The sequence below is a fragment of the Ixodes scapularis genome, unplaced genomic scaffold (assembly GCF_016920785.2).
Source record: "Ixodes scapularis isolate PalLabHiFi unplaced genomic scaffold, ASM1692078v2 PGA_scaffold6__148_contigs__length_123643588, whole genome shotgun sequence".
NCBI lineage: Eukaryota > Metazoa > Arthropoda > Arachnida > Ixodida > Ixodidae > Ixodes > Ixodes scapularis.
The window spans coordinates 89045162-89107664 of record NW_024609881.1 but is presented as its reverse complement, the minus strand read 5'-3'; the positions used below and the strand labels follow the sequence as shown (position 1 = coordinate 89107664).

The following is a 62503-nucleotide window of genomic DNA, read 5'->3' as shown; positions in this document are numbered from 1 at the left end:
AACCCGTCGAATTTGTGCGTTTTTTCAGAAAACTGTAAAATGCTTCGCGCGCCTTCTATCGTTCTGCAATTTGTTGGTTTAGTGGGTTTCGATGATGCTGAGCAATTTTATAATTTAAAACATGCCCTTAAACACAATATTAAAAAAGTTAATTAGGCAAAAATAATTAACAAGTTAATTATCCCGAACTTTAATAATTTTCTTAAATGGACAACTGACCTAGGACAACAACGCCGCAAGCCTTTTTTCGTTGCGACGAGTAGTCTTCGCAGAAGCGATTTGGCCTGCGTTCTCTAAAACACCATATATATATATATATATATATATATATATATATATATATATATATATATATATATATATATATATATATATATATATATATATATATACGCATTTTTAATAAATAGTAGATTTTCGTTTTCTTTTCAAGCTCACAATAACAAAATGAGAAAAACAAAACAAAATACATTCCACACTCGCAAATCTTCAACCACAAAACAAAAAAAAAAGAAGAAAAGAAAAAGAACGACCGTTCACATTGGGACATACGTTCCCCATGCCAGAGTTTTTTTTGTTTTTTTGTTTAAACAAGTGACTTTAGACGGATCATTGCTTTTTTATTTTCTTTATTTTTCGTTAATTTTATTCAAATGTCAACAAGACTGCAACGCGTATTGTTTTACTAGTTCCCAAAAATCGCATGTACTTTATTAATGAACAACAGTAACTCTTGCTTTTTTGGCTGGCTTTTGGTGACATTGTATCCGGCCGCGATATGATATTTTGACATATCTGGTTTATAGTGCCTAAATAGGGGAACCTATATGTCCCTTGTATCTCAAAGCGGTAAGACACGTGGAATCAACTTATCTTTCCCAGAGCAACCGGGCAGCCGATTTAGAGTTTGTAAAGATCATTGGTTCTCATTACCATGGCATCCGGGGGGATAATACCCTTGAACTTTCGAATTTCAAATTTTTTGTTTATTGTTAAAGGTGCGAGAATCGGTGGTACTACACACTTTTTGTTTGCACAAGCGTTTGGGCAAAATCAACATATTACAATCTTAAAACAAAAAGGGAAACTACGGCTTTCTAGCCAAAGTTTTAAGTGTGCTGTGATGTGCGACTCACTTCAATAAGAAAGCGGGTCAGTAGTAGGTGAACTCTAACCAGTGTACTATACTCGCTAAGAAGCAAAAAACAACAACAACAACGTCGCTACTTTTTTTGTGTGTAAATCGGTTGACTAAAATAACGTAGCTAAATAAAGTACTGCATGAATATTATTTCAACAAATTTGTGCCGAAGACATGGGACTATACTTTGTCTCATCTTTTGATGGAATAAAGGCCAAAGCCACGGGCCGCCAAGTCGAATCACATTCCACACTATACTATGACACGCTTAACATTGATTAGGGGGGGGAGGGAGGGGGCGACTAATGCTCGCATCCAAAAGAACCGCATCATTTCTATAGCTTCGACGCTCCAAAGAGCCTGTATGTCGTGGCTTTCTTTGCGATGTAAAATTGTAGAGTCACTCAGTGCTCTTCGATTCGAACCACTGTCCACCCGTCCCCTCATCAGTGATCCGAGACGCGGGTACCGATTCGTGCATCGTAGCAAAATACCGCACAATCTGTAAGTGCTTCGTGATTGGATCTGGCGGTCCGTAGCTTTTGCCTTAGTCCATCATAGCGTGAGACGAAGTATAGACCCTTCCACTAACTAAGCTTCATAAGGTCCGGTGTCTGCTCGTACACAACGTGGTTAAGCAATACACATTTAAAACAACACTATTTACGTAAATATAACTAAGTCACACTGTATGCATGTTAAAAAAAAAAAAACGAAAAATTATGCTGTTCACAGTGAAGTTGTTAGGCTAGGAAGAAGGAACTGAAGTGCATTTCAGAAACAAAAATGGGGAACGATTTCGAATTTGTTTTGTCGGATACAGATAATAGAATTGCGTCTAACAAAGTTCGAAAGATATAAAAATGAACATAAATCATCATCAAAAAAGCACCACAAAGACAACTGTTATGCCATTCTGACAAAACTAATACGGTTTAGGCTAGAGTGTTGGTTCAGATTCAAATTTTCTCCACCTTCAACCATGCACCCTCCTGGGGATAGCAGAAAATGAAGGTAGAACCAATCTTGAGAGAATCCTCCTGAAATAAAATTGAATGCAAAATTACTTGAGTTTAGAAGAACTCCCCTTTGCTAATTTTTTTTTTCATATTACATAGTATAGGGACTGTAGCTGTGCAATTTTTTAGAAGATGGACTATTAGAATAGATGCGAACTTGGCCAACAAATATTCTTGCAATTAGTTCTTTTATTGCTGCGGTTTTGATTTGAATGCGCGCGGAAGTGGCGGACGTCAGTGTAGTCAGTAATCTATGATTATTTCTAAACGCATAGATTATTACTCTTGCCACATTGGTAAAATCGTCACCATTCAATAGAGTCATTCAGTCTGAAATTTAACAGCCGGGCTAATATTCTTTATTATAGCGAAAATTTACTCTCTCTTGTTTAAGCTAGTCCGGATGCAGCCAACGCTACGAACTAATCGGGCCAATGAAACAGCCTCAAAAGCGGAAGTCACTGACCCATTTTCTTTTATCATTGGTACAGCGATGATAGAACACGTAAAGAAACATGATGAACCCCATGAGCATGTGGTTTTCACGCTCTCTGATTGGTTCCAAAAGCTCATAGCGTCGGCTGCGTCTGGACTTAAGGAGAAACAAAGTATATTTCGTCGAAGTTCATGAGACAGAAAAGAATGACTCGCGCGCTTGTTGCATGTGCTACAGTTTATACTGGCGAAATGTCAGGCACCTGTAGTTTAGCACACTAGGGCCTTGTCTTAAATAATTATAAGTTATCCTTCGGTATCGCGGAAAAGAGAAGCGTTGCGTAGCTATAAAATTGAGGATCCCGTGTTACACGACTCTATTTGGGAATCCTCATTTCGCTGCTGCAGCTATCTGACAATAACACTAATTGAAGCAATTTGTTGTGTCTAAGGGCCTTAAACTATTTACCTGAGTATATAGAAATGCAAACGACCGTGAAAACACAACCCAAGTAGCACGCAAGAAAAACGCCCAACTTGACACAAGTTTGGCAATCTTATAGGGTCCTAACTTGTACATAGTACGGTTTTTAACCAAGGCGTTGGGTACCACCTGCAAGAGTACATTTTTTTGGCGTGTCCCAGACTTTTCTTTGGCTTGATACATATTTACCAAGTTGCCAGACTTGAGATAAAGGTGCCACATATGTGCCGAAGAACCAGCTGTGAAGCCTAAATCTGCACTTTTAAGTCACTTTGATCCACAAGTTTTCACATAAAAAACATACAACCAGTAGTGAAGCCAAACTCTGGCAATTGTTCGGCAATTAATACCAGCAGTGAAGCATAATATTGGCACCTGTTTGGCTGGTGAATTAGGGCCAAGGCACCTAGACTCTGACAAAAAAGGCCGAATCTGGATCTCTCTTAGATTCTTCGCGCCTTCCTAGGCCCTAAAGACATAAACCAAACTTTTACCCCCAAAAACTGTGCTACCTGGGTATACCTATGATTCCAGATTGACGCTCCGAATTTCGTTTAGACTTAATAAAGTTCTAAACAAGAAAAAAGTGTAGATAATAGGAACCTTGACATGTCTTTCGTCCAGCAGAAACCTGTATTTAGCCAGCATTTTTGCCAGCGTTAGTTTCATCTCGAGTTGGGCGAAACGTAGTCCCACGCAGTTTCGTGGTCCGTTGCCAAAGGGCTGAAAAGCCATAGGATCGAAGCTTCCCTTGTTTTCGGCACTAAATCTGAGTGGGGGAAAATATTGAGATGGCAAGAAATTAGGAGATTGTTGCGGAAGACAGGTCAATTTCATTTTTTTATATACAAAGAGCGGCCCACTTATTTTAGGCCCACACTATATATATATATATATATATATATATATATATATATATATATATATATATATATATATATGCAAGGTGTTTCACGAGAAGCGGACAAATTCGATATTCCGAAAACTACGCAGTTCAACAAAAAAGGGCTGAGGTCGTTTTTGTCTTGGGCTAGGGGGCTATTTCGGAAAGTTAAAAAAGTCCGGGATACTTTGATTGTTAATATATTTTGCGTAATTAACGTTTTAATAGTGTTTTAAGGCATCTTTTCTCTTAAAAAATTGCTCAGAATCAATAAAAAACACTACATCAACAAATTGCAGAACGATAGAAGGCACACGAAGCATTTTACGGCTTTCTGAAAACCGAGTGAATTCGACGGGTTTTTAAGTGTCGGTTTGCAATCGTAGCGCATCTCGGCCCCGTCGACACCGCACCCCGTGGAGAAATAGTGGAACCTACCTCTGCTGCGCTGTCCTGGCGCAACGCAGATGAGGCTGGCAGATCTGCACGGGGTGCAGTGTCCGACGGCATCGCACCTCGTGCAGAAATAGTGCAACCAGCCTCTGCTGCGTTGCGCGAGGACAGCGCAGCGGATGTTGGTTGTACTATCTCTCCACGGGTTACAGTGCCGTCGGTGTCGAGAAGCGCTCCGACGGGAAACCGAAACTTAAAAACCTGTCGAAGTTGTGCGTTTTGTTCAGAAAGCCGTAAAATACCAAAAGTGTCTTGTAGCGTTCTGTAATTTGTTGATTTAATGTTTTTCAATGATGCTCAACAAGGTTCCAAATAAAAGCGTGCCCTTAAACTCAATACGTAAAAAACAAATTACGCGAGACTAATCCAAAACTCAATTATTTCGAATTGTAATAATTTTCCCAAATAGGCCGCTGGCTTAAGACCAAAACGACATAAGCCTTCTTTGGTGCGATGAGTAATTTTCGAAATATCGCATTTGTCCACCATTTGTTAAACACCCTGTATATTGCCGCGTGCATGGTCAAGAAAATACACTTCTCCGTTCGTCTAGAAGTTTCGCGAACACTTACCCCGAGCGTAAGATACAAGAAAGCCAGAATGGCCTAGCCTAGTCAGTTTAGGCGTAGCTTTTCTCAGAACATTCTAGGTCGGATGGTCGAGATGACGAGCGTACTAGACAAAGAACCGAGAGCCGTATGGCCGATTCATTCACTGATTCTCTCTCGCGATAGCCAGCTGTTACGCCGACGCACCGTCGCTTTCTGCCGCCGCCGTGGACGCTCACTGCTGCTTTCTCGACGAGTGTACTTCTTTTGTGTTTCTGGTACAAGTTAGCCACATTATACGTTTAGTTTCTCCACTTATTCGCAGGCATATCATTTGTCATTCGTATAATTTTGGTAGAAGTGCGAGCTAATGCAGCCCATGAAGCGTACCCCTCCGAGGCCTCGAATGCGCAAGCCCAGTCCTCGGCTCAAGAAGACTGTCCTCGGAACCGACCGAGGCCCGAGGAAGCCGCCGTGTTCAAGGTTTTCCCGCTTAATTTGGTCTACTGTTGGAGAAAGCCCAGCAGCCGACGAAGAGCAACAAATCGTCGTGGATCCCCAGGGATCCGCGACGATTTGTTGCTCTTCGTCGGCTGTACAGGTCGTCGCCCCTTTCGTCTACACACCCGTTGCTCTCGGACAGCTGCTTCATTCCAGCAGTATTTACGAGTGGTTCATTATAATGGATAGATGTGGGACCATAGGCGAACCGCCGGAATTGCTAATAGCAGACGTAAAACCTTAACTTACAAAAAACGATAAAAAAAAATCGTGCGCACTAATGTTCAGGCACAATGATCTCTTTATTTTGTATTTTAAGTTGAATAAAGAAGCGTATACACTGCCGTTTAAAACGTTTAAGAGAACTATTAACTGCATCCTGGACCGAGGATCCCAGGCAGACTGCATTTTCCTAGATTTCTCCAAAGCGCTCGATACAGTATCTCATAAACTGCTTCTTCTGAAACTGTCGAAACTTAACATAGATGCTAACGTTCTTGCATAGATTAAATCTTTTCTATCATTGCGGTCACAATGTGTTACAGTAAATAACAGTAATTCTTCCTTTTCGTCTGTGGCCTCTGGGGTTCCCCAAGGATCTGGCTTAGGACCTTTACTTTTTCTAATATATATTAACGACCTCCCTCTTAATGTTTCCTCGTCTATTTGTTTATTTGCTGACGACTGTGTGATTTACCGTGAGATACTTAATGATCACAATAACGTCATACTTCAGTCTGACATTAACGCCATCTACCAGTGGTGTGACGTATGGTCTAGGACGCTTAATACTAACAAATGTAAGTCCATGCGTATATCTCGGCAGTAACGTGAAACTCGGAACTAATTTCTCAATCAGGCTCAGCTTGAAACGGTATCTTCTTACAAATATTTAGGTGTACATATAACTTCTAATCTCCCATGGAAAACACATGTACACTATATCACATCTAATGCTAACCGCATGTTAGGCTACCTCAGGCGTAACTTTTCATTGGCACCTGTTTCCCTCCAGCTAATTCTTTATAAAACTCTAGCTCGACTGAAGTTAGAATATGCAGCCTCTGTCCGGGATCCGCGACAGGCCATTTTCATCACCGCGTTGGAAGGTATTCAAAATAGATCCGCTCGTTTTATTATTTCTAATTATCATTATACATCTAGCGTAACTTCTGTGAAAACTACTTTGTCACTTCCGCCGCTCTTCGTACGACGTAAGCTTTCACGCCTCTTTTTATTGCACAAAATTTATTTTCATAACTCTGTGCTTCGCGACAAATTAATCACTCGTCCCTTTTATATTTCTGCTCGTCACGATCATCAACACAAAGTTGAGGTACCAGTCGCTATCGCATCTACATTCCAATCTTCTTTCCTTCCTCGGACATCCCTCGACTGGAACCACCTTCCCGGACCTATTGCATCCATAACCGAGAGTGTGCTTTTTAGGTCTGCTCTAACCAATCATTTTTTTATTGAGTGTGAATATTCATACAGTACAGTGTTTTGATGCCAATTTTACTCTCCCCCTCTGTAATGCCTTCGGGCCCTGAGGGTAAAGCAAATAAATACATAAATAAATAAATAATGAATAGCATTTTTCCTATCTGATAATCAGTCGTCGCAATCCGATCTTATCCAATTCTGCCGTCGCGGCCGTCGTCGATTACCTTGCGCGGCCTGTTCGGACACCCTGCCGTCGCGTCCCCACCCTGGCGTGTCCCGTGACGGTACCGGGATGGGAGAGGCGCCGGCTGTGTGAATGAGGCCTTAGGCTCCCGCTCCCGGCTTGAGGGGTGTCGCCATTGCCGTCAGCATCACCGCGCGTTGCTTTATGAGACGTTTCCCGTATTGACGTCACGAAGGACACTAGTGAAGGTCACGACGAAGGTCACGATCTTCATTCGTGAAGGTGACAAGGATCACTAGGGACACGAGGGTCACGAGGTACGAAGGAGGAAGGGGAGAATGAGAGGAGTAGGAGGATGGAGCAGCGTAGAGGTAGAACGAGGGGAGGAAGATAAGGAGAGGAAGAGGAAAGTGTACGGAGGAGCAGGAGGGGCATACCCTCCTCTCCGTACCCTCTTCTCAAGAACTGCTCTCTAATTAGCCATTACAGGTAATTGTAAACGTCTAATTTTTTCGTTTCTGTCACAAGCTTGGGGCATTAAATCTTTAGTTCATTCCGATTTCTTCTGCCTCATCGTCTGTCATTCGTGACAATATGTTATCTCCGAAATTTTAACTTCCAAAGTTTTTTGTTCATTAGGTCACCCCAATGTAGATCTTCTCATGCTAGGCACACTTACTCCAAATTCATAATTATTTTTTACATATATAACACACAAGTTTTCTCTCATTTGAAGTTTAGTTTTTAAATAATTGCTATGGGGCCAAGTCGACAGATGCGTGTCATCGAAAAATAAATATCAAATACAAAACTTGGTATATTTGGCAGGAAACCAATCTAAACCTTTGTTATATAGGCTAAGCAAATCTTGAAAAAATGTGTAAAGCCTTTATGAAGATCACTACATCATGACTTTTCCATGCTATGTCACTAGTGTTATGCGTGAGTTCTTTTGGGAGTTGCATGACCAGGATGGAGATGAATTTTAAGACACAACGTGGAATTTATTATTGCGATGGTGGCTGGAGGGTTGTGCGACCCTTAGAATCGAACACAAGGCCAGAACCTTTGTGTCACAGCATATTTGGCGCTAGGTTCCGGTAAATATAAAACACGCCCCTTTTTTATAACAAGTTCAGGCGGTATGAAGGAACCACTTTTCTTCCTTAAGGTGTGTGATCTGGGGTTGTGAGTTCACTGCTTGTAGCACATAGTGCATTCGCTGCACGGGGTGGGGGGTGGGGGTCTTCATCAACGTCAGACAATGGGCACAGACCCTCCGCCCGCCTTTGCAGTTGGGGTGGGGCCTCTCGATCCCTCGGTGGCAGGTGTGCTTCTTTCAGGTGGTAGCGGTTTCATAGCTACGTTCCTCCACCATTTCTTTGTACGGTGAATAAGGAAGGCACTGGGGCCAATGCTGTGATAACACAGTGTCCATTTGATGTTCATCTAAAACCAGTAATGTTGCCTAGGTTGCAGTGGCTTCTGGGTAGATGTTTGCTCGTCTCCATGCTTGTGCTGATCCTTCTGACAAGCTTGGAGTCATTGGCGGTGGGCTTTCGTTGGGTACTTTTGTATAAGTAACTTCGAACACCCTGGAAACAGTATGCGAACTTTTCGGTCGTCAGCATTTCTGCTAGAAATGGCAGTGTGGACATCGACGTTGAGCGGTACGTGCGCAGGGGCATGTGCAGGTCCTCTCCAAGCTGTCCTGTTTTGTAGAGTGTCTCCATCATTGACTTTATTGCTCGCGCTGCTTGGCCGTTAGACAGAGGAAAGTGGGGTAATGATGTCCGCTGTATGATGGACCATGAAGGACTGACCTGACGTCTGCGAATTTCTTGCTGGCAAAGGAAGGACCGTTGTCTAAGATGACATTGTTCGGGATGCCAAAATTTTCGCATATCTGCTTAACACTGCAGATTACAGGTTGTTCTGCAGTTGAAGAGAGCCTTTCTACTTCGACATACTTGGAGTAGAATCGACCAGAAGCAAATGTGATGCTCAATTACGATATTCTCTGTTTCTGCCTTGGCAATGATGGCAGCGAGACGTCAATTAGCGGTCGATGGTGGTTTGTTAACAGGTGGAGCTGGCATAGGATGCAGTGTTTTGCCATGTCTTCCAAATCTTGCGTCTTTCCTTGCCAGTAAAGTGTCCCTCGAGCCGAGCTTTTCAAGCTGGCATTCTACGATGATGAACATAAAGTTTCTTGAGTGCTGCAGGGCGAATATCTTGCGGAGTCATCATACGGAGCCCTCTACGAAGTAGTCCCTCTCCGAAGTTAAGTTATTTTATGCAATTCAAAAACCTTTGTGCTGGTGGATGTCCTTTCGGTCTCTCTAGCCAGCCGTCCTGGGCATAGTTGACCACACGCTGACGGGTTATGTCGGCGGCTGTCTGAACTTTATCTAGACTTAGGGTTTTCAACGAGGCTTTAAAGAGCAGGCAGATTGATTGACGTGTATCCACAGATAACGATCAGCGTTCAGAGGAGCTCTAGATCAGGGGTGCACAACACGCGGCGTGCGGGCCGCATCCGGCTCGTGGGCACTTCCTGGGCGGCCCGTGGACATGACACTGCGAGATCTGCTCAAGACGGCAACCAGTGCGATGATGCCAGATACTGAAAACCTGTCTGCCAGTTATTAAAAAACCTACATAACTCCCGATAAATATCTTTTGGCCCCGGTCATTCTTCAGTTGTGGAGCCCTGCTCCAGGTAGTTAGCCAGCTGCGAGAGTGCCTTTTCGTGGCACAAATACCGGTTGTGTATCATGCAGCTGTAATTGTAGTAAGAGACGGTCGAGTCTGGGAGACACCGCATCAAATGGCGTTTGCACCAGACCGGGATAGGATATATTATTAGTCCCCTCTTCGAAAGTTCGTCCATACAGACCGATTAGAGTTAGTGTTCTGCCCCATACACAATGACCAACAGTTATTTATCAATTTGCGCGTACTTTTTGAGCACTTGAAAGTGTTGCAGATGCGAGAGTAACTGGCTTGCCCCTGTGTAGCTACGCTGCCCCCAGTCCATACGGACTGGCTTCAAACCACCTAGTTGTTTTCTGGGTTGCATCGTAGAACGCAGGAATAGGAGTTTTCCAGAGTGATTTCTTAACTTTCTGAAAGTACTTCTGTATGTTTTCGTCCCAGAGCCAAAACTACCTTCCCGTAACAGCTGATGCAGTTGATAGGTTTGCTTACTTCGTGAACCATACTTACCCATGTCTAAACATCGCTGAAGATCTTGGTCGGTTTAGCCTACTGCTCGGTTGATTTGAGCCTGGCAACATCTGGCTCGACTCCATCAGCTGTCAGCACATTGCCAATGTATTTCACCTCTGACACAGCTAAGTGCAGTTACATGTTTGTTAAATCTTAAGTTTCAGTACCTGTCTCAGTTGCTTGCAATCGTCAGACACATACTTGGACGCATTATAGTTGTCGGCAATGTATAGGTTGATGTACATTCTGAGGGAAACAAACACTTGGTCCTTACCTTTTAAGACATCTAACGTGCACAGCTAAGTCCTAAAGCCTTGACCAGAAACCTGTAGTGTCCCAACGGTTTGGTATCGACACATAGCCGAGAACTTGCGTCATCAAACTGCATGTGATAAGAGGCACGAGAAGCATTCAGTACCGTGAAAACCCATAATCCATGTCACGTTGACGGGATGGTTTCAAACGTCGGAATTTGGTAATGCGGGCGCTTGACTGCTTCATTAAATGTTTGTGGGTCTAAGCAAATTCAGAGAGAATCCTTCTTCTTGGTTAAAACGACAATGGGCTTGACTAACTGAGTCGGTTCTGTGACCATAGGAATCACATTTTAATTCTCCACGTGCAGCAGTTCCTGTGGGACCCTTTCTTCCATAGCTGATTGGATCTTTCGTGGCTCTGACATTACTAGTTGTGCATGAAGACATCCTTGTACTCATCTCAAGACATCCTTGTACTCATCAATGATGTGCTCTGGTGTCATCCCTTGGCGCAGGGTCATCAACTGAGTTGCATTCGACTTTGTTGAGTCGTATTTGCTTCAGCTCTCGGCAAACTTCCAAACTCAAGATACAGCAGTTGGCAAGCTAACTATATAGAACTTCACTGTTGCCAATGTACCAGGTACGCTGCTCTAAAGAAAGCACTCCCCATATTGCCGCGAGTGGCCTAACGGTTATCACGCTTTCCTTCCACGCAGAAAGCCAAGGTTCGATTCCTGACCGCGGGTATACATTTTTGTTGTCTCGAATGTGGTGTTCTGGTAAATTTGAGAACCGTGTTGGCTATTTCGAGGTTAGATCGTTCTATGCGTCGAACCTTCTATGCCAACCATTCCAGAAGCCCACGCGTGAACATAAGGGGCTTCGCGTGGCGAGCCAAAGTCAGTCTCGCCCCAGCGCTCGATCCTGCGGTTTCGCCGACATCGACGCACGCGACGCTCTGCTGTTTTCTTCTGTTCCCTTTTTGTTTTGGGCACAAGTTCGCCCCGTTCAACGTTTAGTTTCTTCGGTTACCATTGCCTCATCAATTGTAATTCGTGACAATATAGCGGTTACAGCTCACAAGTGTAAGTAGTCGCGCAATCACGGAGTGTTAAGTTGTGAGTAATCCCGCGTATCCTGCAACTGCTCCGTTGGTTTTGGTTTCATATCTGATCCAATGTCCACTTTAAACAGTATGTAGTGCCCACTGACGTTCATTGATGTGCGCCATGAAGACAAATGCTGAAAAGGACAAACAGTAGGCATATCCAAGGAGGGAGGTGCATACCCCCGCAGCTCTCACAAAACTTGCGCATGACGCGACTGGTACATGTAGACGCAGCTGCTCCGACTGCTGACCCAACGCAGCATAGTGGTTAGACTTGCCGCAGTTGTTACACTGTTGTCCAGGTGCTGGGCATTGTCGTGGCTTGTGAGTCTTGTCACATCTAGAGCACATTTTTCGCAAGTTGTGACGAGATTCCACTAGCTGGCGGTGGGTGGGCGGTTCTTCACAGGGTTCCCGCGTGGCGTCATATCTGCCGAGAAGTTCGTGTACCGCGGCGATGTATTGCGAGCACCTCCCGACGCGGTGGCTGCATTTCTTGGGTGTGCGTACTGGACCGTGGGGCTGCCCTGCACTGGTTTCTGACTTCGTCGAGTACAAGTTTCTTCTCGCGCAACAAATGATCTGTCCGAAAGTGGCAATTTATTTCGAGAGCGAGGTGGTCAATGATTATTCGGTCGCGATTGGCATCGAAAGCGCATCGAATTTTTTTGCTTTCTTCCGTCTCGTGTGGAGGCGTCAAAAGCTTGGTTTGTCGCCTTTTGTTAAGTCATGGAAGACGTAAGACGCATACGATGTGTGTCGTTTCCTCCACGAGTGTTCCTCAATATGTTGATAAATGTAGGCGAACATCTGCGCTGCCGGAAATGTGAATGGTTGTACTTCTGCAGGAGTTCTGCGCCTCCAATGCGTAGCAGCAGCAAAATCCGAGAATCGACTTCTTTGTTATTGTACTTAGTTGCACATTCGTAGATCATAATTTTTTTCTAGTCTACGATGTCGGTGGCTGCCATGAAGGCTTAAAAAGGTAAAAAAAAAAAAAACCCAAAAAAAACCGATGCCATCGTTTCAGTATTAGATATTGCTTATCCCATTTCTGACACCTTGTTGCGCTTCTTTTGAGTGTTGAATGAACGAAAGTGAGATGGAGTTTAAGACTAACATGTTCTTTATTGTTACTATGACGGCTGGCGGGGTCTTCGTCTAGTAGAACTAGCAGAACACCAGATTCCTGGCGTCAAAGCATAGCTTGTACTAGGTTCTGTAAGTATTCAACAACTAGATAGCACAATGACCCAGTATTTTTCATATGAGCCATACCTAAAGATTTTAATATTTGCAGCGTAGAATAAAAAATGGGACGTTGTTTATAAACGTTAGTCACATGGCTATGCCCATTTATGTTCATCCTTCAGTTGTCATACCATAAAGAAATATTTTGTAGATCCTTTTGAAAGGTGTTAATAGGATTGAAATGTTTAATGAATCAGCATCAGAGTAATAATTTTCTGTATGCCTTTAACAAAACATTTAATTAAAATGGGAAAGGCAAAGGACTCAAAAGAGAACCCCGGAGAACATACGTAAGTGAAGTAATAATTACATGATGTTTAAATATATGGGGTTTATAATTGCCTAGGCAGATATATCTCAATATATCGACCATAATCACTGGCAGGATAACAACGGTTGAGTCTGTGTGACGTTGGTCGGTGCACCGGCATGTCAACATCGCTTTAGGACTTGGAACACCACTCACGCATCTTGCTCGACATAACTGCAATAAGGGGACTCTGAAATTTCCGTGCTTACCTCTCAGGATCAAACTTTTCTGGCTCAGTCCACAAGTTCGGATCGTGGTGAAGTTGATACGGTGGAATCAGAACACTTATTCCGGCAGGAATTTTAAGCCCGTTGTACTCGTAGTCGTGCTGACAAGTCCTAGTGATGAACCTAGCGCACGAAAAGAAACCGTAAATTACTAATTGCAGGTTGCCTTTTTGATAATGAAACTAGTTAACATTCTGCATTTGTGTTTTCTTTTAAAACGTCAAAACGACGCACGGATTATGCATCCTTCATAGTCTGGCGGGGCGTACAACTAAACACCTCTATATATATATTAGTGCGGGTACTCTCTGTGCAATTTTATCTTAGTTTTATTAAATAAGCGCTTGCAATATGCATTATAATATGCCTTACACAATCCAACACTTGAAAAATCAAATCATACTTTCATCAAGATCACGGGACAGCAAACGAAAAGTTGAAAGTATGATTTCGATTTCTTATTAGGAAATATTTGTATTTTCCTCCAAATGCTTAAATGTCAGGAGCTAACAAAACATTTTATTTTCGACTATTTTTACTTTCAAAAATATAATTTATTTCGAAAAACTTCGAGCAACGTATTCGTTTGATTTATATCGCAATATAATTCCACACCTGAAGATAAATACGTCTTCACTTCCCTGGCTGGAATGTTTTGAAGGCTACGGGATTTATGCAAACAAAGTTTACTTTACCCAGTGACCGGAGGGTAGAACCTCAACGACTCCGATATCACTTGATCCAAGTAACGCATGCTGAACACGTTGTCATAGCTGAACTTTCCCTGAAACATTAAAATATCAAAGAAGTGAGACACTTCCGCGATGTAATTTACAGAGCACACACTAGGGCAAACTCACACTTACAGCTCAAGCCATTCGCCACAGTAAAAGACTTTTGCAAAAGCTCTTTCAAACAGCAGTAGGTAAGAATACCTTTGTTATTGTTCCAACAAGGTTAGTTCGCTTAGCCATAAGGGTAAAAACAAATGTATATACGGAGATGATTACTTATTTATATATTTATTCGAAATTGAGCGAAAAGAAGATTGGGTTGCAATGCTTTGCTCATACACAAATATTATTTCTGGCACGGTGTTGTTCTTAAGTCCCACTCACAAAGGAGTGAATTGTTTCCTTGGCTGTCTACGTACTTTCGTGCACGAAATCACGAAGTGAGAAAGAGATCTTCCGGCTTTCTTAGTTAAGGTTTTGTGAAATAAAGAACAAAAACAACGATTTTTCGACATAAACGTTCAAAAGGGTCCTCTCTTTCAAGAAAAAGGATGACGAGGACGTCGTCTAGAAATGTAGCAACGCTTGGAGATTTACACGATAAAAATTTAAAAGTGACTGGAAGTTACAAAATACTGCGTCAATTAACGAAATGTTAGGGCTCAAACTAGCTGATGATGATTGAAAGTATTTTAAGAGAAAGCCCCGAGACAAGAGAAAAAAAAAAGAATGACTTCGGGGTGTCGTTCTTCGATTTTGTTTTTATCAGTCTCGGACTTTGACGAAAACGAAAGGGCTTGTTTTGACGAAAACCCTGTGGTGTCTTTCAGTATGTTACTACGGGGAAAGAAGGAGAAGGAAGGAGAGAGGTTGAAGCGTGCTGACATCAGTGCTTGGGAACAATGGGGGATCGCACGTGTAACCCTCATCCTCTCCTTATCCCCTTTTCTCTCTCTGTACTAACAAACGAAAAACACCACCGTGTTTTCGTGAAAACAAGCATTCTGATGCTAGCGCATTAAAACGGTGGCCCATCCAAAACGATGGCGACCTCATGTGGGCGACGCAGCGCAGCACTGGGCGCTGCAAAGATTGCCGCATGCCGTACACAGGGGCCCAATGAAAACGTACGCAACGAGATTCCCGAAGGCGGCACAGCGGTAGCGGCGATCGACAGGGCAGCGATCCCCACTATCCCATAATGCCTCACACACGCCCCTTGAGGGCGCGCGCAACTTTCAGAAAGGTCCATTGGTTGGAACGCTCCATGCGAAGCGCGGATGGCTCCGTAAATGGATCTTGTAACGTAATCAAACATTACAAAAGGCACCGCATGAATGCGTCTTTTTCTGTACTCCGTGAAATGATGCGTCGTGTGCATCTTTGTCCTAGCTGCGTTCGCGAGTGGTGTCTTGACCTTGCTCTTTTCGCGCGAAAGAGTCGCTAGGCAAAGCAACGCGCTTGCACCAGTAGCTTTGAGAGCGTGGTACACTAAGCAAGAATTGGACGTTTGGCAACTTCTGTGAAATCGATGGCAGCCATACTTTGTTTCACGATTACTTGGGGAACTGGGGAGGCTGCGGACCCGGGGACGCGATAAGAGCATCGGATCAAGGCACGGGACAACACTCAATGGTTGAGGCCAGGAAGCCTCCTTGAGACCACAGCCACAGCGCCCTGCTCGACAAAAAGTAGATCTAGGCATTTTCTTTTTACTTTTTTTAGCGGAATTAGAATTCGCAGGATTCAATCTCTGTCGAGATAATATGAAATATACGAAATAATTCTTTAGCAATTTATAGTTTTCAATTGTCTTTAAACCAAAAAAGGAAACACGTTTACAATCCCCTGTAACGCCGAATTAGAGCGCAGCTCTTGAGGAGGAGGTTGGGAAGGTATGGGGAGGAGGGTATGGCCCTCCCGCTCATCCGTTCACTCCACTTCTCCTCTCCATCTACACTGCCATTTAGTAAGAAAAAATTGCCCGCTAAATTTAGCTACAGACATTCTCCTCTATATTTAGCGAAAACATTTCCCCGCAATATTTAGCGGAGAATTTTTCCGCTCAATTTAGCGGGGAAATGTTTCGGCTAAATATTGCGGGGAATGATTTCATCTAAGTGAAAAATTGTTTCCGCTAAATTCAGCGGGAAATGTTCCTGCTAAATTTGTTCCGCTAAGTCTAGCGGGGAATTTTTCCCGCTAAACTTAGCAGGGAATTTTTCCCGCTAAACTAAGCGGGAATTTTTTTTCCGCTATGTTTAACGGGAAAAGATTTTCGCGAATGTAACAGGGAAATTTTCCGGTACATTTAGCGGGAAATTTTTTACGCTAAAGTTAGCGGGAAATTTCCCGCAAAATCTAGCGGGGAAATTGTTAAAAAATTTTTCCCGCTGCGGGGAAATTTTTCCGTTAAGTTTATTCCGCTAAATGCAGCGGGGAATTGGTCTCGCTAAACTTAGCAGGGAATATTTTTTGCTAAGTTTAGCGGGTAAATGTTTCGATAAATTTAGCAGGGAATTTTCGCCGCCAAATTAAGCGGGAAAATTTTCCCGCTAAATCTAGCAGGGAAGATTTTCCGCTAAATATTTACCCCTAATGCAACGCGCGGGTACGTCACGAGTGACGTCACACGTGACCTTCGTGACGTCACACGTGACGTTACGTGTGACATCATTATGGAAAATTTCCAATAATGCAGCGCGCGGTTGCGCCGACGCCGACGCCGCTCAAGCCGGAAACGGGCGCCTAAGAGAATAGACGCAACATCCGTATTCGCTTTCGATTTTTAACACCGCGGCCGTTGGTGCCATTATTATTTATGAAACTCGCAGCAGTGCAATCGACCGCTTCCGCACAATGCGTCGCCCTGGCATTAGCACCCGGCCGCCACAAATTCGCGGGTAAATTTAGGAGAGTATGGTTGTCCCATAAACTCATCCCGAAAAGCTCGTTACTCTAGCGGACCGGGATGCTGCGGCGGTAAACTCTCGGTTAGTTTTGCTGCAGACGACACTTGGCCAGCAGAAAGACAGCCGGTTCCTCCGGGCCTCGCATTTGGCACAGTAACACAAACGCTCCTGTGACGTGGTGTCACGTGACTCGCTCCGATGCTCTTATTGGGTCGCGGGGACCGCAGCCTCCAGATTTCGCCTAGTAATCATGACGCAGAGTATGCGGCTGGAACAAGAAACTGTAGCGGCCAATTCGCTCGTCAGCATTCTCGAGCAAATCAGATATTTTTAGCGCATGGACGTCGAAAGACAAAGACATACAAGTAGCTTAAAAAATTGTTGCAGCTTTGTTCCTTCGACAAAACGGGATTAAATGTGGTAGCATTACACGAACATCGTGAGAGAAAACAATTAGGAAAGAAAATGGTACGATGTCCATAAAAAAGTGGATGACAATGTCCTAGTGGACGACGTCAAAATCGACTTCAAGGACGACCTCGAGGACGCGCCTAGGACGGCGTGGAGGACGACGTCCTAGAACACGCACAGAACGACATCTAAGACGGTTAATGAAACGACCAAGGAGGACGTCTAGGACAACCTCGAGGACAACGTCATAGAGAACGACGTTAAATTCGACGTCTAGGAAGACGTCTAGAACGACCTCTAGGACGACTTCAAGGACGACCTCAAGGATGGCGTCGAGGACGACGTTAAGGACGTTAGGTCACGTCAGCTTCAGCCACCGGGGCTTACGAATTTACGGAACCGGCGCTTAAGCCAACGGCGGTTACGAGTTCATGCGACCAGAGCTTACGCGACCGGGGCTTACACGAGCGACGCTTAACAGCTTACGAGACCTGCGCTTCAGCCAAGGGTGATTGAGGCACGAGCGCTTCAGCCCACATATGTTTCAGCTACCATCGCTTCAGCCACCAACGCTTTATCAACAAGCACTCCAGCCATGGGCGCATCATGACCTTGAACGTAGTTGGACCTATGAAACGACAGTTTTAAAACACGCGATAAAAATCGCCAATAGGACGAGTTACTGGACTGTGCTCATACATATGTTAGACAAAGCGCAGTAGTCGAAAAAAGAAAAACATGGACATGCAGCAGAAAAAATCACGGAGTAGCGAAAGGGCAGGGTGGGGCTGAGGTGGGAACCATTAGAAGGCTTGAATGTCCCACTTCTCTTTCCCCAAGAACGCTAGCTCTGGCAGGGCCTTATTTGAAAGATGCCACGAACAACAATGATTGGGCCTCCGAGTCATAAAATGCGAACAAGGTTCGTCTGTGCAACATCACTTCGTCTTAACTTAGAATTGATGATTGTTAGTCGCACGTACTAAAAGCGCGAGCTATTTGCTATGAATCAAGCCTTGGCGGGGTCACGAGCACTTGTGCAGCAAGTGCTCCAGTCAAGGCTTGAGGCACCCTAGTCAAGGCAGTCACGGCTACCCGCTCGCGCTTGCAGGGCCATCGTATTTAGTCCAAGCTAATTTGAAACGAAGTATAAGAAGCTACACGAAAAACATTCCGCATTGCGTCTGTATTTGTCACAATAGTGTGCGGAAGAGGTAAATATATTTCGGAATCAACCCTACTAATAAATGCAAGAAAAAAATTAAATGTAATTACGTCTCTTTCTAGTACGGCAGTTATTTCGGTCCTTAGTCTGTCTTGGACGTCTTGGAACTTCGCCAGCAGGTAGGACGTGAACGTCAAAGCCGTCCGTGATGTCTCAGTACTGAAAAAAATATACATAAAACACTCTACTGACATTCGCAATATTGACGGCATAAGTTTATTTCAATGTTGCTGCTACTATTGCCACCGCGTCAGCTTAAGAGAGGCAGGGCTCGGAGAGTCATTTGCACCTCATCATCGCTCCGCAACCAATGACATAACAGCATTAGCGTATTAAAACGAAGTGTGATGTCAACGTTCAGCTTCTCTAAAGTTGTCAGTGTCTATAACACGGGCATGAGCTAATCTCACGGAAGTCATTTAACGCAACACGTTTAAAACGTACCATCTAGAGTCACACAAGGCTCAATCTTCCAAGTTATGTAGTCGACCTGGGAATACTATGTTCCAAGGAGACTAGAGGGGAGCTAAGCCACTTCCTGCGCGAGTCTATGTATGATCATAATTCAATCAATGGGCTCTAATCATCCCAAACACCAAACAATATATTTATGCGTGGACGACTTCTCTACAAAAGTCGGTGTCAAATATCGATCACTGGGAACTATTCCGGACACCAGATGGCGCACTTTTTCCCCCTTTTCCCTGGCTACGTCCGGCACCAGGCAGGCATATGACGCCGCTAGAGGTTGCGCAAATCGTGAATCTCATAGTCCGCCAACAATTGGCGGGAATGCAGTGTTAGGGGGTATAACAAGCAAACCAGGCCTTCCGAACTACCGCTGTCTCCTGGTCGAACGAGACAAAAAGGAAGTGTTGTCGTTGTTTTTTTTTTAATTTGAATGGTGCAAGACGTCAGCGGAAGTGGAATGAGTTACATATAATGCTCAGTGAACAACAATTCTCTTTATTTTGGGTTGCTGGGACTCACTTGCGTGACGCTGAAGAGCCCCCAGTGGACCCTTCATGGTGCTGGGCTGGGTGTAACAGGGTTCAAGGCAACCGACGGGGAGGGGGTGTGGGCTTACTATGGCTGCTTCAGAAAGGGCAAGCATGGGTCAGAAAATTTGAAACGTGCCGAGAACACGTATGGGCGCAAGGACAAGTCGGGAACACACCGACATCGGTATGTGCCATTTATCTTTCGGTGGGAAATAACAGGCAAGATGAAAACATGGCCAATCTAGACTGCGTTCGACACGACGTCCAAAGTTTGTACCGAAGCCATTCCGTGCTACTGATGGGGGACTTTAATGGTCACCTGGTTGAGCTGGACAGGCGCGAAGACAAGAATGGACAAATGTTGAGAATATTGGCAGAAGATTTGGAATCGGAAATATTAAACCTGAGAGAAGAGTGTGAAGGAAAGCATACATGGATGGTGCGGGACAAAAAAAAAAAAAAACCTGCATTGATTACGCCCTCGCCTCCAAGAGGCTGTCAAACCGCCTTCAAAAAATAGTTGTGGACGACAATGGTGAACGGAGCGTTGGCAGCGATCATAGTACCATACTGCTACATTTTGGAGCAATCCAACGGCATCGCAGTCGCCCAAAGTGCGCATTGACGTTTCGGCTGCGCGAGGAGGATATCGAGGCTGTATGTCAAGACTTCGAAGAAAGTGAGCAACGCACGAAGGCCGCAACGTATGAAGAATGCGCCACGGAACTTAGGCAGGCAGTTGCCAAGCGTTCGGTGGCAAGGACCGCGCAAGGAAAAAGGCGGCTTGTCCCGTGGTGGGACGCTGAAATCGGGAGAGCGATTCGGTACCGACAAGACACGAACCGAGAACATCGCCAAGCACTAGAGTCGTTTGGAAAAGGTCCAGAGACCTTGCAACTCTGGGAGGAGTACCAAATACGCAAGGCACTAACACAAGCTATTGTTGAAGAGAAGAGGCAAGCACATGACTGCAAGGAGATGGCAGATATACGAAAGGGCGGAAAAAAAGCCGGAGAGAAGTTCTGGCGCTCCATTGGTAGTCTAGATGGGAAAGACAGCTCTCCCCAACTGGTGGTTCCGGACAATGGAAGTGAGGTAAAGAACATAAAAGAAATTATGGGTGAATATCTCTACACTCTCTTTGGGACGGAACAAATGAACTGCAATCAAGAAGGCATGAGGGATGAAATCCCGCACTTAGAAGATGCCCCGCAGAGTACCACAGTCAACCCAAATGCAACAGTCGCGGAGTGTGTTCAAGTAGAACGTGCACTGGCGCGGCTAAACGGCAGCACAGCACAGGGGCTGGATGGAATCTCGGCCAAGGTGCTCAAAGGTCTAGGACCCGACGCACGAGAGCACCTGGCACACCTGTTTAGTCAAATTCTGCGGCGATGACCCGATTCCCAGCGACTGGAGACGTGGTCGAGTTTTCTTCATTCCAAAGACAGGCGGCAACAAGCAGTTGTTACATGACTACCACCACTCACGGTCACGCCGGTTGCCTACAGGGTGCTCGCGACAATAATTAATGGGCGTATAACACAGTGGGCCGAGGAGAGCGGCATACTGACGGAGTTGCAGAACGGTTTTAGACGTAGACGACGCTTGGAAGATAATTTCTTTACGTTGACGCAATGCATCGAGATTGCACAAAGGGAGAAGCGAGCAATGATTACTTGCTTCCTTGATATAGCGAAAGCATATGATTGCATTCCTCATACCACGCTTCTAAAAAATAATAAAGCAGCTTAATATGCCTGAAACCTGGTTGACGAAATCCAGCGGCTCTGCGATAAAAATGTTGTAACGGCATCTTTCAGCTGGGTGAAATCTGACGAGTGTACAGTTGAAAAAGGATTACGACAGGGCTCTTCATTGTCGCCGACACTGTACATGTTGTATGCTTCTAACATGGAAAGAGCGCCGGAGAAAACGGCCATCGGTTTTTCTTTGACTCATCTCCAACACGGGGAGGTGATTACATGGCGGCTGCCTGGGCTTGCATACGCTGATGACCTTGTCTTGATGGCCGACAGTGTGGGGGACATGAGGAAACTGCTGGCCACATGTGAGACCGAGGCGGATTAACTCCAATTACGCTTCAATGCTGACAAGTCAGCGACAGTTATTTTTTCCCGCGAGGAGGAGCGCATTGTACCATTCATCCTACAGGGTGCGGCGATCCCTGTTTGCACCAAGTAGAGGTACATTGGCGTGACACTATCAGCTACGGAAAACTACCTCGCTGAGCGTCACCAAAACCTCAGGACGTCCTCAGTGCGTAAGCGAAATATACTGCGAAGACGGTGCCTCTGGAGCTGCGACCAACACGTCGTTACCAGGGAACTTTGGAAGGCCGTCGCGGTACCCGGGCTGACTTTTGGAAACTCTGTCATCTGCATACCCAGCGAGCTTCGTGAATATCTCGAACGAAGCCAAAAAAAGTCGGACGTCAAGCGCTGGGATGCCATGGACGAGTGGCCAACAAGCTTGTTGAAAGTGACGTCGGTTGGTCATCTTTCGAGGCACGAGAGTACTACGCGCGACTCCGGCATATGGACGAAGACCGCTGGGCACGGCGACTTTTCATCTACATTCACCCCAAGAACATCCATTCGACGTGGAGGAATCGTGTCACCCGCCTCTTCACAAAGTTTGGAGCCTTTTGCCTGAGTGATGAGCCTCAAGCTGAAAAAGATTGGGTGCGTAAAGTGCGAACGCAGATAAGGGCTGTCGAAAGGGAGCGCTGGATATTGGGAATGCAACAGCATGCTAGCATGCATTTGTATGCATCTTTCAAGACCGAGATCGCTCCAATAACGTTCTGCAGAAACGCGCTGGGAAGTCGCCTACTCATCGAGGCCCGCAGTGGTGCCCTGCGCACCAGACAGTACCGTCGAAAGTTTGACAGTAACGTGACGGACATGACATGTAGCGCCTGTGGAGACGACGAAGAGACCACCGAGAATTTGCTGCTCACGTGCCAGAAGCTCCTGCCAGCGCCCATCGGGAATTCACGCATCGAGCAGGCACTCGGCTTCCCGAGTGAACATGACCACGTGGCCTGTTCTTGGCTAGAGGCTGGAGGCGTGGTGGAAAGTGCGACGGTGATTTGCGCACCGAGGAGTCAGCGCGTACCGATTGGACCACCGTGATCGTGTAGCTGTTACCCTCCGCCCACCAGGGGTCATCGACGACAGATGGTAAGCCCTGACGACCTCCCCCCACCTCTCCCCCTCTTTTTTTCTTTTCTTTTCTTTTTTCCCTTTTTTAACTTTTTTGGCGTGCCGAACTTCGACTCTCGTTTCAAAGAGATTGCGCCGCAGAATACAATACAATAAAGTCCCCATGAAGTAGCCCTAGCCCTTTTCCTCGTCCGACAACGCCCTCTGGTGTTTACGATACTCCTGAGGTAATCCATATTTGATGCCGATCTTAATGAAAGCATTGGCCACGCATGAATGTGAATGTATAGTGCAGAATGCTTAACGCCCATCGATTGAGGTATGGCCATAAACAGACTATCGTAAGAGTGGTTTAGTGACCTTTAAGGCCAAGTACAAAAAGTGTTCAACAAATATCGAGCGACACCAAACCTGTGGTGATACAATGCGCTCAGGTAGAGGAGACAAATCCTGGGACAGACGCATTTCAGACCAGCATAGATGTCGGTTTTATTTCTGCATTTTTCCCCTCCCGTGCTCGGAGTGAGAATGGGAACATATAGAGGATTCAATTTTAGCCAATCTTGATCTAATTCCGAAAAAAAAACAGTGTTTTAGGAACGTTTGGTTTTAAGTTGTCTACTCAAAAATTCGCCAAATTTCTTAAATTTTATAGTTTTTGTTTTCTTTTAAATAGCACTTTCTAAGCCAGCTTACCCAGCGATGAGGAAAACTTGCGCGTTGGCGTGAACCTCGGCATTGGAGAGGACCCTTTTCCTTCGACCGTTGAGATTGGTGTCCGTGGCTGTGAAATAAAGACTATTCAGAGGTCCAGACAATGACTTTGAAAAAGTTCACTCCTCTCTCGTTGCGTAACAAAACCCGCGAAAATGCTATGTGCACGGACTGACTACGTAGATCCCAATAGTCTTGATTAGAGGAACGCCCTGGGACGGTTCTTGGAAACTCATAAAAGAGTCATGCTGCAGGCGATCGCGATCCTGGCGGTCTCACAACAGTGGTGGTGGATGCTGCAGATGTCTGTTCTTCTGCAGGAGGCTATTCAGCCTGACGTTACACTGAAGCTTCGGCGGCCAAGATCTTGGATGCCGCAACATACAACGACACTGGTCTTCAATGGTTCTTTTTGCCGGGGCTGCTAGCAGCAACCGATAGGATCGCGACACGGCGGTTTTTGTGAAGTTGTTTTTTTGCAGCTTTGGGACCACTTTCAAATGTAGGGTCAGGATGGAACGCTAATCACACCATACGAGGGTGCGTTCAAAGCACCGTAGTTCTACCTTCTTCAGCGGTGCAAGCCCGAAAATTTTGATCCAATGCCCATCAGCGCAAAAATTCGACGCATGCCGGATTAGGCAACGAAATACAGGATTTATGCAAAAAATAACGGTGAATGTGCGGACCAGCTTGACATAACTGATAATAATGTAACACCTGAGACTATGGTGCAGAAAAATTAAGAAATTTTCAAGTCAAAGAAAAGGACAACAGGTTTGGTTTGTTTCTCAATGTGATAGCCAGTGTGAGGAAGAGTTTTTCAGATTAGATCAGGGGTCTTGAAATCCCGGCACGCGGAGGTCTACCAACTGGCCCGTGGCTTGCCGCGGTCCTTTTAACGAAGCCCGGACTGCACTCCGCTTTCCGCAAGTCCTGAGAGACAGGCGCAAAAGCACGTGTGAAAAAACAGCACCGAAAAGTTAACTAAGAGACAGAAAAAAAAATCTTCAGAAACCTGCATGATTTTTCTGTTACCCACCAGGTATGTCCTCTCGTCATATTATTCATTTGACATTGTCATCGCCATTTCTATCCACTGTGTGTGTATAACTCCGTTGTATATCTGTGTAAGCACGTATGTCAAAGTTCCTTTGCGTTCCCATGTATATTGTTCTTAGAGTCGTTTGTCGTATCTATTTCATATAATCAGAATCAGTTCTATCATTTTCACTCGTCTTCTATCATTTGTAAACGTGCATGCAGAAATTCGCATGAGCTTTTATATACGCCTGGTGACATTTCTTGGTTCCTAATATTTTGTCATAATTATATAAATATTGAAATTTAAAATATACGCATATATATTCCTCCACTTTGTTTTTAAATATGTACTCTAACTTTTAAGTTTGTATTTTTATGCTTATCCAGGATAATTAGATTCGGGTTTCCATATTTATAATTAGAGATATATTTATAGACACTCGAGATATCGACAGATCCTTGATCCCTGAGCCAAAACGTTTAGGAGACACTGGTTTAGATGAATGTGTCTACCTGTATTAGGGTCTAGGTATTAAAAGGTACTCCAGTTGTCGTCTCCTTGCAAAGGTCCGTGACGTTAACATCGAATAAATATAATGAGCAAAAAAAAAAAAAAACGATTTTAGATGCGTTTAAAACGTTCTTCAACTGTCGCCTCTTTGTTCTACTTAAATATCCTTAATTTTTCCGCACTACAGTCTGAGGTTAATACAATTACTGTTAAGAATAATTCATCAATTCTGGATATCTGCAATGCTGAATGGTGATTATAATCGTTGATACCTTACGACAGAAAAACGAGGCAATACTGCCCAATTTACGTATCTTGCAAAAACAATTGAGAGGACAGAACTAGCTGATAAAAAACCCAAATGACTAATAAATTCAGAAGTGCAAATTTAACAACACCCCCACCCCTCCCCCCACGTTTCTTAAGCCATCAGTCAGTATAGCTTCCGTTAATTTATGTTATTTTATGCACTTTTCAGGTTTTTTTCTTTAATTTCATATTTTTTTTATTTTTGGGGGGGAGTTCATTGCAATCTGTGATATTCACTGAATACGTAGCGGGCTTTATAATCATTTTCGTATAAAGTTACGCTAGAAAATTTGTTATTGTCTCCGTGTGAGTAAATCAATACATGTGTTGACATAGCAGGTATACAGATTACATAGGGAATTGTGTGAGAACTGCCGGACATTTTTTACCAATATTTAATTAAGTGAAATGGCTCACGCTTAGACACGTCGTCGTCGTATTTAACTGTGAGCTTGTGAACGTTTACAGCTGCCCCTTCTTCAGTTTCTGCATTCAACATAAGCTGCAGCAGGTCATCTCTGCGAGCCTAATGAATACAAAATTAAGATTCCGTCATTAGCATTAATGCTATAAAACAGTTCTATTGCAAGAAAAACGCAGTTGTTCCATGTTTAGCCAGCGGTACGACGTGGGACTCATTCATGCAGCAGCCTTTGTAGCAGTTCAGCTAATATAATAAATGGCAAATTGGATGCAACGTCTTTTACGTCAATTTTTCACGATTTGTTTTGAATATGTCATGCATGTCTTACGCTATTAATGTTATTTGATGTTGCTATCCTTTTTTGTTTGATGTGTTGCCATAAGATTTTGACGTATTAGGCTTCTTTACATTTAGAAACGGATGATGATATCAGATTCCTAAATAATACTTTATTCCTCTGGTTTACACAACAATGTTTTCTACTGAACGAAAACAGTAGGTATTCAACACGCTTTTATATCCAATGATTGAATACTATATGCTTTGATAGTTTCATCAAAATACACCCAAGATAAAATGTTAAAATGTCTACTTTTTATAAGGAATAACGATGAGTCGATCTAGATAAGAAGATAGAAACTGCTGAAGACGGGTCTAGAGAAATGTAATGGTAGAACTGTTGGCGCAGGTGTTGGGACACCGATTATGATATTTTTGTTATTTTACATTGTGGCAGAAACCAATATCTCAAAAAACAAGACATTCCAACTCCATACTCCACTAAATAACAAGCGATTCCAGCTAAGAAAATAAAAAGACAACGTGGAGGTAACGTCTTTTACATCAATTTTTCACGATTTGTTTTGAAGGTGTCATGCACGTCTTACACTATTAATATTATTTGATGTTGCTAACCTTTTTTGTTTTTATGTGTTGTCTTAAGATTTTGACGTATTCGGCTTATTACTCTGAGAAACTGATGATCATATTAGATTTTTCATTTATGCTTGATTACTCTGGTTTAGACAAGATTTTTTTCCACTGCACAAAAACATTAGCGTTCCACAAGAATTTATATCCAATGGCTGAATTATAAATGCTTTGATAATTTCATAAAAATACACCTAAGATACAATGGTCAAGTGTCTTCTAGATTAAGGCTTCTAGCCGACCTAGATGTCGAGATAGGAAGTGCTGAAGACGTGTCTAGAGAAATGTAATGGCAGAACTGTTGGGGCACGTGTTGGAACGCCGATTATGACATTTTATGTTCTTTTACTTTGTGGCAGAAACCAATATCTTGAAAAACAAAATATTCCAACTCCATCTTCATATTCTCTCTTCGGCTTCCTTCCTTGTGTTTATATTGTAGTTGCTTAACTTACTGGAGTTCTTTTTCGAATTGATGCAAGCTTCGTAATGGTACGCATTTATAAAAAAGTAAATATATCAAAAACAAACCTTAATCAATACAAACTAATATTCTAAACAATAATAATATTACATCAAATGTCCAGAAAAAACTTGCCTCTGGGTTAGACCGCCGCATGTTGATTACTGGCATAAAGCCATAACTAAGTTTGTCCATGGGAAAACTTATAAAATATTTACTCCACGTGAAATACAACTTCCATATGAACGAAAACTCTGGATAGCAATCTGCAAAGAAGATGAATATTAATTGATTACGTAATATTTGAAGCTAAATTTTGCAACAAACAGAACTACTTCGAGAGCGAACCACTTGCATGGATGACTTGAAAAAAGTGAAGTATGAACCAATTGAGAAAACGCTTTGTCTTGATGTAAGTTTACTTTGAATAAAGTTCTTTTAAACATAAATATCAAGCTCACCAATTCAAAACTTCAAAAGATGCGCCAAATTAGGATTGCTCGTATGGGTAACTATAGATACTACTTGCAAACATTCAGTATAAAATGCACAGCCACATTTAAGCATTTTGCGAGACGCCGAGAAAATAAGAGATTAATTCTTGAGCTAACTAGGCTTAAAAAAGCATATGCTTGTTAAATGCGGGAAAAAAACACACAAGTGAATGTCCCCCTCTATTATTAAATTCTTCTTTACTACAGCCTTCTCAGAGTTTGAGAAAAAAAAGCAAGTCTAATATATATGGTGTTAAGACGACCAGGTTTCTGAATAGAAGTTTGAAGAAAAAAAGCGGTAACTTCACAAGCTTACTAAAGAGAAACGGCAGCCAGCCAGTGAAACTCTTGTCCTCGTGGTCAGCTATTTGCTCGAGCATCTCGTTCACGCCAGTAATGCCTTGATTTTTCTGAATGTTTGATTCTACTCCGAAGGCTGATCTTAACATCACGTCCAGCGAAAACCTTCGGTAGACCTCCCCCATTTCGAATGCCTTGTCTTGGTTACTGAATGAATCCAGAACTTCCATTACATCGTTGGTGCAGGCGTCCATCACACTTGATATCTGCGGAAGAGTTGTGAGATAATCGATCGATCGATTGGTGACGAGCTACAACTGCACCGCTCGCGGCGCCGAAAAGGGAGCTTATACAAAGAAAAAACTTCAGGAAGGATAATGAAAGCGCGTGATGACGTCACAGCGTCAAGCTCTGACGGGAAGGATTGTGAATAGACATACAAACTAGCTGCAGTTAGGGCTGTTCAATTCGCCTGAACTGGCTGAACTAGTTCCAGGTGCAAGGGCTGGTACATTCGATTAACCTGAAAGTTACATGTCCTCGGCAATGGCGGGTTCGATTCATCCCAGTTCTGCACGAGTATAAACAGTGTTCTTCAAAACATTGCAATGACTCCCAAGTCAATTCAGCGTCCGTACCGAAGCAGACAACGAAAGCAGACAATACTCGTAACAACAAAACAGAAGTTACATTTCCTCTCATTGATTAAATGATACACTCGTGGTAAATGCTGAAGCGACCTCTTAATAGAGAATAACAATGAGCGTAATTGAGATATTTTGAAAACGTGTTACGCACCTGTACATGTAGGTTTGGCTCCCTGTGTTATTTGTGAAAAGATTATCTGAAGCGAATTGTCTATATATTCGCATACTGCCGTGATCGCGTAGTAATAGACCATGATTTACCACTTGTAGTGAACTATGGTATACAACTAGTAGGAAACTTTACTTGTAGTATAGCATGGTATTGTAAGCTTGGTTTTTGCATACTTGTTATCATTACGCTTATTACGAGAATTTTCATGTTGTGCTCTCAAAAGTTTATCAAGAAGTTTCCATCGTCCAGAAGTACTATTTTACTGGTTTAGCCAACCTATGATACTCACTTTTTTCATGTTGCTGGAGGTGAAGGCGGGGGTCAGGAGACTTCTCAAATGTTTCCACCGATCTCCATCTACATTAATCAACTTGAGCTTGCCAACTTGGTGATTTCTGAACAATTTTGATGTGACCTGCACCCGTAAAGTCTTGATAAAGTAGAAGAACATTTTTATAAGCGCCGAATTAAGCACTCGTGTGTCCATTTATTAGCTATCATTGAAATTTAAATAAAATGCCGTGGTGTCTATTATTAGAGAAACTCTTTATCTGACAGGATTAAAGAGAACTAAGATCGATGCCTTCTAGAAATGCGCGTGAGGGCGCGCTTAAGCTTTTTTCCTTGGTTGTGGACGAAACGGAACAGACGAACTCGCGCGGTTTTTTGGGACTAGAGGTGTGTTTTGAATTTGTAGCAGTAAACGATTCGACGTAACTAGTTTTGACTTATTTTGTGCCGAAACCCAGGAAGTTACCGTGCTAGAGCCAGAACCCCATTGAAAATTCTCATATGTATGAGAAATTGTTGTGTCTAATAAACAGATATGAATCATACACGATATATAAGAACATATGAGAACCATATAAGTACCATATAAGAACCATATAAGGACTATATAAGAACTATGGAAGATATATAAAAACATACATGCACCATATAAAAAAATTGTGAGAAGTTTCTTATAAGTTTCTGATATGGTTCTTATATATCCTATATTGTCACGGGTGGTGACCAAAAGAAAACAGGAAATAAACAAGAAGAAATAAACGTTTAATGTGGCGAACTTGTGCCAAAAATAAAAGAGTACAAAAGATAATAATAGAGCGTCGCGGGCGTCGAAGTCGGCGTGGCAGCAGAGTCGAACGCTGGGGCGAGACTGACTCGACAAGGTCGCGGGCGGCCTCTTATCTAGAGTGCGCCGCTATCTCGAAGATTCGGCGAAAGCGGTTCGAGCGTCGCGTGATCGGGGCGAGAATGAACACGCACTTTCTAGAAAACAAAAGCAGGGATAAATGATAGAAGTTACGTGCGGTACATGAATAAACGGGAACTTTCTGGAGGACCGTGACCGAGCGTTGCTTTCTCAGCCTTGCGCGCGGCATTACTCCCCCCTTTAAAAGTGCATCGCCCCGATGCAGTGTAAAAGAAATCAAAATAAAAAAGAACGATAAACTAAAGAGTCTTTTGGAGCACAAAAGGTCCACAGTCCTATCGAGCGTAGTACGGCTTCAGGCGCACGACGTGGACGACCTCAGGTCGTGGTGGGCGGCGTGACGATGTTCGTGTTCCGTCGGGCATCACCTCGTAGTTCAGTTCGCCGAGGCGACGAAGTACCTTGTATGGTCCAAAGTACCGTTTCAGCAGTTTCTCACTGAGGCCGCGGCGACGGATGGGCGTCCATACCCACACCCTATCTCCGGGCTGGAAGTGGACGTCCCTGCGACGAAGGTTGTAGCGGCCGGCGTCGACGCGTTGCAGGTCTTGAATCAGGAGTCGGGCGAGCTGGCGAACTTCTTCGGCGCGTTGAGCAACCGCCTGGGCGTCGTCGCTCTCGTTGTCAGATGGCTCATGGGGCAGCATGGCTTCCAGCATGGTCGTTACCTTCCGACCATGTACCAGCTGGAAAGGGGTGAATCCAGTGGTCTCTTGAACCGCCGTATTGTAGGCGAACGTGACGTAGGGCAGCACCTCGTCCCACGTCTTGTGCTCTACGTCGACGTACATAGAGATCATATCGGCGATTGTCTTGTTGAGTCGCTCCGTCAGCCCGTTGGTCTGCGGGTGGTACGCTGTGGTGCGGCGATGGCTGGTGTGGCTGAGACGAAGGACTTCTTGCGTCAGCTGGGCCATGAATGATGATCCACGGTCTGAGATCAGGACTTCGGGAGCGCCGTGCCGGAGGACGATGGATTCAATGAAAAACTTGGCAACTTCCACAGCAGTTCCGGAAGGAAGGGCTTTCGTTTCGGCATACCGCGTGAGATAATCTGTGGCGACGATGATCCAGCGATTTCCCGACGTCGACGGCGGAAAAGGGCCAAGTAGATCCATTCCGATCTGCTGGAAGGGTGCTGTTGGCGGAGGAATTGACTGCAAGAGCCCGGCCGGCCTCGTCGGAGGTTTCTTTCGTCGCTGGCATTCATGACATGATCGCGTGTACAGGTGGACGGTTTTGGGGAGCTTGTGCCAGTAATACTTTTCACGAATACGTGCCAGGGTCCGGCTGTAACCAAGGTGTCCGGACGTCGGGTCGTCGTGGCAGGCTTGAAAGATCTCCTCCCGAAGGTCGGTCGGGATTACCAGCAGCCATGGCGAGTTGTTGTTCCCGAAGTTCTCTTTGTAGAGTACACCTTGTCTAATGGCGAAGGTCGGCAGCGCTCGTGAAAAAACACGTGGCATCGCACTCCCGCGCCCTTCCAGGTGCTCTATTAGTGCGCGCAGCTCAGGATCGTCTCGTTGACGCCGGGCCATGTCGTCGATGTTCACTGCGCCCAGAAAACACTCGTCGTCATCGTCGTCGCTGCTGCCGGAAGGTGTTGCGACGGGAGCTCTGGACAGGCAGTCGGCGTCGCTGTGCTTGCGGCCTGACTTGTAGACGACGGTCATGTTGAACTCTTGTAGTCGGAGACTCCACCGCGCGAGGCGTCCTGACGGGTCCTTGAGGTTCGCAAGCCAGCAGAGCGAGTGGTGGTCCGTGACTACCCGGAACGGGCTCCCGTATAAGTACGGACGAAACTTCGTGATTGCCCAGACGACCGCAAGGCATTCTTTCTCAGTCGTGGAGTAATTTCTCTCCGCCTTGGTCAATGTCCGACTTGCGTAGGCGATGACTCGCTCGGTGCCTTCTTGTACTTGAACCAAAACCGCGCCAAGCCCTGCGTTACTTGCGTCCGTGTGAATCTCGGTTTCCGCATCCTGGTCGAAATGTCCAAGAACAGGAGGAGTCTGTAGTCGTCGCTTCAGCTCGTCAAATGCCTGCTGCTGTTCATCGGCCCATTCGAACTTCTCGGCGTCCTTCGTGAGGTGTGTGAGCGGTGCGGAAATTCTTGCGAAATCTCGAACGAAGCGCCGATAGTAGGCACATAGCCCAAGGAACCTTCGAACGGCCTTCTTGTCTCTTGGCGCTGGAAATGCTGCGACGGCACGAGTCTTCTCGGGGTCTGGGCGGACACCTTCGTTACTAACCACGTGGCCGAGGAACTTCAGTTCGTCATAAGCGAACCGACACTTTGACGGCTTCAGGGTGAGTCCGGCGGTCCGTATGGCTTGGAGAACTGCTCGGAGTCGTCGCAAGTGCTCGTCGAAGTCGCTGGAAAACACGACGACGTCGTCGAGGTAGACGAGACAGCTCTGCCACTTTAGTCCTGCCAGTACGGTGTCCATGACACGTTGGAAAGTTGCTGGCGCCGTGCACAGTCCGAAGGGCATCACTTTGAACTCGTACAGTCCATCCGGCGTGACGAAGGCTGTCTTTTCTCGGTCCCTTTCGTCGACTTCGATCTGCCAGTAGCCGCTCTTCAGGTCCATCGATGAGAAATATCGAGAGTGGCGCAGCCGGTCTAGAGTGTCGTCGATGCGGGGGAGTGGGTAGACGTCTTTCTTCGTCACCGTGTTCAGCTGCCGGTAGTCTACACAGAACCTAAGCGTCCCGTCTTTCTTCTTAACCAGTACGACTGGAGAGGCCCAAGGACTGCTTGAAGGTTGAATTATGTCGTCGTTCAGCATTTCTTGAACTTGCTCCTGGATCGCCTGCCTTTCTTTAACGGAGACTCTGTATGGCGATCGATGCACCGGGCGCGCGTCGTCCTCGGTAACGATGCGGTGCTTCGCAACGGTGGTTTGGCGCACCTTCGACGACGTGGCAAAGCAGTCGCGGTATTCGGCGAGAAGGTTAATCAACTGTCGTCGTTTCGGGCCCGGGAGTTTAGGGTCAATGTCGAGCTGCGCTGGCGACGCACTGTCTTGCTGAGGTGGCGAGAATTCGTCAGTAATGGCGGCGACAGCGGCGGAGTTTTGGAGTTCCTCGACCTGGCCCACGGCTGCACCTTTTGTGAGGTGTTGCGCTTCATTTCGGAAGTTCGTGACGAGGACCACAGTGCGGCCATCCTGAAGTTCAGCAACTCCTCTTGCGACGCCTATTCCTCTTCCCAGAAGCAACTGGAGGCTTCCTTCGAGCAGAACTTCGCCGCAGAAATCTTCGGTGATCCCGACGGGTACGAAAACACTCGACCGCGGCGGTAAGTTCACGTGGCTGGCGAGGACTCGGACCGCAGATGACGTCGCTTTGGGTTCCTCCGGTGGTGAAACAGGCTTTCGCAGCGTCAACCGGTTTGCTCCGAGGTCGATGACGGCGCCATACTCGCAGAGGAAGTCCATTCCGAGGATAACGTCCCTCGAACAGTCTTGCAGAACGACGAACTTTACAGGGCACGTCTCACCGTGGATCTCGACGCGAGCGGTGCATCGCCCGACTGGTGTGATGAGGTGCCCACCGGCGGTTCGTATTTGAGGTCCATCCCACGGCGTCGTGACTTTTCGAAGGCGGCGGGAGAGCCTCCCACTCAAAACTGAGTAGTCTGCTCCGGTGTCCACGAGTGCCGATGCGTCGTGGCCGTCGATGATGACGTTTAGGTTGTTGGACACCGTTTCAGGAGCGTCGTTTCGGTCTCCGGTAGCGTTCGAGTGGGGGCCCTCCGACGTTCGTGGAGGATCTTGGCGTCGGTCGTCTTCGGCAACTCCACCTCCAGGGGTTGCCGCGCCTAGTTTCCCCGGCGTGGAGCGAGGGGTGACAGGCTTTCACGTCGGGGTCGGTGCATCGGCGAAGCTGGACGTCGTGGTGACGGCGACCGGAACTCTCGGCGTGACGCAGGCTCGGGGGACTGGGGTCGTCGCAGGTACTCGTCGATCTCCCGAGGGCGTTCACCATACCGGGGGCGCGGGTCGCTTGGATGGAATCCGCGCAGCCCGTGTCGTCGGTATGGGCATCGGCGGTACACATGGTCAGCTTCCCCGCAGTGGTAACACAGCGGGCGTCGGTCGGCCGTCCTCCAGACGTCTGTCTTCCTCGGCGCAGGTCGCTCTGGGGGAACGTGCGCCTGATCTTCCGGCCGTCGGGGGTACTGCGGCGTTGGGGCGTCTCTTCGGGGTGGCGCCGTGGCTTGGCGGGAAGCTTGCGGCGGTCGTCGGGCCATGGCGGCGTAGCTCAACGTCGGTTCCTCCGGTGCCACCCTGGTGACGGGAACCTCTGGTTGGAGCGCGCGATGCACTTCTTCTCGGACAGCCTCGGCGATGGAAATGGTTGGCGGACGGCTGGTGGTTGGCAGCAACCTTCGCAGTTCCTCCCGGACAACCTCCCGGATAATTTCGCGGATGTCCGTACCAGGCACGTTTTCACCGCTAAGCAGCGCGGTTGCAGTGACGCTTGGCTGCCGCTGGTAGTGGGAAGCGCGCGCTTGGAGGGCGCGCTCGATGTTTGTCGCCTCGCTGACGAAGGCGTCAACGGTTGCCGGCGGGTTGCGGACGAGGCCTCCGAAGATGTCGTCCTTCACGCCCCGCATCAAAATGCGCAGCTTCTTTCCCTCGGTGGCCTGAGGATCGGCGCGGGAGCTCAGGCGGAGCACGTCTTCCACAAAGCTCGTGACGCTTTCATTGGGGCCCTGGGTCCTGGTTCGCAGTAGGTCCTCGGCTCTCTCTCGGCGGTGGTGGTTGACGAACGTAGCCTTCAGGTCGGTCTTGAAGATGTCCCACGACGTCAAAGAGGACTCATGGTTCTCGTACCAGTGCTTGGCGGTTCCCTCAAGCGAGAAGTAAACGTTGTGCAGGCGTTGCTCGTCGGTCCAGCCATTGTGGCGGGCAACGCGTTCATACTGGTCAATCCAGTCTTCGACGTCTTCGTAAAGTTCACCGTGGAAGGGGGCAGCCGTCCGCGGTGCGACGGGCATGTAGACGACGGGAGAAGCGGCGGGGGCTTGCGACTGGTTGGCCATCGTCGTCTTCTGCGGCTTGGGCTTGTCCAGGAGCAAACCGTACTCAGGATCCTCTCCCTTGGTGCGGCGGCTGGTCCGAATTTCAGGTTCTGCGGTGAGTGGTCTTCTCACCGAGCCGGGAATCGGACTTGCACTGCGGTCCCTTGGAGGAGAACGCTGCACGGGCATGCGGTACCCCGCACCTCCACCAAAATGTCACGGGTGGTGACCAAAAGAAAACAGGAAATAAACAAGAAGAAATAAACGTTTAATGTGGCGAACTTGTGCCAAAAATAAAAGAGTACAAAAGATAATAATAGAGCGTCGCGGGCGTCGAAGTCGGCGTGGCAGCAGAGTCGAACGCTGGGGCGAGACTGACTCGACAAGGTCGCGGGCGGCCTCTTATCTAGAGTGCGCCGCTATCTCGAAGATTCGGCGAAAGCGGTTCGAGCGTCGCGTGATCGGGGCGAGAATGAACACGCACTTTCTAGAAAACAAAAGCAGGGATAAATGATAGAAGTTACGTGCGGTACATGAATAAACGGGAACTTTCTGGAGGACCGTGACCGAGCGTTGCTTTCTCAGCCTTGCGCGCGGCAATATGATTCTTATATAGTTCTTATTCGGTTCTTATATGTTCTTATATATCTTGTATTATTCATATGTGTTTATTGGACACAAGAAATTTCTCATACAAATGACTTTTTTTTCACTACAGAACTGAAGATGTCGTAGGTGTTAAAGCAACGAGGCTACTCATAAGACACTCTCAAGCTCGTGAACGCCAAGGACATAAGGTCTCGGCCATGGCGATGCTAAAAAGAAGCGGAAAGCCTTGCGCTCTCATGTAACTAAGCTCTTTACCGATATTGATGCAGCAGTTCGAAACTAAGTGTTGGTTGAAAAGTTAAAAATTATAGTGACTCGTCTCAACGAGCTACACCGTAAGCTGACTGAAACAGATACTGCCACCGAGCCGTTGCTGGCAGCGGGTGATGCGAAAGAAAAACACGCTCGCTCTATCAAATACAATGAGCGAATTGTCACTCGATCCGCAAGACTTGCCTTCAAAGTGACGTCGCTTTATGAAAGAGCTAGCACACGAGAGTCATTAAATGCAATCGGCCACCGTGTTCTTGCTGCGACAATTAAAGTAAAGCTGCCCAAACTCGACCTGCTTAAGCTCAATGGGCAGCGTTAACAGTGGAGACCCTTTTGGAAGCAGTTCGAGCAGGTCATCCACGGCAATTTAAGATTGTCTTCAGCCGATAAGTTCCACTACTTATGATCTGCATTGTGAGACGAAGCTAAAGCAGCGATTGCCGGATTGCCACCAACAGCAAGCTGCTACGATGATGCAGGTTAGATCTTGAGGACGCGATATGGCAGCAGGCGCTGCTTATGAATGACCATGTGATGAAACTAGTGGAACGACAGCCAGTTAGTTACGCGAAAGATGTTCGAGGACTCCGGAGGCTACATGACGACCAACAGACACACATACGTAAATTAAAATCGCTGCGGGTGAGCAAAGATTCGATTTCGACCCTGCAGTCCCCCCCGGATACTTCAGCTGATTCTAGAATATATTTTTTACCCTCACCAAAAACGTCGTTCGCGACAAGGAACAACATCCTGGGGGAATTCTAAAAATACCCGGGACTGGTAAAAAAAACAAGAAAAACACAAGCAACCACGGAAACGACAGCCAAAGGAACAGCCTGCACTCCAGCGATTCTTGCGCATTGAATTCGAAAGTAGAGAGCGAACAGCTTTTACAAGAAAAACAAAATCCGAAAGTTCAAAGCACGTGGCAGGTAAAGAGAGTAGAGCAGAATCTCAAGCTCGAAAACCGATGAGAAAACAAGGGTTTTGCACAGGAACGGCCGCTACGCTTTCACGACATGCTAACAAGCCGAGTTTATTTCTTTGCAATTCACCAGACCACAACAAAGAGCTATGTGCGAAGCAAAGATGAATTTTCCAGGCAAAAAAAAAAATGAAAAGGTTCTAATGAGTGCTGGATGCCATCAGGTGCACAAAAAACATCTTGCTAAACACTGGCGGCAAAGCATTTCTTGGTCCTACTGCCAAGGACGACTTTGCGCGGAGTACGAGTTTGCGGTGGTGTACATGGATGACGTAGTTATATTTTTACGACCATTCGAGGGAGCATCTCGGCTGGCCTTACGATTCACCCACTTAAATTTCCGTTGGCCTCACCTGTAGTCATCCTTGTGGTTTTTGTTGTACATATCGGCACTCTGCACCCGAAAGAGGATAATATGCGCTGCATAACGGAGTACCCACCCCCTCACAATGTCAAAAGCCTACGGAGGTTACTCGGGCATCTTTCCGCAGTGGCTGCATCAGAGAACCTTTGTATCCGTGTTACATTGTGTGCAAAAGTATCGGCCGGAACTAGCGAGGCTCTCGAGATTGCAGAACGTTAAACACGGAACAAGAGTCGTGTTATGTGGAACATCGAAATAAGAGGTACCTGTAAAATCAATTGTGAGCAGAACCCAAACGTGGCTCATGGCTATTAATTTGTTATACCGGATTTTCTGGTTTTATATTTTCGCATAACATGGTTTCTTAACCTGCTCAACAGCATTTTTGGATAGTATAAATTTTGGCACGATTGTTTCTATCACTAGAAAGATACTGGAAGCACAGCCAAAGGGTGGCCTACAGGTACACTTGGAGTGCGCCACAAGTACACGCAGAGTATACTGCACATTGGCCAAATTAATACCTAAATATTACAAAGAAAGTATCCGCTCTAAGTTCGCCAGAAGTACACTTGACGTATGTTTTTTTTTTTTTTGCTAAAAGAAGAATTGCACAGCGCACATCCTCCAGCCAAGAGATCAAGTGTTTCCCAGGAGCTAAGAAGCTTCCCTCAAACTCCCCTACAAAAAACATTTTTCTTTTTGTCGATGACAATGGACTACTTGGTGCAGAAGGGAGACTGCAGTTCTCTGCAGTCTCCGGATGAGCTACCGAAGTGATTTCCTTTCAAAGCTGGTGATAAGCCAAGCACGCCGTCGATTACTTCATGAAGAATTGAGAGAAACTCTGGCGCTACTAAGAGAGTGCTTCTGGATCTTATACGTGTGTCCGACAGACGGTGAAAAAATGAACCAAGAAATGTATCTCATGTCAGCGACTAAACGCGAGACCCACATCGGGTTTAACTGCGTCCCTTTTTCGGATCGCGTAAAAGCCCCGGACGCCTATGGGGTCGTTGGTCTGGACTTCGCAGGACCCCTCTAGATTAGAGCTCGCAAGACACCGCGGAAGGGGTATATCACGTTGTTGACGTGTGATGTCACTCGGGCAGTAAACTTGGAACTGCTGTCTGACATGATGGCAGAGTTTGTTCTGCGGGCCTTTTGAGGGTTTGTTTTGAGACGAGGCGTACCGGGAGTTGTCTATTTTGACAATGCGATAACTTTTAAGAATATCAGTAGGAAACTATGGGACCTTTGGAATATTCCTCGCGGCGAAGAACTAAGAAGTCACTTCGCAAAAAGTCGGATACAATGAAAATGAATCTAGAACGTGCTCCGTGATGAGGTGCTTTTAATGAGCGCAGAGTTAGAGCAGTTATGACTTTGTTAAAAAAAAAAAAAACTATCGGCCGGCAAGTTTTGGCGGATGAAAAGTTGGTGAATCTCCTCACTGAAGTGGAAGCAGTTATGGACTGTCGACCACTGACCTACACACGTACAATGAAATACAAGATCATCAAGCAGTTTGCCCATCGCATGTCACTCAGGAAGAAGACTTACATCGCTGCCAAAGCTGTTCCGCACCGATTTTGAAAGCGGAAATACAGAGTTTCTGCGGAAGCTTTGGAAACTAAGAGGACGGTTCCTGAAAACGCTATGCCAACGGTTGTAGAAAGAACTAACTGAAAACCGATCTCTTTACACAACGAAGCTATCAAAGCGATCTGTCAAAATGGGAGACCAGGTGATACTACACGACAGCCAGCAGCCACATCAGCTCTGGCAGATGGAAGTGGTACAAACACTGTTACCTGGAAGAGACGGAGGGGTGATTGCATGTGAGGTAAGATTTTCAACTGGCAGGGTTGTGAAACGACCAATACAGCGTGTGTGCGTGCTAACAAAGTAGTTAGAAAATGAACATTGTTCCTTTTTGGGCGTGGAGAAAAAGCTCTTTATCCGACAGTACTAAAAGAAAGAAGTTCGAGGCCTTTAAATTAGGCGCGTAAAGGTGCTCGTTTTTTTGTGTTCTTGTGAACGAAACGGGACGGAATGACTGACGCGGTTGCAAGTGAGTGAAGATGTGTTTTGCATTAGCTGCCGTCAACGCTTCTACGTAATTGGTTTTGAAAATCGCCATTATTTTAATAAGTGGATGTTGTGCTGCAGGAGACTTATACTTTTTCATATGTAATCCTACGTAGAGAATGCTATCCGCCCAAGCGGAGTGAACGAAAGTACTAGGTAAGCAGAGAATAGTTCGAAGGACGGTTAAAGACATTCGTGTAACTCACCCCCCTCCCATGAAAGTTACCGAAGTCTTTGATCTGAATATTCTTGATCATTTCCAAATCCTTGACAATGAGCATGGGTGTGACTCCATTGTAAAACCTGCAGCCATTTTTATGGGAGGAAAAAAATAAAACACATTTAATACTTAAACCAATTTTCCTTGAAATTCTATATCCATCAGTTGACAGTAATTTTCACACTGATGTCTTGGCAACTGGTTATGCACCATAAATCAAGAGTTATTTCGCTAAAGTATTCCGTCCTTCGTTGCCTGAATTAGGTCGAATTCATTTATTTATTTATGTATTTTTTTATTTCAACACTCTCAGGGCCACTAGGGCATCACAGGTAGGGTGGGGAGAAGAACAACAATTAAGCAATAACAATAACAAAAAGCAAAGACCAACAATGCTCTTCTACGAGAAAGACAGATTCGGGCTAATATGTAATAGAAAAAATTATTAACTAATTGAGCTCGAAATCAATCAATCAATGAATACTGAAAAATATTTGTTTGATTGATATAGCTTACCCTACTACGTCCCCGTACTTATTAACCCATTCATCAAACATGCGAGCTGCTCCCTGGAACACAAAACTAAGTTAGCAAGACAAAAGGATATTCATACAATCGAGACCACAAGCAAGGCACGTTTCGTATAGACGTTGAGCGCATGGCTTTTGTGCCATACTTATCACGACTGAGCATTTCATGACTATGGTATTGGCACACCAGAGGGCATGCCAAAATAATTTATCTTTCTGGTTTATTCTTATGTTCTGTAACATCCACAAAGTCTTGAAACATCAGCCGCAAGTTTACGCCTTCCCCTTTGTTTCGAAAGCGAATTTGAGTCCGCTTGGGCCACTACGTGAAGCTTCCCCTCTCCCAAGACCCACTTTTTATTCATCACCTTTTAGGCAATTAGTTTTGAAGTTTCCTCACTCCCGCTTGTAATTTTTATCAGGATGCAAACATATGATTTTTTTTTAATCTGAAGTTAAAAACTTGTTTCGCAAGCGCCCTGGTTGACAGTATTCAGTGACATATACTTGGCATAACCGATATTCCGGTTGGGACATCAGGACTACACAAATACTTAAGCGATGAAACATTCTCAGAGCGTTTTATGAAAACTATAGTTCGTTTATTTGTAGCCTGTCAACCAGTGAATCTTTGAGTTTATTCTCTACCAAACAGAGGTATTGGAAGACGGTATTAACACATTCCACATAATGCCTACATCAAACGCATTCTTAGGCTCCATGAAGTAGCGGCCATACGTGCGGTGCAACTGGGTTTTAAGTTTTAAAAATAGATTTCTGAACGATACCAAATATAATTGATGGACAACAAACTTCTACTGAAACGAATTTAGGTAAACACAAGTCTAATGTTAAAAAAACGAACGAGGCTCTACAAGACAATCTTTCGCTACATGATTTCTACTGATGAATTCGTTTGACATTGACCTTTTCAATGATTTCACTTATGTTTCCGGTGAATATACTAGGTTCAGGTCCAGGTATACCAATGTTCTTGAACAAGGAAAATCTATGCCGTCTCCACCTGCAAAAAGAATAATCTCTCTTAAACTTTAGAAACAGCATTCCACAATGTTCGCAACAATGATTTTTATCTCTTAGCCATTTGCTGGCCTGTTCTTTCGCCCCATCCAGAACGAAAATATTTGTGCCAGTGACACTGTAACATGCTTTGTAAATAATAGCCAACGATTGTCGTCAGAGGCTTTTATAAGGCATATGATGTAAGCGTTCTAGTCAATTTAGAAATGTGTTTGTACTCGTTTCATGAAACAACAGACGTTGACACACTGTAGAACAGATTTAAAACTACAGCCAACTTTTTCCTTGAAAAATTTGCACCACAGCAAGTTAAAACAGTAGAATAGAGAAATCCTTTGGTTAACAGTGAAATAATTCACCTTAAACAAAAAATTGAAGCAAAAACAACTAAAAATAAAAAGTAGTACCGAAATTTGTTGTCCTTGATTCACGCTTCAAGATAAATTGGTCATAGCTAGGGAGACGTATTACTCCAAGACGTTAACCCAATTTACGACGGAATCGCTGCAGAGGCTTGGGCATTATCTGGGTTCCTCGCATGATAATATTCAGTATGTCGTCTTTGATAGAAATGTTATTACTAACCGTGCAGAGGTCGATCAGCAATATAATAATTACTTGCACTCTGTCCCCCCCCCCCCTCTCCCCCCGATGTCTTCAATTTTTGACGCCAGTGTGAATAGTGCTGAACAGCCTTCAGTCATGTCAGATTTTCTTTTATCAGAACTGGGCATTTGTTTCACTCCTTAAAATGAATACCAAAAAATCCGGTGGTCCCTACGGTATTCCAAACAAATTCCTCAAGTGCTGTGTGGAGTGGGTATGAAAATATTGGCTGATTATATTTAATGCGTCACTCCTGCAACACAATTTACCTTTCGGTGTGCTAACGGTGCTAGTGGTGCATATTCATAAATCGGGGAAAAAACATAAATTTGAAAATTATCAGCCTATTTCAATTACCTGATGATGCTGAACATTATATACTAGGACACATACGATCATAAAACTTGTTCACGTACTTCGAGGGTTCTAAGATCGTAATCCAAATCAACGTGGCTTTAGAAAAAAATTATCCCCTATATCTCAGCTTGCCAAATCCGTTCACGACTTAGCGAAAATTCTAAATAATAGAGGACAGGTGGACGCAATATGCCCGGACCTATCGTAAGCAAATAACCGCGTCCAACATGCAGAGCTTGTTAGGAAACGTCTTACACTTCGTGTGAGCCAGAACATTGTGAAATTGATTTAATCACGTCTTACAAAAAGAACACAGTTAGTAGACGTTAATGGTCCACAATCAGGAATTCTAAATGTAACATCGGGCGATTCTCCTTGGTCTGTGCTGGGTCCTGTTCTATTCTTAGGTTACATAATTGACATTGCACATAAACTCACCTCTGACTTTACGGCTCGCCTATTTGCCGACGAGCGCTTAATCTATTAAAATATATCAAATCAAGCTGAACAAGTCGAACAGAACCCGTCGCTAAAAGGGATTAAAGACTGGTGCGCGAAGTGGAAAATGAAAATAAACTACACAAAACACGTGTATGCAAGGGCAACAACTAAAATTGAAACTATCTCATTATTCGAATATGAAATACACGGCACACCTTTATTGAGTGTAAGTAATTTCAAGTACTTTGGTGTTAGAAGAACTGAAGATTTCAACTGGAATGTAGATGTAAATAAAATATGCATTTAGAGCAGAAATAAGACGATGGTCATTATGACGTAAACTAAAAGCCGCTTCACCAGACGCTAAACTAACTGCATACCTAACCCTAGTGCGCCCCAGGCTAGAATATCCGAGCGTAGTACGGGACCCGTATAAAACCTATCGAATCAACAGGGCTAAAAAGTTTCAGAGACGAAAAGCGAGGTTTATACTGTCAAGATATAGGACGACTGACTCTGTCAGCGCCATGCTAAGATATCTCAACCTGCCGCCAATCGAGCAACGCCGACACATAGCAATATTAAAATGCATGCATTTAATGCATCGCAACATCTTCGGCTTTGACATTCACCAATATATAAAACCAAGATCAGCTCGTTTTGTCCGCAGCAACCACCCGAACCAGATAACACCCATAATGGCGGGCATAGATACTTTCAAATATTCATCTTTCCCCAGAACAATAGAGGAATGGAACTGCCTCCCCCATGATATATTGACAATAGACTCGTTGAGGGGTTTGGAAAATGAGTTGCTACGGTTGTAATAATAGGGTCTTTTGTTGTTTCATGTCATTTTATGTCCTCGTGCTTTTGTGTGTGCAAGGCTGTTATGAATTTGTCTTGTGCTGTAAGTTCAATCTGTATGCGTTTGACTTGTAGCGGTACTGCGTGCACCAAAGTAGTGCAACTCGAGTTTAAATCTTTTAACACGCTCTGAACTTGTGCGTTTAGTGTGTGCGTGTGTGTGTGTGTGTAACGGCCAAAACATCGGCCGCAAGTGATTTTCTTTGGAACCCCACCTTGTATCGTCCCTTGGGCTAACAGTATTAAAACATAAATAAAAAAATGAAGAAATGAAGAACTAATTATTCATAACAATATTATTATTATTATTATTATTATTATTCTTTACAGTGCCGCATTTGCTATTAAGTCCAACGAAAAGAAACGTCGCCCTGGTTATTTCCGAACTCAAAGGATCTGAATATTTTCCATTATTACTTTTTATAGCTGTAAAGAAAAAAATGTAACGGTCGTTTCTATGCTCTTCTAAACAGGGTTGTTCCGCTTAAAGCTGTGCTTGATTTGATATGTAGGGCTTAACAGCTGCGCTCCGCAAATCCATACAGCTTTCTGCACAAAAACAACCGGGGTAAATGTTGTGTGGTCTCTTTCGTGCTGTTATCTCTGAACCAGAAATTACACCTATTTGGAATGGGCGCAAAACGTGAGGTAAAACAGGACGTCGCTTGAGGTTGCTCAATATGAATTACATGCGGTGTTTAGTGGATATGCTTGAATTCTAATGTGGTTGAGCATCTCTTTTTACTGGCACAGAGAACAAAAATAAATTTCAATGTATTACCATAGTATCTGAACTGCTAATACGTTCATTTGTATTAAAAAAAAAAAAACCTCTAACGCTGTATTGTTACACTTGGCAAGTGCATGTAGGTTAAAGCTGTGTGTAACATAGGGATATATGTTTTTTTTATAATGGCCCCTTTAGGATTATATGGGCTATTATTAAAACACAAATTTAAGATTTATCTCGACGGAGACTGAACTTTGGGGCTATGTGATTCCCAGCAAGATACTGCAAGTATTAGGTTGTGCCGGATCGCAGACAATTGTTGTTTATGAGCACATACATAAAAAAATATAATATTGGCGATTATGTTGATAACACCGGCTGAAAAAAAGCAATTTTGTTCACTTTAGAACTAAGCCAAGCAGGTGCGTGAGACAAATAAATTTATTTGATGGTCAGATTTTTTACTAGCTGATTATGCTGACAAATACTCGGGGACAGAAACGGGGTTGATCTATAAAAAGCTTAAACTGTGCGGTTGCGCTGACCTCGCAAATATTGCCGCGCCCAGGGCTCAGAAAGCAACGCTCGGTCACGGACCTCCAGAAAGTTCTCGTTTATTCATGTACCGCATGTAACTTCTATCATTTATTCCTGCTTTTGTTTTCTAGAAAGTGCGTGTTCATTCTCGCCCGATCACGCGACGCTCGAGCCGCTTTCGCCGAATCTTCGAGATAGCGACGCACTCTAGATAAGAGGCCGCCCGCGACCTTGACGAGTCAGTTTTCGCCCCAGTGTTCGACTGTGCTGCTACGCCGACTTCGACGCCCGCGACGCCCTGTTATTATCTTTGTACCCTTTTATTTTTCGGCACACGTTCGCCACATTAAACGTTTATTTCTCCCTGTTTATTTCCTGTTTTCTTTTGGTCACCAACCGTGACATTTTGGTGGAGGTGCGGCGTAATCGGCTGAAGGAGACCTGCTGGCTTTGACGGTGGTTTCTTGCGTCGCTGGCACTCATGGCACGATCGTGTGTAGAGATGGACGGTCTTCGGAAGCTTTGGCCAGTAGTACTTGTCACGAATCCGGGCAAGGGTCCTGCTGTAGCCGAGATGTCCGGCCGTTGGGTCGTCGTGGCACGCTTGAAAAATTTCTTCTCGGAGGCTGGCGGGGACAACCAGTAGCCAGGGGGTTTCGCTGGTTCCGAAATTCTTTCTGAAGAGCACGCCTCGCCGCAGGACAAAGCTCGGTAGGTCCCGAGAAAAGAACCGTGGGACAGAGCCTCCTCGACCTTCGAGGCTGTCGATCACGGAGCTAAGTTCCGCGTCGTCGCGTTGCAGTGCCCTCATGTCGGTAGCGTCAACTGCGCCTAGAAAACGGGCGTCGTCATCGTCGTCCGCGCCGGAGATTGGAGGTTCGACTGGAGCCCTAGACAAACAGTCAGCGTCATTATGCTTGCGGCCGGACTTATGCACAATGGTTACGTCGAATTCCTGCAGTCGAAGGCTCCAGCGGGCGAGGCGTGCTCTTCAGAAAGAATTTCGGAACCAGCGAAACCCCCTGGCTACTGGTTGTCCCCGCCAGCCTCCGAGAAGAAATTTTTCAAGCGTGCCACGACAACCGTCGACGGTTTTGTGGCTGAAGCCACTAACATCGAGCGAGCGCTGTCGGCCCGAGCAAGCCATTACCATCGACTCGCCGGCGTGCCTGCTCCTCGAACCGCCGCATCTTGCCGACTAGACCTGAACGCCACCGGTGTCGACGGCCTTCGGGAAATCGTCCGCGACATCGTCAGGGAGGAGCTCCGCAAGCTGCTGCCTGCTGCCAACCAGCCGGCTGAGCTGTCGATCGCCGAAGTGGTGCGCGAAGAAGTCCAGCGGGCAATTCAACCGGAGGCTCCTGCCTGCGTAGCACCACCCGAAGAGCCCGCCCTGACCTACGCCGCAGTGGCCCGACGGCCACCGCCTCCTCGCCGCACCTATGTCACGCCGCCCCGACGTCAGTCTCCTGCGCCGCAGCACGACCGACGCCACGACGACCAGGTCCAGTACGCCTGCCCGGAGCCTCGCGCACCCCGCAAGACCGACCTGTGGCGAACGCCCGACCGACGCCCTCTGTGCTTCCATTGCGGGGAAGCGGACCACACCTACCGCCGATGCCCATACCGACGACTCGGGCTACGCGGGTTCCACCCGAACGACCCGCGCCCCCGTCATGGTGAACGCCCTATCGAGATCGACGAGTACCTGCGACGACCTCAGTCCCCCGAGCCTGCGTCCCGCCGAGAGTTCCGGTCGCCGTCACCGCGACGTCCAGCTTCGCCGATGCACCGACCGCGACGTGAAAGCCTGTCCCCCCTCGCTCCTCGCCGGGGAAACTAGGCGCGGCAACCCCTGGAGGTGGAGTTGCCGAAGACGACCGACGCCAAGATCCTCCACGAACGTCAGGGGGCCCCTACTCGAACGCCACCAGAGACCAAAACGACGCCGCTGCAGTGGTGTCCAATACCCTAAACGTCGTCATCGACGGCCACGACGCATCCGCACTCGTGGACACCGGAGCAGACTACTCAGTCTTGAGTGGGTGGCTCTCCCGCCGCCTTCGAAAAGTCATGACGCCGTGGGATCGACCACAAATAAGAACCGCCGGAGGACACCTCATTACACCAGTCGGGACATGCACCGCTCGCGTCGAGATTCACGGCGAAACATGCCCTGTGAAGTTCGTCGTTCTGCAAGACTGTTCGAGGGACGTCATTCTCGGAATGGACTTCCTGTGTGAATACGGCGCCATCATCGACCTTGCGGAGAACAAGCTGACGCTTCGGAAGCCTGCCCCATCGGTGGAAAATACCAAACCAACGTTAGCTGCAGTGCGAGTCCTCGCCAGCCACGTAAACCTGCCGCCGCTGTCGAGTGTCTTTGTGCCCGTCGGGACCGAAGGAGCCACCTGCGGTGTAGCACTGCTGGAAGGAAGCGTCCAACTTCTCCTCGGACGAGGGATTGGCATTGCAAGAGCCGTAACCGAGCTCCAGGACGGGCGTACAGTAGCCCTTGTCACCAATTTCCGGCAAGAGTCGCAGCACCTTACAAAGGGTACAACTGTGGGCTACGTCGAGGAAATTGAAGACTCAGCCGCGATCGCCGTGATCTCAGAAGACGCCTCTCCGACGCAGAACAAGACAATCACGTCCTCAGAGCTCGACATCGACCCATCCCTCCCAGCCCCACAACGACGACAACTTCGTGACCTTCTCGCCGAGTTCAGTGAGTGCTTCTCCACGTCGTCGAAAGTGCGCCAAACGACGGTTGCGAAACATCGGATAATTACTGATGACGACGCACTCCCTGTGAATCGGCCGCCGTACAGGGTCTCCGTGAAAGAAAGGGAAGCCATCCAGCAGCAGGTACAAGAAATGCTTGACGACGACATTATCCAGCCCTCAAGCAGTCCGTGGGCTTCACCGGTAGTCCTGGTGAAAAAGAAAGACGGGACTCTTCGGTTCTGCGTGGACTATCGCCGACTGAACGCCGCAACAAAAAAGGACGTCTATCCACTGCCACGCATCGACGACACCCTGGACCGACTACGCCACGCCCGATACTTTTCGTCGATGGACTTGAAGAGCGGGTACTGGCAGATTGAGGTCGACGAACGAGATCGTGAGAAGACGGCCTTCGTCACGCCGGACGGACTGTATGAGTTTAAAGTAATGCCATTCGGGCTGTGCACAGCGCCGGCAACCTTCCAGCTGGTGTATGGCCGGACGGTGACGACTATGCTAGACTCTATGTTGCCGCACGAGTCAGTCAACGACGGGAGCGATGACGCCCAGGTGGTTACTCAACGGGCAGAAGAGGTCCGCCAGCTAGTCAGACTACGAATTCAAGACCAGCAACATGTCGACGCTCGCCGGTATAATCTTCGTCGCCGCGACGTCCACTTCCAGCCCGGAGACAGAGTTTGGGTGTGGACGCCGATTCGTCGTCGCGGTCTCAGCGAAAAACTCCTGAAGCGCTACTTTGGGCCCTACAAGATCATCCGACGCCTCGGCGATCTGAACTACGAAGTTCTACCCGACGGAACGCGCCCATCCGCAAGACGTCAGCCGCGACCCGAGGTGGTGCATGTCGTCCGGCTGAAGCCGTATTACGAACGATAGGACTCTCCACTCTCGTCGACGAGTGAACTGTGGACTGTGAACTCCGGCTAGCAATTCTGCTGTCCTTTTGTTTTTTGTTTTCCGTTTTTGTGCTGCATCGGGACGATGCACTTTTAAAGGGGGGGATAATGCCGCGCCCAGGGCTCAGAAAGCAACGCTCGGTCACGGACCTCCAGAAAGTTCTCGTTTATTCATGTACCGCATGTAACTTCTATCATTTATTCCTGCTTTTGTTTTCTAGAAAGTGCGTGTTCATTCTCGCCCGATCACGCGACGCTCGAGCCGCTTTCGCCGAATCTTCGAGATAGCGACGCACTCTAGATAAGAGGCCGCCCGCGACCTTGACGAGTCAGTTTTCGCCCCAGTGTTCGACTGTGCTGCTACGCCGACTTCGACGCCCGCGACGCCCTGTTATTATCTTTGTACCCTTTTATTTTTCGGCACACGTTCGCCACATTAAACGTTTATTTCTCCCTGTTTATTTCCTGTTTTCTTTTGGTCACCAACCGTGACAATATCAACCCCCCCCCCCCTCCCCCTTGGCCTTATCGCAAGCAGACAGCATGAGCAACCCACTAACCGGACGCGAATGGTAGCTCGACACATTTTGTGTTTTCCGGTCCTCACCAGCGTGATCAAAGATAATGTGTTCTTGTCTTTCTACATAGAAAATATTTAAGAGCAAAAAATATTTGCTTTATTGTGAACAACGGAATAGAATACAGAAAATCTGGAGTCCTCTCATTTGAGGTAATTTGTTTAAATTTAAAATACATCTGCCCTGGACGGGTGCAAGGTACAGGTAATTTAAAGAGTCTGTTTAAAGTTGCTCAACATACACTATGTGCGGTGTTAAGTCGATTTATATAATATCCCATGTGGTTAAGTTTTCTTTGTTTCCAACCGGCTTAGTAAAAGAAGACTGTAAAAGTGTTCCTACATATTTGTTATATTCCCAGACAAAATTAAATAAATCCCACATAATAATGCCAAGCAACCAGCCTAACACAAATATAATATTTTTGTTTGGCTGGTTGCACAGCACTCGCCGAGTTCTACCAAAAGATTGCATATATACTCACAAGAAGAACAATGTGGAGATGACGGCAATTAACGTTGTACATACAAGGGCCCACATGTTGACCTATCTCTTGTCAGGAAACGGGACCAATTTTTTCCTGGATATCTAAAATAGAAAAGGGTGAGAAAGATACCGTTGCCTTTCTGCGGTGCCGCGGCTCTCCTGAGCAAATAAGATTAATATTATTATTGTTCTACCGGTAATAATAAAAGAAAGAAATCTTTATGTTCCTAATGGGAGCTCCGTATTCCTTTTTGCCTTAAAGAGAATGTCATGCCAAAGAAGAAATTTGAGATATCTGATTTGTAATATTAATTTGATGTGACCATTCACTTCCTAAACAATATTTCGTAATAAAATGGCAGTTTTCACTTTGGAAAATTTTGAATATAGTGAAAATAAACTTCACTGAACCACACCTTAATGGCAGTTGTGAATTGTTGTCGAGAAAAAATTGAACAAACTCGGTGGTGCGAAATACGTGTTGGAAAAGGTGACCGTTCAGGCAGAAAGGTCACTACAATGGCAGCTGACGGGACGTTATTGCAAGCCACGCATTAGGAAAGTGATCCAACCGGCGTCCCCCTAATGATTATGTTGAAACCTGCACCTGTGGGTACAACTACAATATCAATTATTTTTTTTTTATTCAGACGCCGTACTTGGATGATTATAGTCGAGCTCTGCGTGAGCATTCAGATTTGGCTCGAGTTCACACAGTAAAGCAGAATTTCAACACAAGCCCCATTAAAACGCAGACGAAGCTCTCTCGCCCAAGCTATGCCGACGCTCGGTCAAGGCAGATGACGTCAAGAATCCAGTTCACAGGTCTTGCATTGGGTAAACACAAAGATCTGTGAAAAAAAAAAAAAAAAAAAAAAACTACCTGGACAAAGCGTCCCTTGTAGTTTCGTCTCCTCGCCAGTAGAAGCAAAAATTTGGGAAGTGGATTCACAAACAATAGTTCCAAACTCACAGCTTAGCACGCGCATGTCCGTTGCTTCGGAAACCAGCAAAGCATGCGTCATGAGCCCGAACGCCGAAAATGGCACAAGCCGGAGGCCGGGATGGTCTCTGCATAATTTTAATTGACGTCACGTCTGCTCACATTGTTATGGTTTCGCTTCTGATCGTCTGCCTTATACTGCGTACATTTACGCCACAGAATTTTTTTTCTCCAAAAGCACAGGTAGAAGCGACTCCCAGCGTGGCGCATTGATATCATGTGCAAGTCATGTCTCAGATAACGTTTATAGCCCAAGCTATCCCACCCCACAAAGAAAGTTGAAATGAAAGTATCTTGCTTATGAATGAGCCGAAGAAATAATAAAATACGCATATTCAATTTCTCAAGGAGACGTTCTATGTAGACAAGGTAAAACAGTTTGCTTACGTTAGAAATTCTAGCTTGCAGTGGACGGCAAACCGAACGTAACAAAGCGAAGCCAACAGAAGACAGCTTGTTGGATGCAGCAAACGGTTTGGTAAAAAAGCAAGGATAAAATTGAGTTTAAACACGTTAGGCCCCCTTGTGACAGCAGCTGCTGAGCGACTGAAACATACAGGCCGCCAATCAAGAGCTACACACTTTTGTCGTTTATGTTTGGCTCGGTGCAAATTTTCGTTCCAACATAATAATATTACCTTGATTTTCCATCCGAGCGATGTGGGAGATTGGGGGAAAAAAAGCCGAAGAAATCAGATTGACGAGGTCACTCCTCCGCAGAAATTATAAAATATAAAATACAAAACAAAAACAAAAAAGGCAGACACTACAGCACATCGCGCAGAAACACTCTATCAATCATACCAAGAAGTTTTTTTTTTTTATACCTTGGTACCTTGATACTCATGACCTCATACTCGAATAACAACGCCTGCTGTTATTCTTAGCTTCATAGCTCGAATAAAAACACCTGCTGTTATTCGAGCTAAATGTTGCAAAGAGTCGACGATTGTCTAGCCTAAAAATGAGCACGTCCGTCTGGCATTCTGAGCTTAGAAGAAACATTTGCACTAACAAACTTAAATTGACAAAGACAAAGAGATACAAAATGCATTGAGCTAGCATACACACAAAGTATGTGGTTGCTCTATACCTCGTCTCACCCTACGATGGACTAAAGGCAGAAGCTACGAACCGCCAGATCCAATCACGAGCTACTTAGACATTGCGTGGTATTTCGCTTCGATGCACGTATCAGTGACCGCGTCTCTGATCACTGATGGCAACGGGTGGACAGTGGTTCGGAGGGAGCAATGAGTGACTCAACAATTTTACATTGCAAAGAAAGCCACGACGTACTGGCTCTTTGCAGTGTTGAAGCTATAGAAATGACGCAACGTTTTTGGATTAGGAGCATTATTTGTCCAATCCTAATAAACGCTGAGCATGTCATAGTTTGGCGTGGAACGTGATTGGACCTGGCGGCCTGTGGCTTTCGCCTTTAGTCCATCGTAGGATGAGACGAAGTATAGACTCGCGCACAGAAACCGAGCACAACACACAAACTTCTTGCGCAAGATGGATAACAGATGTTCTACCTCCCCCGGTATTTGTCACCCTAGTCAAATTGGTGTAAGCGTTTCACGCTGTAAACAAACTGTTAGCTGGCCTCACGCACCTGTTCCCTCCAGCACAAAAACACAAAAGTTCTGTTTAGCTCGGCCGGACCAGTGTCTGTATGGGAATCACTCCGTCCCATATTCAGTACCCGTTGGGAGTGTTCTTGCGTACATCTTTTTTCTTTCTTTTTAATGGCCTCCTAAAAACGAATGTGCTGTGTATAGCTTCAGCCTAGGTGTAACGGTTCAGTGTGATAGCCAAACGAGCGTGATAGTCGGGAGTTATGATTTTGTTGTAAGCTTTCGCACAAAAGGTGTTTTCGACACGTTCTCTTAAAAACGATGCTAAGGATTTGAATGCAAGTACATTCAAATTCGACGAGTAAATGTTTTTATATAAAGGAAAACTACACCGACTTGACTTAAAAATATTAACAATTTAATCATGCGTTTTGTGTACCATGCGGGAGAGATAATCAGTGCGTGTTCAGTGCTAATTTTTCTTTAGTTCTGCAGAAAATGCTATGTGGTCTTTACTATACTGCGTGATTGAACCCTTTATGTTTTCACTTCGTACCCTTTCGGCGTTTATGAATGTTCTATTGGCCTTTCAAACCTCCATTCTAAATTTTTTATACAAGAAAGGCTATGAATAAATGTATTAACGAGAGTGAAAAAAAAACACTTGGCTGAGTAATATGGTTCCTGGAAAACAAGGTCATAGATTTGCTAGACAAGGAGGAGTGGGCGCTAATTTTCAAATCATACTGGTATTTGAGCGGTTCCTCTGATGCCTATTTATGTAATATAACTTTAAAAATTCCTTCTTTTCTATAAACGCTTGCGTCAGAAAAATTCCTGTTCTAAGCGGGAGCCTCTACTCTCGCGTCGCTGCAACGAAATATTGGGAATGAGGTCCAAGAGTCCCGCCACATCTGGCTAAGTTGTGAACCACTCCCCTGAGGACGAGAATATCGATGATTTGTTTGTTTTTTGACGGAGTGTTCATCCCACGTAGGCGAACGTTGCGTCAACGTTAGGCTCGTGCTCGTGTGAATCAGTGAAGAGGAACACGGACGCTGCATTTATGAAGTATTTGCGTCAACTTTCTTGCCTGACCGCGGCGAAAATTGGCTACAGAAACCACTACTGATGGTTGTCGATGAACTTCGAGAGCATTTGTCATGAGATGATTCGCGACGCAGCTCACTGTGAATAGGGCGTCGCAAATTTTGTGTAAACACATTAGCTTATGAATGGTTTACAATGTTGTCATTGAGGTCAGCGCGTCTGTAGCGCGCCACTTCAAATTTGACTGATTGTTTTGTCTCTGTGTAATCGTTTAATTTTTCCTCTCTAGGTAATTGTTTAACGTTCAAGCTATTTTCGCCACCATCATTGACCATTCGTCAACTAGCTAAGCTTTAAACCGGTAGTTGCTTCGTAGCTTCGGTGCAAATGTGAATGTGTGAGTGCTGCCGCTGCGTGTATGTGCGGCTTGGGTTCGTCTGCATATAATAATAATAAGAGTTTATTTTAATTACATGCAATGCTGGAGCCAAAAAAAAAGAAGCCGGGTAACGAGGTTTGACGAGTTTTCGGCACCAGTACACTTTTCAGCAGCTTCAGAAAATTAATATCGAAGGAAAAGTGTACATAACTTATCGCAGTGAAAAAAAAAACGTAGAAAATAAATGTCACTGAGCATCATATTAGTGGACATTCATAAATCAACACAAAACATACGTTTAACCTGAACGAAAAACAAAAAAAACGTATCACATCAATCTATATATGCATATATATATGCATATATAGTATATGCATTTATATGCAACACCATACATGACAAAGCGCAATTTATCCAGAGTTCATATATCTGTACACCTTCGGCATTCAATACATTTAGAAACTTTAGAATTCGTTATGCTAACAGTTTTTCCAGTGTTTAACCGAAACGTCTGTGCGTGCGAATAATCGGGATTACAAATTTGGTATGGTACGATATGCTGTTGTAAACAAGACAATTCTACCAGGGACGAAGTGTTATAGAGAAATTCTGGTCTGAGTTTTCTGGATAGCCTTGGGAATACTGAGTATAATATAAGTTGAAAACAGGTCCTTCGCGTGGGAAAGATAAAATACATTTTCACTTCCTGGCATCGTTCTTTCTTGAAGCAGGTGCAGTTTCTCAAGATATGTTGCAGTGATGGTGGTAAAACAGCTCGAACATTAATCAATTACACAGAGACAAGACCAAGCCAACGAGCAATAATTGAAATGGGAGCAAACGACGATTTGTATAATATTATTTAACATACGTAGAAAGTATATACCGAGGTCTACAAATTATTCCTACATATCTTGACTGTTTTGTTTTTAAATATTTCATATAAATTTTCAAGACAATGTTTGAAAAAGAAATTGGTGCTTGTGTATGTTTATACAGCCTAGAACTTGGTCTACCTCAACGGGTGACTTGTATTCCAGCTGTAGATAAGAAATTTAGACAGCGCAGTACAAACTGCTAGCCTGGGGTCTTTAACGTGCGCCACGCAGTACTGATACACGAAGGCACGCCGGTACGATGCTCATCCAGATCGAAACGGGCAAGGGTGGGAATTGAACACAGGAGGACCCATTCTGAGAAAATTTAACTCCAAGTGTTTTGGAATTATCAGTTAATTCGATATTTACCGAGTTTAAAGTAATGCTGTTCATTCGAGGGATAATGTTTTTATATATGATGGCGTCGAGGACGACGTCCCAGAGGACATGCCAGAGACGACGTCTAGGACCATCTTTAGAACGACCTCTAGGGCGATCTCTTGAAAGACCTCAAGGGCGATCTCTTGAACGACCTCTAGAACGACCTTAAGGACGACGTTGGAGAGGATGACCTCAAAGACGATGTCTCGAACAACCTCTATGACGGCCCCTATGACGACCTGGAAAACGAAGTAAAGGACGATATCGAGGACGACTTCAAAGACGACGTTTAGGACGACCTCTCGGACGACCTCAAGTAGGACACCTGGGACAACATCGAGGACGACGACCGCATACGCTCGATGCTTCGCATACGTACGGCGCATTCGAGGCCAGATAGCGTATCGGGAAAACAGGGTTAAGTACCTAAGGAATGCTCTCGCGTTAAAAGAATTGTGCTCATTTGAAGATGAGAAGGGCAGGGCGTCCCTTTCGAACTATCGGCCTCCAGCATCCGCTCGTTGAACTCAGCCATGTTTCGGCTGCGCGAACATGATGGAGGCTCACAAGACACTAAAGGTAGGTTCACACAGGGACTCTTTACAACGTTAGGTTACGTTACGACCACTTACGACCGTTTACGTCGCGAGTCACCGGAACCGATCGTGCTTCGAAATAGTGTGGCGACCGGTTCAAGAAGCAGTTGTGCACGCGACGCACGAAACACGAATGTTTCGGTGACTCCTCACGTAATGTGAGAAATCGTGATCAAGCGCCCCTGAGTTAACCGACTTTAAGACATTTAGCGATTGGTTCAACTGTGGTCACATTGCTTATATATTTTTACAAACGACAGTCTGAAAACAAGACTCACTGTAATATCCACGGTTCTAATACCGCGTGCCAACGTTTCTTGCTTGAACTCACTGCCATGCAGCACTTCAAGCGCGGATCTGGCGCTGACTCGCGTTCGAAGTTTGCATTCAAACCGTCTGTTGTATGATGCATAAGCGGTGTGACCCCGGCTTTACTCCCTTCCGCGTATTTCACTGCAGGAGCCTTTGAATCATGCTTTCAAGTGCGCGCCCGCAATGATAGCATGACCGCGGGAAACGTGCTTAAAAGCATGATTCAAAGGGTCCAGCAGTGCGGTACGAGGAACACGGTAACGGTTGGCTATTATCCCCTACTGATATGTTTCGGGGGTAGGAAGATGGCACTGAACGCGGAACATCTGGAACACTTCCCTGCTGTTGGCGTCTTGTCAGGGTACAGCTGGACTGAACGCGCGCTCGCTGTCTGAGGGTCTATCCATGCAGTCAGCCGTGACAGCACCTATGTTTGCAAAGCGGCACTGGCACATAGTAGGTTGGAAGAGCCACTGGGCGGCCGGCAGCTGGACCACGTGGCGGCCGTAATTTTGTACGGCTTTGCATGCTGTCAAAGATACGTGAGCGCGTGCTTGAGTGCTGATTGAAGCTATGCACGCGTGCCCTCCTCCTTTCGCAACTGCTCGTTGGATTTACCTAAACCATAGAATTATTTACAATAGATACTAGAGGTTCAGGTGGCGCTAGTGTGCTATTGCATTTTGAAGCAGACTGCAACCTCGTCTACATTTCACTTTCGGTAATGCCTTCCTATGGGAAAACTCAAATGCGTTTTCTCTTCGCGCTCAATTATAAGAGCAAATATTTCTTAGTGTTGTGACAGAATAAAAAGTTTGGAACGGTGTACAATCGGATGTACAAAACTATGTGTCAGAGCGTTTTTTTTTAGAATGCAAGGCGTCGAACACTGCGCTAAAATAGCCCAATACACATGTGTAACACGTGTTGACGCTGCCGACTGCTTTAATGGGACACGTATTTACGCATATAGTCGATGCTATAAAGCACACAGAGTTAATCAACTGCAAAAAACACCAAAAGGATGCTAATTTATGATAAATAAAACAATCAAAACAGACGACAAGGACGGAGCATAGAGTTATGGAACGAAGAACACGTACTGGATTAGTAACAAACTGTACATTAATAACCAAAATAAAGTAGTAACCGTGCTGTTCTTTTGTTGTTTTTGCTTTTTCATTGTTACTTTTGCTTGAATTGAGAGCTTGTATTGACATATCACGCTGTACAACAGTGAATGTCAAATGAGGGTCTGTGGACTCTTCGGAATCCGCGAAGTCCTGTCTCATCAGTCAGGCACGGTAAGAAAAGTTGTATTTTCTTTTTTTAGATTGAGAAGAAACGTTCCAGCTTTCGGGTGAGTTTTCTCATGTGCATGTCAATAAAACACTCTACTTTATATTAGCCCAAAGTTGTATTCATATGTTAAGCCACTATCATAATCAACCCATACCTTTCCCTTCGTCTCAGCACTAACAGGGTCCTCCATCATTTCCAACGATCCACAAGGGGGCCGCGAAACATCAACGGTTGACAACCACTGCCATACAACATAGACCTGGGCCTCAAATTTTGGTAACATAAGCATGGCTCAGTAATCCCCAAAACGTTTCAAATGAATCAATTACGCTTTTATAATGCAAATGAAGCTACATAGTAACCGTTACTACTAAAGAAACTACGCTGATTTCTATCACTCCCTGGCAAAAAAAGAATATCCTGTAAATGTTTCTCCTAGGAATACACAGGAAGACTGGGAAAATAAGCTGATTGCTGTCTGCTGCAATTTGCAACCGGATATCTCGTAGACATAGAGCCAGCTGAGCCTCTCGCGTTTATTGTAATAATGTTGTGACCTGAGCCTCCTGTACCGATGCAAAAAAAATGCAGGGCCAAAATGTAGGGCACTCTACTTCCGGTATATGCATTGAGACACGGCATGAGGTACGCCGCCCTAGACTTTTCTGCACAGGGGCAGCAGGTGCAGGTGGATCGATCGAGTCTACCGTTGTCCCAAAGCCTACTGGAGAAGCTGTCAAAAAAGAAGCGCAAGCGGAAATTGAGTTTCCTGTTCTTCGTGCTGCGCTGGAAAGGCGATGTTCGCATAAATGCGCTGCTAGACTTTCGGAGTCTGGCGGGGACCACAATTAAGAATTTTGGCGTATTGTTAGCCCGTGAACCTGAATATTGCGTTTGTTTTTCCCGAAGATGTAACTAAACGCGAGCGAACACGAAAAACCTCCGACCACTCGTTGCGTCGTACCCAGATTCTTCGGCCGCTTCGGCCAGATTCTTCGGCCGTGTCGCTTGTGAGGTCAGCAGAGGCAATTGCAAGCATCGTTGATTGCAAGCTTGCCAGGTATTCGCAACTCCACGCTCTATATACCTTTCCAAAAAAACGCTCCTAGGCCACCGTCATGTTGCTGATGTTGATGCGGCTTGCGTGACTCTCGCGCCCTCTATCAGCTAGAAATTTACTGCCATTCTCTTCGACTGTGAAAAGATGCTCAGCGCGTTTCCTTACTTACGTTTTTGCGGTTTTGCATTCGACGTTTACTGCCCGTTCTAAGTATTCGTCACGAATTGCTGGCTTACACAGACGCGCTTAAGAACGCTACGAGCGTTTTTTTTTATTTGCCTTTATAATTACCTAAAAACAAGTCGGCGAAGTCTAAGTGATTGGAACAAAAGGTCATGTTCCTTAAGACGGCCTTTCGGCAAGTTAAACGCCAACTCATTCCCGGTGTCAATCGCACGACATACCGCTAAAATATCAGCGTTCCTCTCATTTCAGGAAAGAAAAGACTTTTCGTAGATCGTACCCAAGAGCTATGCACTACTAGCGGGAGGTTTTGTCGTCACATTGAACACAGATTAAGCTGGCGACCGCAGGATCCGAAATCCAGAGCAAATGCAATCTAATCAAAGTCTCTAAATTAAATGACTTATCCCGGACCCTTCGTGCATCGCTGTTACGAAGCGGAACACGATTCCTATTTTAGCGCACTCTTTTCTTTCGTTAAGACTGCATGATGCCCCAACAATCAGCCCAAAAGCCTGAGGTAACAGAAGCACCAAGGCCGACACTCCCTGCCGCCATCTCCGCGGCTGCCCCCCCTCTTCTGGTTCTTCGTTCGTCCTCGAGAGGGCGAGCACCGGGCTGGAGTTGCGAGTATTCGCCCGCACTGACACAATTCGCAATGACTATTTTTACAGCGAAGCTGTTAAGGGCTAGGTTTCCCACGATCGTGTCCACCAGCAAAAATATGATGATACCGAAGTCTGGACAGTTACCGTCATCTATAAACGGCGGTGGCAACAAGACAATTGGTTGGCGCTGTCGCTAATAGATGGCGGCAACCTTTTTTAGGAGGAAGACGAACGGGAGCGGAACGAGCGGCGATGTGCGCAGCAGCAGGGATGGTTCCGCAACTGCCGCGAAGCCGCTATCGCCTAAAGTTCCACTGCGTCGAGCGCTTCAGATTCCCTTGCGAAAAAAGAGCAGATCGCTCGTCTGGGAAGCCACCGTCGAGAACAGAGACTACAGCCCCGCTACTCTCCCTTCTTCACCAGAGTGGAAAGGCTTAAAGCTTTTTTTTTACCTTTTTGAAAATACTAAGAGTGCGCATGTATAGCATCATTAGGCGCTGAAGGTGCGAGAAAGTGGAGATTCCGAATGCTCCTGATATAACGTCGCGCTCCGAAAAAGAAGAACTTCAGCGGTACTTCGAAAAAGTATTTTTTGAAGCCTCCGTACACCACATTGATAAACAATCTCAATATTCGGGATCCTGGAGGCCAAGTGAAGACGATTTAAATGTTTTTCCTCAAGTACAGACCGGCTTCAGTTTCTCTTTAAATTAAAACTCCGCTCAAATCCGGAAATTTCGGGATAACGAATGATTTGAGAGATGAAGGTACAAAACCTGGAGATATGCGGTCTGAAGAGGCGTGTGGAAAAACTCGAGGGGGAAGTAGGGAACCAAGATATCGATAAGCTGAGACAAGGAGTCAACAAACTAGAGCAGTACAATAGGCGGCAAAACTTAGAAATCTGCGGGTTGCCCCAGCCTGTAAAAGTAAATTCGCTTAAGAAACTAAAGCTACTGGCGAATGACCTCAAGCTTCAGGAGCTTTTTGAAACAGATGTCGAAGCCATTCATCGACTCTCTTCACGGACCGAACGGTCTGGCAATACTGCACCTGTTATTGCGCGTCCTACATCCCGCCTAACAAAAGCACACGTGACTCGAAAAAAACAAAGAAAAAAGAAGAAGATTGAGTAAATTTAAGTAAAATATTTTTCTAAATAAAACCCTCGCAGCTCAAAACAAGAAGCTGTTCTGGCAAATGAGGACAAAGCAAAGGAAATGGAGCATAAATTTGCTTGGCAAAATAATATAAAAATGTTCTTTCACCGAGGAGATGGTGGCCGAGTCATCGAAATCAGCACGAGCAAGATCTGAAAATGATTCACTAAATATTTTGTTTGTAGTTGTTATGTAGGGGTTTAATCTGTCACTACCGACATGAGAAGTTGTGTAGAAAAGGGCAGTTATTACGACGCCATATCTTTCAAGCACTGCAATGCTTTGCATGACAAGCATTTCGCTCTCCTCCATCTGAATGATCAGAGTTTAAAAATAAACAAGACGCTGTTGAAACAATTCTAAGGGACCTAGATTACAACCTTGATATTTTAGCTTTTACTGAGACCTGGCTCTCCAATGACTTCGACATGGTTCATTTTTCAGGATTTCGAAGTAAATCGGTATCTCAAAAAAATGGGAGAGGAGGAGGTGTGGTAGTGTCTATGAAAGACTGTCTCAACAATGATGTGTCAGCCGAATACTTTATGATAACTAGAGGCCGGATATTTAGGCACTAAAAAGCCACTTTTATTTGCCTATAAAAGGCACTAAAATCTTCGCAATAGACATTTATAGGCACAATCCGTTTTTATTCACAGGGTGCTTTTCAAAGTATTTAGGGCCTGTACCATTCAGGGACATACAGAATAAAGTGGTACAATAGAAATTACAATTTAATTTGTACAGCATTTGAAAAAGGAATAGTCGGCTTAAGCCCACACCGGTAGTAAGCTGTCTCATGCTGTATATTGTCTAATTAGAAACAATGGTAAAAATTATCAAAACAATAGCAAACAAGCACCATCTCAAAATTCTTGGGTTCAAACTTCCACCTCTTGTCGCTTAGAACCAGTTTGTACGCTGAAAAGAGCGTTCCACGCCAACTGATGTGTGTGGGGCGTACTTGTACTTAGGAAGATTCAATGCTTCCACACCCTCTGGTACACTGAAGTGTTCCCCGGTGAGGACTTTCGAGACTTCTTTGAGTACAGAAAACCCACTATCTTTGCTGAAGACGGACTGAAGCTTTGAATAAACTTATACAGCGGCGGGGCCTGCGGGAACGGCGTCGACTAATTCTTGAACGTCCGAAATGAACCCAATGATCCGAGCCAGAGTTTCGCCAGCACTTTCGAGGCTCTTGACTGTGTCCGCCAGAAACGTGATATTGGAGCACCAATACGCCAGGTCACCTTCGACAGTGTCCTCGCACAGGACATCTTGAGCCTTTCTAACTGAGACACTATCGTCTGCTAGAAACCCGTTAATGACCATCTTCACACCAGCAAAGTTAGTACTGTAATACTCTACAGCTTTAAGCCACGTTCCCCATCGCGACACAATGGGTTTTGGTGGAAGAGGCACCCCTGCTAGCTGTTTCTTAAATGCACCAACATGAGATGGTGACTTAAGGAACACAGCCGTCACAGCATCAAGGAGATCGTTTACATGCTTGAAGTGTTTTCATAGCTCTTCGCAAATGCGGTGAATGCCATGGGGAATGCAGCTGACGTGTCACATTCGCGAGTAGAAAGCCTTCAGGAGGAGGGCAGCTTCGTGCATATAAGCCGCCGTATCCCTGTTAAGTAGCAACACCCTGCTAGCTGTCTTCCAATCCAGTAGGTTATAGCACCTTTAAGGACGCGTCGACAAATTACGCGACGGTCTCCCCATTTCTTCTATCTAGCGTCTTGGAGCTCACAAAAAAATGCGTTGTTTCTCGTCTGCTTCAAGCTCCCAACTACAAGGTGCGCGACAAAGCGTCCAGTCACATCTGTTGTTTCGTCTACGGAGACTCAAATGCAACATTCCCTATTCATCTCTGATTTTCTTCAGTGTTTCCTCGCACGTGGGCCGCAGGTAGCTCTTACGCAGAGTCGACTACGACGGTACAGTATGACTCGAGTATTTTTGTAAGAATTTCTTGAAAACTGGGTTTTCTACTTTCGCCCAAGGAATAAAAGCGGCGTTTAAGGCTTCGCACAAGTCTGCGTAGAATGCGTTCTTATTTCCATCTCTGAGGCTTTCTCTAAGAAATGACTGCCTAGAGACGTTGAGGGCACGTTGTGTTCTGCGTTGGCTTGATGTCCTGCTGTTTTTTTTGTGTTGTGCCAGATGGCACTTTTTCTCACATGAAATCTGTAAAAGAACAACATAAGGATATGTTGAAAAGCGTAGTGCGCCGTCCTGAGCGGGAATGGCTTTAAGCAATATCTTCCTTGTACCTCTAAATATAACGACACTGCACATATAGAAGTGTTTTACAATAGCGAAAGAGCCTAGGCATTGTGCAAGCTTGTGCAGGTGTTAGTTTAGCATCTGAGCACACAGGTGCTATACGCTCCACTGCCAAAGTTCACTCTTGCGAGACTATCTACCGC

At 45.5% G+C, this 62503-nt stretch overlaps 1 protein-coding gene across 1 annotated transcript; it reads right to left on the bottom strand.

The window, feature by feature from the left end:
* Positions 1–2100: 2100 nt before the first annotated feature.
* On the bottom strand, positions 2101–49624 carry LOC8025568 (cytochrome P450 3A2-like). The gene is made up of 14 exons (XM_029987334.2): positions 49569–49624; positions 41211–41307; positions 40270–40322; positions 39740–39836; positions 29250–29375; positions 28158–28407; positions 27483–27613; positions 25948–26056; positions 23649–23736; positions 18814–18922; positions 14177–14265; positions 13464–13604; positions 3683–3848; positions 2101–2181 (listed from the first exon to the last, which is right to left on the bottom strand). The coding sequence occupies exons 1-14, from the start codon at positions 49622–49624 to the stop codon at positions 2101–2103; spliced, it is 1593 nt and encodes a 530-aa protein (XP_029843194.2).
* Between the last annotated feature and the right edge of the window lie 12879 nt (positions 49625–62503).

Coding starts and splice junctions, on each gene's coding strand:
- LOC8025568 (XM_029987334.2), bottom strand. CDS start 49,624: ATGTGGGCCCTTGTATGTACAACGTTAATTGCCGTCATCTCCACATTG. Junction 27,614..28,157: donor CTGGCTGCCGTTTCTCTTTA/GTAAGCTTGTGA, acceptor TCTTCTTTGCAG/ATTGCTATCCAGAGTTTTCG. Junction 2,182..3,682: donor TGGACGAAAGACATGTCAAG/GTTCCTATTATC, acceptor ATTTTATTTCAG/GAGGATTCTCTCAAGATTGG.